The 72089-nt window shown below is 47.2% G+C and overlaps 2 protein-coding genes across 4 annotated transcripts; both read left to right on the top strand.

Moving 5' to 3' along the window:
• The first annotated feature begins 11630 nt into the window (after positions 1-11630).
• On the top strand, positions 11631-14629 carry LOC123449349. 3 transcript variants are annotated; one of them, XM_045126548.1, is made up of 2 exons: positions 11631-11816; positions 13742-14629. In XM_045126548.1, exon 2 carries the CDS (start codon positions 13775-13777, stop codon positions 14552-14554), a length of 780 nt encoding a protein of 259 aa, XP_044982483.1. In that variant the 5' UTR covers positions 11631-11816; positions 13742-13774; the 3' UTR covers positions 14555-14629. The 3 variants fall into 3 exon arrangements, with proteins under 3 accessions (XP_044982483.1, XP_044982481.1, XP_044982482.1); XM_045126546.1 differs by having other exon boundaries at positions 13728-14629; XM_045126547.1 differs by having other exon boundaries at positions 13725-14629.
• A 28833-nt stretch (positions 14630-43462) lies between these two features.
• LOC123449347 (glucan endo-1,3-beta-glucosidase 3-like) lies at positions 43463-48801 on the top strand. The gene is made up of 5 exons (XM_045126545.1): positions 43463-43814; positions 45096-45172; positions 47074-48012; positions 48129-48156; positions 48246-48801. The coding sequence occupies exons 2-5, from the start codon at positions 45109-45111 to the stop codon at positions 48595-48597; spliced, it is 1383 nt and encodes a 460-aa protein (XP_044982480.1). The 5' UTR covers positions 43463-43814; positions 45096-45108; the 3' UTR covers positions 48598-48801.
• Positions 48802-72089: the final 23288 nt, after the last annotated feature.

Here is a 72089-nt window from a genome sequence, read left to right as displayed (position 1 = left end):
GGATATAACACTATAAGTGGAATAGAGTGTGGTGGTGGTTGTGAGACAAAAAGGAGGAGATGGTCACATTGACTCGGCATATCAAAGGGCTATGGAGATGCCCATTAATAGATATCAATGTGAATGAGTAGGGATTGCCATACAAGAGATGCACTAGAGTTATAAGTATGTGAAAGCTCAAAAGGAAAACTAGTGGGTGTGCATCCAACTTGCTTGCTCACGAAGACCTAGGGCAATTTTGAGGAAGCCCATCATTGGAATATACAAGCCAAGTTATATAATGAAGATTCCCACTAGCATATGGTGGTGACGAAGCAAGAAGCTCTCAATCATGAAGAACATGGTGCTATTATGAAGCAGTGTGGAAAAAGATAGTAGCATTGTCCCTTCTCTCTTTTTCTCTCCTTTTTTCATTTGGGCTCTTAGGCCTCTCTTTTTTTGGGGGCTCTTTGGCCTCTTTTTTTTATTTCCTCACATGGAAAAATGCTCTAATAATGATGATCATCACACTTTTATTTACTCACAGCTCAAAATGATGATGACTCTAAAGGAAATGCCTCCGGCAGTATACCGGGATGTGCAACGATCTAGCATGGCATATGACGTTGAAAACATCTCGCTAGCTATTTTATGATCATGCAATGGCAATATGAGAGTGACGGCACTGTTGGAATTATGCCCTAAAGGCAATGATAAATAAGTTATTATTATAATTCCTGTATCAAGATAATCGTTTATTATCCATGCTATAATTGTATTGAATGAAGACTTAGATACATGTGTGGATACATAGACAAAACACTGTCCCTAGCAAGCCTCTAGTTAGCTAGCCAGTTGATCAAGGATAGTCAGGGTCTTCTGACTATGTACAAGGTGTTGTTGCTTGATAACTGGATCACATCATTGGGAGAATCATGTGATGGACTAGACCCAAACTAATAGACGTAGCATGTTGATCGTGTCATTTTGTTGCTACTGTTTTCTGCGTGTCAAGTATTTATTCTTATGACCATGAGATCATATAACTCACTGACACCGGAGGAATACTTTGTGTGTATCAAACGTCACAACGTAACTGGGTGGCTATAAAGATGTCTACAGGTATCTCCGAAGGTGTCTGTTGAGTTAGTATGGATCAAGACTGGGATTTGTCACTCCGTATGACGGAGAGGTATGTCGGGTCCCACTCGGTAATACAACATCACACACAAGCCTTGCAAGCAATGTGACTTAGTGTAAGTTGCGGGATCTTGTATTACGGAACGAGTAAAGAGACTTGCCGGTAAACGAGATTGAAATAGGTACGGGGATACTGACTATCGAATCTCGGGCAAGTAACATACCAAAGGACAAAGGGAATGACATACGGGATTATATGAATCCTTGGCACAGAGGTTCAAACGATAAGATCTTCGTAGAATATGTAGGATCCAATATGGGTATCCAGGTCCTGCTATTGGATATTGACCGAGAAGTCCCTCGGGTCATGTCTACATAGTTCTCGAACCCGCAGGGTCTGCACACTTAAGGTTCGACGTTGTTTTATGCGTATTTGAGTTATATGGTTGGTTACCGAATGTTGTCCGGAGTCCCGGATGAGATCACGGACGTCACGAGGGTTTCCAGAATGGTCCGGGGATGAAGATTGATATATAGGATGACCTCATTTGATTACCGGGAGGTTTTCGGAATTAACGGGAATGACAAATGGGTTCCGGATGTTCACCGGGGGGGGGGGGCAGCCCACCCAGGGGAAGCCCATAGGCCTTAGGGGTGCCGCACCAGCCCTTAGTGGGCTTGTGGGCAAGCCCAAAGAGGCCCCTCCATAGGGAAATAAGAAAATCAAAGAGAAAAAAAGGGGAAGTGGGAAGGAAGGGAAGGACTCCACCTTCCAATCCTAGTTGGACTAGGATTGGAGGAGGAATCCTCCTCCCCCCCCCCCTTCGGCCAAACCCCTTGGGGCTCCTTGAGCCCCAAGGCAAGGCCCCTCCCCTCCCACCTATATATACGGAGGTTTTAGGGCTGATTTGAGACAACTTTTCCACGACAGCCTGACCACATACCTCCACAGTTTTTCCCGTAGATCGCATTTCTGCGGAGCTCGGGCGGAGCCCTGCTGATATTAGATCACCGCCAACCTCCGGAGCGCCGTCACGCTGCTGGATAACTCATCTACCTCTCCGTCTCTCTTGCTGGATCAAGAAGGCCGAGATCATCGTCGAGTTGTACGTGTGCTGAACGCGGAGGTGTCGTCCGTTCGGCACTAGATCGGAGTGGATTGTGGGACGGATCGCGGGACGGTTCGTGGGACGGTTCGCGGGGCGGATCGAGGGATGTGAGGACGTTCCACTACATCAACCGCGTTTATTAATGCTTCTGTTGTGTGATCTACAAGGGTACGTAGATCTGAAATCCCCCTCGTAGATGGACATCACCATGATTGGTCTTCGTGCGTGTAGGAAATTTTTTGTTTCCCATGTGACGTTCCCCAACAGTGGCATCATGAGCTAGTTCATGCGTAGATGTCATCTCGAGTAGAACACAAAAGGTTTTGTGGGCGGTGATGTGCAATTTTCTGCCCTCCTTAGTCTTTTCTTGATTCCGCGGTATTGTTGGATCGAAGCGGCTCAGACCGACATTACTCGTACGCTTACGAGAGACTGGTTTCATCGCTACGAGCAACTCCGTTGCTCAAAGATGACTGGCGAGTGTTGGTTTCTCCAACTTTAGTTGAATTGGATTTGACCGAGGATGTCCTTGGATGAGGTTAAATAGCAATTCATATATCTCCGTTGTGGTGTTTGCGTAAGTAAGATGCGATCCTACTAGATACCCATGGTCACCACGTAAAACATGCAACAACAATTAGAGGACGTCTAACTTGTTTTTGCACGGTATGCTTGTGATGTGATATATTGGATGTATGAGATGATCATGTTGTAATAGTTAATATCGACTTGCACGTCGATGGTACGGCAACCGGCAGGAGCCATAGGGTTGTCTTTAAACTAACGTTTGTGCTTGCAGATGTGTTTACTATATTGCTAGGATGTAGCTTTAGTAGTAATAGCATGAGTAGCACGACAACCCCGATGGCGACACGTTGATGGAGATCATGGTGTGGCGCCGGTGACAGAAGATCGTGCCGGTGCTTTGGTGATGGAGATCAAGAAGCACGTGATGATGGCCATATCATGTCACTTATGATTTGCATGTGATGTTAATCCTTTTATGCACCTTATTTTTCTTAGAACGACGGTAGCATTATGAGGTGATCTCTCACTAAAATTTCAAGACGAAATTGTGTTCTCCTCGACTGTGCACCGTTGCTACAGTTCGTCGTTTCGAGACACCACGTGATGATCGGGTGTGATAGACTCAACGTTCACATACAACGGGTGCAAAACAGTTGCACACACGGAACACTCGGGTTAAGCTTGACGAGCCTAGCATGTGCATACATGGCCTCGGTACACATGAGACCGAAAGGTCGATCATGAATCATATAGATGATATGATTAGCATAGGGATGCTTACCACTGAAACTATCCTCAACTCACGTGATGATCGGACTTGAGCTAGTGGAATTGGATCATGAACCACTCAAATGACTAGAGAGATGTACTTTTTGAGTGGGAGTTTAGCAAGTAATTTGATTAAGTTAAACTCTAATTATCTTGAACATAGTCTAAGTCCTTTGAATATATTTGTGTTGTAGATCATGGCTCACGCGATAGTCACCCTGAATTTTAATACGTTCCTAGAGAAAGCTAAGTTGAAAGATGATGGAAGCAACTTTGTAGACTGGGCTCGTAATCTTAAGTTGCTCCTGCAAGTTGGGAAGAAGGATTATGTCCTTAATGCTGCGCTAGGAGATGAACCACCCGCTACGGCTGACCAAGATGTTAAGAACGCTTGGTTAACACGTAAGGAGGACTACTCAGTAGTTCAATGTGCAATCTTGTATGGCTTAGAGTCGGGACTTCAACGTCGCTTTGAGCATCATGGAGCATATGATATGTTCCAGGAGTTGAAGTTTATCTTTCAGAAGAACGCCCGGATCGAGAGGTATGAGACCTCCGATAAATTCTATGCTTGCAAGATGGAGGAGAGTTCGTCTGTCAGTGAACACGTGCTCAAAATGTCTGGGTACTCAAACCGTCTAGCTGAGTTGGGGATTGAACTCCCGCAAGAGGCTATCACTGGCAGAATTCTTCAATCACTGCCGCCAAGCTATAAGGGCTTTGTGTTGAACTACAACATGCAAGGGATGAACAAGTTACCTGGCGAGTTGTTCGCGATGCTGAAAGTCGCAGAGTCAGAACTCCGTAAAGAGCATCAAGTGTTGATGGTGAATAAGACCACTAGTTTCAAGAGAAACGGCAAAGGAAAGAAGGGTAATTCAAAGAAGAGAGGCAAACCTGTTGCCAATCCGACGAAGAAACCCAAAGCTGGACCTAAGCCTGAAACGGAGTGCTATTATTGCAAGGGTATGGGTCACTGGAAGCGCAACTGCCCCAAGTATCTGGCTGATAAGAAGGCGGCCAAAGAAAAATCAGGTATATTTGATATACATGTAATTGATGTGTACTTAACCAGCTCTCGTAGTAGTGATTGGGTATTTGATACCGGTTCTGTTACTCATATTTGCAACTCGAAACAGAAACTACGGAATAGGCGAAGGCTGGCGAAAGATGAAGTGACGATGCGCGTGGAAAAATGGTTCCAAGGTTGATGCAATCGCCGTCGGCACAGTTTCACTTCAGTTACCATCAGGATTGGTTATGAACTTAAATAATTGTTATTTAGTGCCTGCGTTAAGCATGAACATTATATCTGGATCTTGTTTATTGTGAGACGGTTACTCGTTTAAGTTAGAGAATAATGGTTGTTCTATTTCTATGAGTAATATCTTTTATGATCATGCACCCGATGTGAGAGGATTGTTCATATTGAATCTTGATAATGATAATACACATATACATAACATTGGGACCAAAAGAGCTAGAGTTAACAATGATAGCGCCATGTTTTTGTGGCACTGCCGCTTAGGTCATATTGGTGTAAAGCACATGAAGAAACTCCATTCCGATGGACTTTTGGAGTCACTTGACTTTGATTCACTTGACATGTGCGAACCATGCCTCATGGACAAGATGACTAAAACTCCGTTCTCCGGAACAATGGAGCGTGCAAGTGACTTGTTGGAAATCATACATACCGATGTTTGTGGTCCGATGAGCGTGGAGGCACGCGGCGGGTATCGTTATTTTCTCACCTTCACTGATGATTTGAGTAGATATGGTTATGTCTACTTGATGAAGCACAAGTCTGAAACATTCGAAAAGTTCAAGCAATTTCAGAGTGAAGTTGAAAATCATCGTAAGGTTCAATGTCATGATCCTATTCTCTTCGACAAGAAGGTTGGACATGACTTTGTTCTTAGCGGCACGTGCTCTTCTCTCCTCAATGTCCTTGAGAAATTGCCACCTCTCTTGCTTCTTCCATGCCTTCTTCTCGGCCAACTCTATCTTTGTCTCCAAAGACTTCGCTAGCATCAACTTATTTGATTGCACCATGGCATCTATCTTGTCCCGCAAACTCGATGCTTCGTGTTCCCTTTTGATCTTCTTCTTTGTCTTCTTGTCATCATCGGGATCGTTCAAGTTTCTTGAACCATCATCATCTTCATCTTCATCCACGTTCGTAAGTGAACCTCTCTTCAGTGGGGATTATTTGCCAATCAACTTTTATTTGTCGCAGTCTTTGAGCATATCCCAGTAATGCTCTAGTTTAAATTTTTTGCCTTCGGAAGCTTCCATATCTTTGTATCATTGTTGGGAAATTTTGTCCTACATAATTAAAACAAAATCAAATGATGCAATCATTTCATATGATACAAATAATGTGCACAACTTGGGTGGTGGACTACTAATTGATGGCAACCAGAACCCCAAGACCCAGATCGATCGCACCGGAGATTGCCGTCGCCCGCCCGCAGCCATGGAAGAGGAGAGGACGATGAAGCTCTGCTTCTCCATACCCTCGAAGCCGAAGGTCAAGCCCGCCACGCCCCCCGCCGCCTTCTCCGTCCCCGCCGTGGACCCCGGCCCCGCCCCGCGGTTCGTCACGGTGTTCGATCCCTCAGAAACCCTCACCCCAGCTGCCGCCGCGCCCGTCGTCATCGCGCCCCTTCCCGAGTCGCGCAAACCCTCCCCAGCTGCCGCCGCGCCCCTTCCCAACACGCGCAAGCTCGCCGAGGCCTACGGCCTCACCGTCCGCAACACGGAGTCGAAGAGGAAGCTTGAGCCCCGGGACGCTGCTGCTAGTGCTAGGGAGCAGCCGCCGCCTCCAGGCCCCAGCGGCGAGGACCTGATGCTGCGGCGGTTCAAGGAGGACATGGCAGTTCTCCCGGAGATCCAAGGTACGGAGGAGTATGACGAGGTGCCCGTGGAGGGCTTCGGTGCTGCCCTTCTTGCTGGCTATGGTTGGAAGGAGGGAGATCATATTGGTAGAAAGTACAAGGGCATGTGCGGTGTCAAGGTTCGTGAGCTCGGCCGCCGCCGCTGCGGCACACAGGGTTTAGGCTCATAAGGTTGCCAGGACGTGAAAGTTTCTGCTTCTTGTTTATTTTCTTGATTTTACTTGTCTTTTTTTTAGCACTGATTTTACTTATCTGTATGCATGTAGAGTATGGTTTTATCCAGCGAGGGTGGTGCATGGTTCTGAACCTATCAAGAAGATCAGTGTTTTCCTCACATTTTGAAATATTTCTGGTATCAATGGTGGAACAGATTTGGGAACCCAATGTTGCTCAGCAGGCTCTTCGGTCTGATGTTGCTTCAGCTCACAGAAATGCTACTTGTCCTGTAGTTTCTCTTCTATCTAACTTTCACATACAGGGCTTTCTAATACATGTTGTACGTTGTTATTGAGCTGAATGAAAATTTGACGCTTTGAACGCCTTATGTTGTTCAAAAGAAAAAATTGAGTTCGGGAGTTGGGGCAACAGTGTCAGAGCGGGCTAGCTCAAGAAGACAAGAACTGAAGAACAACACAACACTTTTTCTGTTTGACATGAAAACCTTGTAAGGAGAATAATACCCAGCGACAATTAATACGGATTGAAGGGAGCAGTGGCGAATCTAGCAGGGGGATTTCTACAGGCTCGACCCAACCTTGTAAGGAGAATAATACCCAGCGACAATTAATATGGATTGAAGGGAGCAGTGGCGAATCAAGCAGGGGGACTTCGACAGGCTCGCCCCCCCCCCCCCCCCTCTCTCAAAATTGAAAAAGAAAAATTACTACTATTCTATAAAAAAGTTGACCTCATTTAAACTAAAGAATTAAGAGTTTTTTACTTTTTATACACACATTTAAATTTGAGCTCCCCTCCCCCCCCCTCATTTTATTCAAGATTCACCATTGGAAGGGAGTAGTTCTTTTTTTGTCGAACAACTGATTCGCAAGATCGCCTAACCGTTGCTGAGTTTAGGAATCTTCACTATTTCTCATTTATCGAAAAAGGCTTTCGTCCCGCTTTATAAATAAAGCAAACCACCAGACCAACACAAACGACACAAGTCCAACACACTCAAGTTTAACACACACACGAACGCACATAAGTAGCACAAGACACCAACAAAGGGTTTCGCTGAGGACACAACTCAACAAGCCCTAAGAACATAAACACGCACACCCAAAACCAGCACCGGGAGGATGTGAAAGCCACAGCAGGCTAATCTGGCTCTGGAGGTGGCGGCGGAAGCGGGGGCGCCATGCGGAGAGCCATCAGACGAAGGTTGACGATGATGTTGGTGATGACGTCTTGGTCGGAGGGGCGGCTAAGCGGCCGCGAGAGCTGCAGGAAACCACACATTTTAAACACTGCGTCAGTTGCACGTCAAAGGGGCACACGCTGGATCACAAGCTTGTTGCGAATAGTCCAGAGGGTCCGTGTGATCACCTCGATAGTCAGTAGGGATGGCATCCGCAGGGTATGGTACGGGTGGAGCCTCCCCATACCCTATCCTCCCCGTCTGATATTACCCATCACCCTTACCCATACCCGTCAACGGGTACAATTTTTCCCCATACCCGTTACCCGACAGGGTAGACGGGTACCCGCGGGTAAAATTACCCATATTTGTAAAACATAAGTTTAAAAATCTTATAGTTATAAACTGCATTGTATCATATAGTTTACAAAGATATATTATAACTACAACGCATACTTATAAAACAACATCATATAGTCATAAACAACAACACATAGGCATACACTTTCAATTCATAAATTATTGACATCGTGTAGATTGTAGAGATAATTTTGAGTTTACATAGATTTTATATGGGTACACGAGTATATGGGTATGGGTTATATGATGTATATGGGTATGGGCTATATGATCCCATACCCATACCCGCTCTATCCGATGGGTTTTAGGTTTTTCTATTTATATACCCATTGGTAAATTTTTGTTCCATATCCTTACCCTAATAGGGTTTTTACCCGCAGGGTACGTGGTTAATGGGTACCCATTGCCATCCCATTGGTCAGCCACCTAACGTGGCAGGTTGACGAGGGGGTGGACTCAATCTCTCTGAACATGTCGGGTACATTGGTATGACACCACTGACTATCGACGGTTTCGCGAAAGCAACTCCAAAGGAATTGAGCAGTGACGCATGAGAAGAAGATGTGATTGAAGTCCTCCAGCAGATCGCACAGAGGGCAGATCCCGCCGCCCGGGCCATTGCGTTTAAGCACCTCCACCCCAGAGGGAACCCGGCCCCGGATGCATTGCCACATGAATATCCTAATTTTCACAGGGAGCCTCCTGGGCAAACGATGGGACGATGGCCCGATACAGGGACCGGGCGGAGAAGCGGGCCGAGGGCTCCAGGCCCCAAGACATGCGGTCTGTTGTAGTATCGACATTGGGTGAGTTAAGGGCGATGATGCACTGCAGCATATCATCCCAGGCCGCAAGCTTTGGCGGCCCGAAAGGGCGGCGGAACACGAGGTGCCCAAGATCCCGAAGAGCGACCTCAACCGAGGTCCTAGACTCCACCGCGGTGGCGAATAATACCGGGAATCGGGCGATGAACGACAATTCACTAGCCGAGTGATCCAACCAAAACAATGTAGCGGACCCGGATCCAATCGAGATGGAAGAATCAATGCGAAGGACAGGGAGCAACTGGATGACTGATTGCCAAAACTGTGAACCACCAGAGCGCTGGCAGAATGCTAGCGGCTGGCCCCGAAGGTACTTGTTCCTAATGATGTCGAGCCAAAGGCCACCATCACCGTTGGCGATCCTCCATACCCACTTAGTTAGCAAGGCGGTGTTCATGTGCTTTGTCGACATGATCCCTAGACCACCCTGATCACGGGGCTTGCAGATGTCGGGCCAGCTCACCATGTGGTATTTCTGCTTATCGCCCTCACCATCCCAATAAAATCGAGACTGGTACTTGGCAATCTCGTGATGCAAAGTCTCATGGAGACTGTAGAAGCTCATCACAAAAATGAGAAGGCTGGGCAGGGAGGAGTTGATGAGCATGGTTCTCGCCACCTTGGACAGCCACCGGCCTTGCCACTATTTCTCATTTCGCACGTACAATAGCTCGTAGTCGTGCTCATCATCACCCCACACGTTCCTTGTGATACATCACACTACAACGCGTACCGTCTCTTGTCTCTTGTCTCTTGATCTTCATCCAACAATATGTGCGTTATTGGTCCGACCTTTGCCATTTGGTACATCTTGGGGGCGCGTATAGGCAAAGCAACATCAAACATGAATCAATCATAAGTTAAGTAAGAAGAAGCAAACTTACGATCGACATGGTTGCCGCATGCAATGATCACATTGCCTCCAGCCGATCAACATCGCCACAAAACTTCGTGACAGAGTTTTGGGTAGTGTACCATCAATACACTAACAACTTTACATTCTGTTCATGGGTGATGTGCGTGTCGTAGGACGCAAAGTAATTTTGCGCATGAAATGAACCATGCATACGTTTCCAAAAGGGCCCCCTTCTGCTCATGCCTACGAAGTCCGCAGATACGATCAAGCACGCATCGCACAACAACTCATCCTCTATGATCTAGTACCCTGACATTCTTCCAAAAACACGACATAAAGTTTTGAAAATAAGCTCAATGGCATTCGACCGAACACCTGCGGACATGGTGTCCACCGTGGACGTTGTTGATAGGGGATAGAGGGTACCTAGCTACAAACGGATCATGTGCGGACGATGTTGTAGTATAAGGCGAGCAGCGTGTGGCTATGGGTGGCGGTAGTCTCGACTCCCGCAGAGCCCCCTAGGTTGCTTCCAATTTACTAGAAAAAGTACGTCTGGACCTAACGTGGGACGGTTGGAGCAATGCAAGCCCAAGTTGGATGAAAAAACACGGACCACACAATTGCGGGTCGATGTTAGAGATGCCCTTAACCCTATGGATGCATCACATCTATTGCTCATTCCGATTGATATTACTTGTCGCGATTATAGTACAGCTGTAAAAAGTATCTCAAATATAATAAAAAATACATCGAGATTCTGAGACCATCGAACGACCACTACTCTCGTCAGAACGAGTCATTGATGTGTCGCTGTCGCCGCTCGCCTATCGGAGCCGGCTTGACCTTGCGAGTGACAACCGGGAAGTCTTCGTGCACATGCCCCAAAGGACCAGCGTCCTGGAGTCGTAGTCGTCGTTGTTGAACTCTCGCATGAATCAAAACATCCGAGACCAATCTCACCACATGACGAGAAACCCTTATCTCGTTGTACCAAAGAGACAATAGAAATCTACGTCAAAGCTTCGTTGACTACCTCCAAACGAATTAACCCTTGAAGCCAAGAAGACAAACCCAAAAAAGAAGCGTCATCGTTTGTCTAAGTGCCACACGCGCGAGACTAAAAAAACTAACCTAAAGTATTAACCGAAGTGAAGGCATCAGAATTCTCCTTCCTGTCATCCGTCTTGAAGCGACATGGAAAGGAAAGATGAATCTATGGACTCTTCGGTTAAGTCCGAAGAGAAAAGTTTACCCTAGCTGCCTAGGGTTAGGGATCGAAACGAAAATAACCGATTTCATATGAAAGGTGTGAGACAAGCTGACTTGATAAGATGCTTCCTCCGTCTCATATTAATGGCTCCTTAATATGATACGGAGATAGTAATAAACAACTTGACACGAACACAAGTAGCTAGGCTGGGCTGCAGACACGAGTATTTACACTAGAGCATTCACGCACCAACTGTCAATATGTTAGATGAGGCCTTTGCATGATTGGACATTTTTGTCAAGAGCAAAAGCCATGACGCGACATATCTTCCTTTTTTCCCTCTGGAAGAAAACGAGATGTATGTACAGCATGGGTGCACCGCCAATGCTCATGCCTTTGGACAACTCGCCATACTTATCATTATTCATTCATCACATCAATCTGATCATCAAGATAGATAAACGACACAGGAACAAAGTTCCTTTCCAGACACAAACGTGGCGTCATCCAAGCCATCCAAAGGAAAACGAGCGGGCCAGATACACCGCGCCCTAGCGAGTTACCCGAACGTACGGGAGAAAGGAAACCGAAACCAACAACAGGTGGGCCGGTCATCTTCCTCCCCCACCCCTCTCCCATCGTCTCCACCCGACCGCCACTCCCCACTCTGCCGCGGCGGCCGCCGCCGAGATGACCGCCTTCTAGCGCACCACGACCGATCTCCGCGGAGTTCCCCATCCCGCCCCCCTCCGCCGCGCCGACGGAGATCCGGGACCTCGTCGGTAAGCCGCCGCCTAATCCCCCCCAGCGATCTGTTCCGATTCGTTTCCGGCTCCTGCCCGCGCGTTCGTGGTGTTCGTTACGGGATGCGTGGTTGGACCGTGGCTTTTTGGTCCCCCTTCTACCGTAGGGCGCTTGGGGCGGAGACCTCGCCGATTCGGGAAATTTCATGGCTGCTGTAGGCACGAAATGTCCGATTGGGATAAAATTACACTAGTAAATGGTGATGAGTGAAATCTCTATGCCTTGCACGATGATAAGGACAGATGGTTTGTAGCCTGAAGCCGAGGAGTAACCCGTAGGTCGGATAATGGTGTAATTCCATGGGAATTGCGTGACTGGTACCTGCTTAGGATTTGTTTTGAGTCTGATGACATTTTCTAGAAGGTAGGGCATACATAGACTCAATTATCTAAGCAAGGCCTGGTTTAGTTTGCTGGAAACTATCTCTAACTGAACCTGTTTGAGGAGTCATAGGCTTTATTAGGCTATGCATACTGTATGATTGTGAACCTTTCATGGTGCGAACGACTATTTTCTTTTCCAAGTTGTTTGAAAACAAGAAATCATATATTTGCTTAAGAATTGCTGTGTTTATTGCGATACAATTAAACAGCTCAATTTCGGTGTATTAGCATCAACTTAGAACCTGCTATTGCTTTCATAAATGATCTGAAGGAGCATTTTTTTTTACCACCAAGCGCTCTTCGTATTGCAACTATTAAATGATAAGTAAGCCATGTGCAGAGTTTGTTTGATCCTCCCATAGTTCTATTTAGGGAGTGTTTGGTTACAATGCTCAGTTGGGATATAGCTCAGCTAGGCAGCTTCCTCTTTGGTTCTTTTGCTTACCAGCTTTGCCCTGTGAAAACTGTTGTCTGGAGTGGGTCATTGATTATAATGTGCGGAAAGTTTGCCGTCGAAAGCGAGACTATTTGGCTCTCCTGATCTAGCAAGGTTTTCGTTACCCACCCAAGCTAGCCTGCCCACAAAAGCTAAGATATTTTAACAGTTCCAAACACCTAGCCTTGCCCTGCAAGGCTATATCTATTCTTGCCTTTAATGTGCACCTAGTCCTGTGTAGGCTTTACCAAGCGGATTAAAACAATGTGCTGATAATATTTATTTTCCATTATTGTGCAGTAAGCTCAGATGATTTTTTACATAACTAATAGGCCATAATGGATCTCCCCAGTTAATTTACCATGATTTTGTAACTCTAGGGTAGTTTCTTCTTGTTTATATGATACGTTAGTGATAACGAACTGTTTTGAAAAGCATTGCAGGTCTAATGTGATAGCACACATATAGTTTGTCTAAACAGTTTCTACCTAAAACTAGTGAATGATGCTCCTTCATGATAAGTTTCCAGCAGTAAGAATGTTTACAATAACTTTCACGCATGAATTCCTGCTTGCGGAGTTCCTCGCCTTCTTTAGATACTGCAGTTCTTTTCAAATTATTTATTAATTTTTTATTTGAGAAGGGCTATATGTACTGGAAAATATGTACAAATTAAGTATTACTCAGGGTAGCTACAAAGCCGACTGAGAAAACGGCTACTGAATCAACTAGGCCACACATCACTAATCCCTCCCCTTGGTACTCTCAGCATTTCTGTGTTTGTTATGTGGTTTCTGAAATTGCTAATGCACAGGGAAACTGTATTATTGTTTTAAAAAGAAACCTGATTACGTAGTTAATTATGATCCATTGCCTGCCTGGTCAATTGGTTGTTTACTTGATGTTTCTATGTACTGCGGGCTTTATATCATTTGTAAGAGCATTTTGCACTTGAATATTATTTCGCTCAACATATATAGTAGTGGTCGGTTTTACTGGAGAAATTTTGATTCCTCTATTCGTATGGTTTTGTTTGCTTGTGAGGCATTCTGATTTTCCGCTGACAGCAGGATCGTGGATGCAGAAAACATAGTGTATCAGTTCTTCCTCATTCAACATGTGGAGTTTTGCATCAAATGCCATAGCTGGAAGCATAAAGAAAAAGGCACAACCATCAAAAGGCAGCCTATCCAATCCTGATTGCTCTGATGACGATGGTTCTTCATGTGCAAGTCGAGAGGAAGGCCTTGAATGCCCAATATGCTGTGAATCCTTCAACATTGTCGAGAACATTCCTTACGTCTTGTGGTGTGGCCACACAATGTGCAAGAACTGTATCTTAGGTCTTCAGTGGGCTGTTGTCAAGTTCCCAACCCTTCCCATCCAGCTGCCTCTCTTCATCTCATGTCCTTGGTGCAACCTATTATCTTTCCGGCTGGTGTACAAGGGCAACCTCAAGTTCCCGCGCAAGAACTACTTTCTGCTCTGGATGGTTGAGACCATGAATGGCGAGAGAGCAAAGTTCCATTTCTCTGGTCACGAGGAACGCCAATCAGTATGTTCCTCCAGTGGTGGCATCAGTTCCAGTCAACACCACCGAAGAGCCCCTACGGCACGGGCAGAGACCTCTTCCGCCAGAGATAGAAATGTTGCTGGCAACACCTCCAACACTGCCAGCGTGTCTCTCCAGAAGCTCATGGTGTGCTTTGTGCAGCTGACGGCCAAGTTCCCGCTCGTGATAATGTTTCTTCTCATAGTTCTCTATGCCGTCCCTGCCAGCGCCGCGGTTCTGCTCCTGTATGTCCTTGTCACGTTTTTGTTTGCGCTGCCGTCGTTTCTGATCCTCTACTTTGCTTATCCCACCTTGGACTGGCTCGTGAGAGAGATATTCACTTGAGCCGTGCTGTTCTGAAATGTAAGTACAGTTTATGTAGCTTTGTGAAAGTGAAACAAAGCTTGGATATCTGTTCCACCCATGGCGCCACTTTGCCGTTATGCCCTCTGTATAGATTGCCCTTTTCTGTTACTTTTTTTTTTCTTTCTCTTTTGCTCTGGCCTTTTGGGGCCGTGGTTTTTGCTGTAACTGCCTGCTCATTCAAATGTTGTTCTTGTTCAGGAGTGACCCAACCTCGTAATTTTCCTTTTGTTATGGTCAGGTGTTGTGCCATGTTTTGCAGCTCTTTCCGGAATGCTTGGTTGCGACATTTTGGTACTGATTCTAAGTTCGGGACATCGCTTCCGCATGTCGAAGAGGGCCGATCGGCATGTTGGTACTGACGAACACCCTCGCCTTCGACAAGTCTGTTGCGGAGAACGCAAATTGCGATTCCACCAGCCCTGCCCCAGCGTTTGCGGTCCGGCCGCTACACATGTTTTTAAGATGCAGCTACACATGCTTCGAGTAGTAGAAAAGCACGAGGAACCAATAACAAGCTGATAAGATTATGGATCTGTTAAGCAACTAGGGTCTACTCAGCTGACTAGTACTTCCTCGATCCCAAAAATAACTGTCTCAACTTTGTACTAGCTCTAGTACAAAGTTATAATAAGTTTAAGACACTTATTTTAAAACGGAGGGAGTATGTCTTATGCCGCCTCAGCACCGAGCATTCGTCAAGCTCTGACTTCATGTGACTTGTGAGGGTGTGACCGAATTTGCACTTCTTCCAAGGCGCTTCGTCGTGGGACTTAGGCTGGTTGTAATGGAGTATCATAATACTAGTATCATGCATATGATGCTAGTGCGTGATACTACATTCATAATGCATAGTATCATATGTTATTATTATAGGATAATTCATTTATTGTCATGCATGACCCATAATAACACATCATTTAATATTGATATTGCATTATGTTATGATACTTAAGTTTTTTTTCTTCATTTAATTTTATGTCACCTCGTCAAAACTGTTTAGTTGGCATGCATGATACTCCCTCCGTTCCTAAATATAAGTAGTTTTAGAGATTTCATTAGAAGATTACATACAGATGTATATAGACATATTTTAGACTGTAGATTCACTCATTTTGCTTCGTATGTAGTCCACTAATACAATCTCTAAAAAGACATATATTTAGGAACGGAGGGAGTACCACATATGATACTCACATTACGACCAGTCTTAAGTGTCGGTCGTATCTGTAACAGTTGGTTCGGCAACCCCGTGTGATGCGGTGCTACTCCCTGTCCTGGTAGTTCAGACTGAGCAACTGCAAGACTTGCTGGTGCATGTTGGGAATGGGAGCGTTCTGGGGCGGACGAAGGTTGCTTTATGCAGCTGTACAGGCGTGCCTACGCGATTCTTGCTTCGGCCGGCTACTTGACGGAACTTGCGTAACTAGCGACACGAATTAAACTGATCCATGGATTTGATGGCTAAAGGCCCGTGTCGAGCCTTTGCTTTGTATTGCTTTTCGTTTTTCTTGTGTTACAATCAACACCCCTAGGGTGTCTTTTATACACGTCCACAAGGGACTATGAAAATAGAGTAGGACTAGGAATCCTAATACTACTAGGACTCGGTTTGGCTTTCTTTCCTAATCCTACATGAGCAACATGATTAACATCTACATTCACCTCCTTAATCTTGTTGCTTGACTTCACTTCTTGCACTCCGACTTTCCTCCTCATCTCGATGAACTTCTGTCGACCGAGGGACTTGGTGAAAATATCGGCAAGTTGGTCTTTCGTGTTCATATGTTGAACCTCGATCAACCCTTCTTCAATGCACTCCCGGATATGGTGGAACCGGGTATCTATGTGCTTGCTCCTTTCGTGATGAACCGGATTTTTGCACAACGAGATTGCAGCTTGGTTATCGATCTTCAGTGACACCTTCTGCACCACCCGCTTTGCAAGAATAGCTAGGAGTCTTCTCAGCCACACTGCTTGACAAGCCGCCGTGCTTGTCGCTATGTATTCTGCCTCGCATGAAGACAGTGCCACCACCTTTTGCTTATGAGAATTCCAGCTAATCGGATTCGGGCCAAGGTAGAAAACCATGCCCGTTGTGCTCTTTCGGTCATCAACATCACCTGCCATGTCACTATTTGAATATCCACGAAGGATCAATCCTTCCTTTCCCTTTCTGTACGTGCAACCAAGATTAATGGTGCCTTTCACATAGCGCAAGATTTGATTGACCGCGCTCATGTGCTCGGTTGTCGGATTCTCCATGAAACGACTCAAGATCCCGACTGAATAAGCCAAGTCAGGTCGGGTATGCACCAAATATCTTAGGCTGCCCACAACGCTTCGATACATTGTGGTGTCCACCGGCGGATTTGAGCTACGCTTGCTCAACTTGTGACATTGGTCCATTGGAACTTGTGTCTCGTAGCAATCTGACATGCCACACTTTTCCAATAACTTGACCGAAAAAGCCGATTGACATAGGGAAATCTCTCCGGAGCTTTGCTTCACTTCGATGCCCAAGTAATAGCTGAGTAATTCCAGATTGCTCATGCTAAACTTGTTCTTCATTTGCGCCTTGAAACGTTCAATTTCTTGTACGCTATCTCCGGTGATAATCAGATCGTCGACATAAACTCCAACTAGCAGGTTTGAGCCTTTGGAGTTCTTTGTATAGACCGCGTGCTCGAGGGGACATCTCTTGAACCCGAGCGAGACCAAACTTCGGTCTAACTTTGAGTTCCAAGCTCTTGGCGCTTGCTTCAACCCATAAAGTGCCTTCTTGAGCTTGTAAACTTTTCCTTCTTCGCCTTTCTTCTCGTAGCTGAGGGGTTGTTCCACGTACACTTCTTCTCTGAGATTGCCGTTGAGGAAAACGGATTTAACATCCATATGATGAACCATCCAATCCTCTTGTGCTGCCAAAGCTAGGAGCACTCTCACCGTCTCGAGTCGAGCAACCGGTGCAAACACCTCATCATAGTCAACTCCTTGACGTTGTACATAGCCCTTTGCAAAGAGTCTTGCCTTGTACTTCACAATGGCACCCTCCGTGTCCTTCTTTAACTTATAAACCCACTTCAAACCTGTCGCCTTTTGGTTTAGAGGACGGGTTACCAAAGTCCACGTGCCATTGCTCTCAATCGCCTTCATCTCCTTATCCATGGCGTGCCTCCAACTACGACTTTTGCTCGCCTCTACGAAGTTCGCCGGCTCCTCAACTCCGAAAAGACATAGTCCGGAGTACTCGAGCGTAACTGGCTTTGTGTACTTGTAGACTTTCTTGAGGGTCTTGTAGCGACGAGGCCCTGAGGAGTCCGTTGTGGCTTGCGAAGGAGGCGACACAAATTGTGTCGGTGTTGATGCACTTGAGGAAGACGGCTGAGACCCTGGTGTGTCATCGACATCCGTGTCGTCGGCGTAGTCGTCGTGACCGTGACCATCATCTTGATTGTCGTCGTCACTATGCGCTTCGTTGTCGATGTTGTCGTCGAGATCTCCGCCTGTGTCGTGCGCGGCGTTGTCGCTATCTCCTTGCGACCTATGCGCGTCGTCGTCGGTGTCGGCACCATAATGATCACTACCATTGTGGTCACCTTGGTTGGGCGTCTTGCCAACCACCTGGACATCCTCCCCTGCATAATCATCAGTTGGAAATTCAACCGTGGATATGTTACCGTTTGGAGCACCGTCGGCTGCTGCACTCCAATTCCACGCTTTGTTTTCTTCAAACACGACGTCGCGTGAAATCCGCAGACGCTTGGTTTCTGGATCATAGAAGCGGTATGCCTTGGTGCAGGAACTTCTCTCGAATCCGATGAACACCATCTTGGTGCTACGATCGGCAAGCTTTGAGAGGTGCGGCTCCGCCGTCTTCACATGTGCCACACACCCGAATGTCCGTAGATGAGACACATTCGGCTTACGTCCGTAAATTGCTTCATACGGAGTCTTGCCGATCACCGCCTTCGTTGGAGCCCGGTTGAGAAGATAGACCGCAGTCGAGACAGCTTCTCCCCAAAAAGTCCCCGGCAGGTTCTTGCTCTTGAGTAAACTCCTTGCCATGTCAACGACGGTTCGATTGCGCCTTTCAACGACCCCGTTTTGCTGCGGCATGTAAGGTGCCGTGAGGAACCTCTTTATGCCAATCTTCTCGCAGTAGTCGTTGAACTCATTCGACGTAAACTCTCCGCCGCGATCTGTTCGTAGAGCGCGAACCTTCAACTTGTGTTCCAGCTCCGTTGCAGCCTTCAGCTTCTTGAACGCTTCAAACGCCTCATCTTTAGATCGTAGGAGAACGACCCACATATATCTCGAGTAGTCGTCTACCACAAGGAAGAAGTACTTGTTTCCTCCGTGAGTTGCCGGGGTGATAGGGCCACATAGATCACCATGGAGCAGCTCGAGTGCATCACTTGCACGATAGGTAGACTCAGCAGGGAACGGCATGCGGTGCTGTTTTCCAACCAAGCACCTGTCACATACTCGATCAACACGGTCGATAACTGGCATCCCGGATACCATCTCCATCTTTGACATCTTCTTCAAGGCGTAGAAGTTAACGTGTCCAAATCTAGCATGCCATAACCACGAATCATCATCACTCTTCGCGAGCCAACACTCCGGTTGAGATTGATCAAGGTTGAAGATATAGAGCCTATTCCGTGTGCTATTAACATGAGCTAGCACGTTTCGGAGGTTGTCGAAGATCGTCATCACTCCGTTCTCAATATTCACCTTGCATCCATTCTCGTCAAGCTTCCCAATAGAGATGATGTTGTTGCGCAGCCGTGGGATGTAGTACACTCCGGTGAGTATGCGATGTTCGCCTGTGAGACCCTCAAAGAGGACAGATCCTTGCCCGCAAATCTCCACAGCTGAACCATCACCGAACTTGACCAAGCCTTCAACATCGTATTCCAGCTCGAGGAATTTCTCCTTGCACCCCGTCATGTCGTTACTGGCACCCGTGTCGAGATACCACGACACGTTCTGATCATCGGATAACTTTGGTGTCACTTTTTCCTCATGAAGTAGCACCTTCCGGCTTGGTTTCACAACCACCGTTTCAGCGAGATCACAAACTTCGGCCATCAGAAGACCTGGACCTTCGTCTTCCTGCTTTGCCAAATTTGCCTTGATCTCCCGCTTGTTAGGCTTTGGACAATCCTTCGCAAAGTGACCCATCTTATTGCAGTTATAGCACTTGACCTCAGACAAGTCCAGGTTCCGTGGTTTCTGCTCTTTAGATTGGCCCGCCTTACCACGACCTTGTGGTTTGCCTTTTCCTTTGCCTTTTCGGGTTTGTCCATCGCCCTTCGTGTTACTTGAGCCTTCGCCACCGTCACGCCTTCCTTTGCTACTTGGAGCCTCCCAATCTGCGCGCGAGTACATGAGTTGGTCACTACCTCCTCCTTTTCCTTTCCGATAGCCACGAGCATTCTCTTCCCATGTCCGCAATCGTCCGATCGCCTCCGTTATGGTCATGTCGTCGATGTCGTAAAGCTGCTCGAGCGTGCCGATGATGTACGTGAATTTATCAGTGACTGAACTGAAAAACTTCTCCATGATCTCGGTCTCATCGAGCTTTGCACCAAGAGCGCGGATCTCTCCCACCAAAGTAGTAAGACGCATGGCGTAGTCATTCACCGATTCAGTTTCCTCCATCTGCAACTTGTGAAATTGGCGCTTCAGCACTTGGTATCTAGAGCCTCGACGATCTACGATCTACGATGACGGACAGCGACGCTGAGTCAGTCAAGTCCGGCAGCGGCGGTGCCAAGGCGAACAAGAACGGCGACAAGGTGAAGAAGGGCGTATGCAGTTGTACAGGCGTGCCTACGCGATTCTTGCTTCGGCCGGCTACTTGACGGAACTTGCGTAACTAGCGACACGAATAAAACTGATCGATGGATTTGATGGCTAAAGGCCCGTGTCGAGCCTTTGCTTTGTATTGCTTTTCGTTTTTCTTGTGTTACAATCAACACCCCTAGGGTGTCTTTTATACACGTCCACAAGGGACTATAGAAATAGAGTAGGACTAGGAATCCTAATACTACTAAGACTCGGTTTGGCTTTCTTTCCTATTCCTACATGAGCAACATGATTAACATCTACACAGACTCGTCTCCGTCGCGGCGGTCGAGGACGGGGTGGAAGACATCACCATGGCGGATCGGGACCGTGGTGAGGATGTAGAGCAAGGGTGCCGGACGACGAGGGGTTGAGTGCGGGAAATGTTGGCGGGCGGCGGGAGGAGGAAGGGTTTGGGGAATTTGGTGCAATTTGAGGTAGGGTCGGGCCGTCGGGTCCGATGTGGTGGACGCGCCCCGTCTCCCCATATCCGCCCCATATTTGGGCTGGAAATGGAGGGTGCCGGTCAGCCCGGGCGTTTGAGGCCAGTTTGAGAGGCATGTCTGGGTCGATTGTTTATGACCGGGCAGCCTGTCCGGACGTTTGAGGAGGGTTTGAGAGGTCCGGTTGTAGATGCTCTTATATGGTTGTTTCTCGCATCATCCACCATGTTCGGGACAACTTATAATCCATGTCTGCCTTCGTCCATGTGTCATCTACCCTTGGAGGAAGGTTATCGTCGTGATCGTGGCTCTGGTGATGCAGATCATGCCCGAGCCTTGCTTTGCCTCTATCAGTGGATCATATGAAGGTGTACTAGGTGGTGACCTCGTGCCAGGGACATGATTTGCGTGTGTCATGTCAACAACTAGAGGTGAACTTGCATGCGCGCTCGGATGTGGCTTTGGCTGGCTCTCTGGCTTATCCGATGGCTGGGTTTTATGTGTGCTATGTTTTATTGTGTCGTAGTGGATTCGAACCTCCCGTGGTCTAGTGGTGACAATAACATTGTGAGAAAAAGATTGCGATGAATTGATTGATGGCGGCTTTGCATATTTATTGAAGTTTTTTACGAGATAACTATTCTTGTTTACCAACGAGGTATAAATATTCTGAAATTTAAGCATGTGATTTACCTGTTCATATTACTATGATTGTATAAATAAATGTGTATCAAATCCTGCCTGTGGTTTCCAAAGAAGTGAGTGGGAGCACTATAGAATTTCTGATAGGAATATGTGGTTGACATATTGTGGATCAGAAGTAATGTAGAATTTCTGTAAAGCATGCAAGGTTGTTTGAAAGAAGTTTTCAAAGGAGTACCTGGATTACGCTACTTGAACGTTGAGTATCAAAGATCTATGGAGATAGATCGAAAGCGCTTAATAGAAGTTTCAACAAGATGCATGCCTTGACAAGTTTTTGAAAGAGTTCAAAATAGATCAGCAAAGAAGGAGTTCTTGGTTGCGTTGTGAGGTGTGAATTTGAGTAAGACTCAAAACCCGACCCCGGCAGAATAAAGAGAATAGACGAAGGTCGTCTTCTATGCCTTAGCCGTAGAATCTAAAGTATGCCATGCTGTGTACCGCACCTGATGTGTGCCTTGACTCAAAGTATGTTGAGAGGTACAGAAAGTGATCCATGATTGAATCACTAGCAGCGGTCAAAATTTATCCTTAGTAACTAATGGACTAAGGAATTTTTCTCGATTATGGAGGTGGTTAAAGAGTTCGTCGTAAAGGGTTACGTCGATGCAAGCTTTGACACTAATCCGAATAACTATGAGTAGTGAAACGGATTCGTATAGTAGAGTAGATATTTGGAGCATTTCCGAATAGCACGTAGTAGCAGCATCTATAAGATGACATAAATATTTGTAAAGAACGCACGGATCTGAAAGTTTCAGAACCGTTGACTAAAACCTCTCTCACGAGCAAGACGTGATCAGACCCCATAACTATATGGGTGTTGGATTCGTTGGAATCACATGGTGATGTGAACTAGATTATTGACTCTAGTGCAAGTGGGAGACTGTTGGAAATATGCCCTAGAGGCAATAATAAATTAGTTATTATTATATTTCTTTGTTCATGATAATCATTTATTATCCATGCTATAATTGTATTGATTGGAAACACAGTGCATGTGTGGATACATAGACAAAACACTGTCCCTAGTAAGCCTCTAGTTGACTAGCTCGTTGATCAAAGATGGTCAAGGTTTCCTGACCATAGGCAAGTGTTGTCACTTAATAACGGGATCACATCATTAGGAGAATCATGTGATGGACTAGACCCAAACTAATAGACGTAGCATGTTGATCGTGTCATTTTGTTGCTACTGTTTTCTGCGTGTCAAGTATTTGTTCCTGTGACCATGAGATCATATAACTCACGGACACCGGAGGAATGCTTTGTGTGTATCAAACGTCGCAACGTAACTGGGTGACTATAAAGATGCTCTACAGGTATCTCCGAAGGTGTTCGTTGAGTTAGTATGGATCAAGACTGGGATCTGTCACTCCGTGTGACGGAGAGGTATCTCGGGGCCCACTCGGTAATACAACATCACACACAAGCCTTGTAAGCAATGTAACTTAATGTAAGTTGCGGGATCTTGTATTACGGAACGAGTAAAGAGACTTGCCGGTAAAGGAGATTGAAATAGGTATGCGTATACTGGCGATCGAATCTCAGGCAAGTAACATACCGAAGGACAAAGGGAATGACATACGGGATTATATGAATCCTTGGCACTGAGGTTCAAACGATAAGATCTTCGTAGAATATGTAGGATCCAATATGGGCATCCAGGTCCCGCTATTGGATATTGACCGAGGAGTCTCTCGGGTCATGTCTACATAGTTCTCGAACCCGCAGGGTCTGCACACTTAAGGTTCGACGTTGTTTTATGCGTATTTGAGTTATATGGTTGGTTACCGAATGTTGTTCGGAGTCCCGGATGAGATCGTGGACGTCACGAGGGTTTCCGGAATGGTCCGGAAACGAAGATTGATATATAGGATGACCTCATTTGATTACCGGAAGGTTTTCGGAGTTACCGGGAATGTACCGGGAATGACGAATGGGTTCTGGGAGTTCACCGGGGGGGGGGGGGGCAACCCACCCCGGGGAAGCCCATAGGCCTTGGGGGAGACACACCAGCCCTTAGTGGGCTGGTGGGACAGCCCACAAGTGCCCTATGCGCCAAGGAGAAGAAAATCAAGAGAGAAAGAAAAAAAAGGAGGAGGTGGGAAGGAAGGGGGACTCCCTCCCACCAAACCTAGTCCAACTCGGTTTGGGGGGGGGGGGAGAGTCCTCCCCCTTGGACTCGGCCGACCCCCTTGGGGCTCCTTGAGCCCCAAGGCAAGGCCCCCTCCCTCCCACCTATATATACGGAGGTTTTAGGGCTGATTTGAGACGACTTTTCCACGGCAGCCCGACCACATACCTCCACGGTTTTTCCTCTAGATCGCGTTTCTGCGGAGCTCGGGCGGAGCCCTGGTGAGACAAGGTCATCACCAACCTCCGCAGCGCCGTCACGCTGCCGGAGAACTCTTCTACCTCTCCGTCTCTCTTGCTAGATCAAGAAGGCCGAGATCATCGTCGAGCTGTACGTGTGCTGAACGCGGAGGTGCCGTCCGTTCGGTACTAGATCGTGGGACTGATCGCGGGATTGTTCGCGGGGCGGATCGAGGGACGTGAGGACGTTCCACTACATCAACCGCGTTCTCTAACGCTTCTGCTGTACGGTCTACAAGGGTATGTAGATCACTCATCCCCTCTCGTAGATGGACATCACCATGATAGGTCTTCGTGCGCGTAGGAAAATTTTTGTTTCCCATGCGACGTTCCCCAACAAACACCATAATAACACACAACTCATATCAATCACACAAGTCCACAATTAACCCGTAGGGAAAAAGGGATCTACTCACACATAATAAAGGTGCAACACATCATGTGATAATAATATATAACATAGATGACTTACTGAAACCAAATTATAGTCATTTTCAAATTTAAATATAAAGTTAAATAAATAATTTCTTCAAATTGAAAACAAAAATCTTGATTGTGCAAATATTCTTGAAGTATTTGTCAAACTGAAACAAATATTTTTGCGAGTTCCTAAGTGCCTCATAACAATTAAAACCGATGCCAAAAATCATATTTTAAATGCTTTTTTAAATTATATAAATTTTCAAACCACCTTAAATAAAACTCAAACTTTTTGTGGCAGTGTCTAAAAATGTAATATAATTATGAACCCAATGCCATAATTTTTAAAAAGTAATTTGGTAACTTAAATATATATAAATAAAAACAAATAAAATAAAAAGAAAAATAAGCAGACCCCCTCGCTGGGCCTCGGCCCAAGTGGCCAGCCCAGCTGCCAGCCTACCGGCCCATCCCAGCTAGCCCCACTCATCGTGCCCACCGCTAGAGTGGGGCTGTCGTGGGTATAAGTCTGGCAGTAGATGTGTAGAGTACGAAAGGATGGGCAGAGCCTTAGCTACGGCGAGGTTGTATGAGTTCAGGCCCCTCTACGGTGGAGGTAAAAGCCCTACGTCTCAGTGCTCTTGGGAGCTTGATGTCGAGTGGAATATGGATTACAGTGAATTGCTAACCCCTGCACCAGTGGAGAAGGGCGACTTATATAGAGTGCGCTGCCCTTCACAACGGTTCGGTGCACAGGGGTGGAGTAGTGGCGATTAAATGTCTACGTTACAGGTAACGTATGCCTTAAATGCTAATAAAGGTACATGAAAACGTATGACCGTTGTCCTCCAGGGGGGTTACGATGTACAGAGTGGAATCCAGTCGGTAAGTTTGATACGTTCCGAATGCTCATCTCCGACTGCATGATGGAGGAATCGTCACTGACTGGATGATGGGAAGTCCTTAATACAGTCGGAACTGACTAAGGACATTGTCCCTTATGAAGGGTAGTCCTTGGGTAGGACCTATAGGGCAGGCCTATGACCCTACCCTAGGACTATAACCCCATCATTAGTCCCCGAATGGATCGGGGTTGGAACGACGAAGCGATGCTTGGAGTACGGATCCGACTGGTATGGATGCGACTTCGGCGTTGTTTGCCTCGATCCATTTTATCCTCTTGACTAGTGATCCGAGTGGATATATCTATGAAACGAACCGTCAGAGACCGAGTGCTTCCGTGGAATCTTTTGACGTGAAATTTTCTCGGATTTTCTCGGATCCTCAAATTTCGATTGCAGCGCGCTCAGCGGGGATGACGACATCGTCATCGAGTAGTATATGCCGCCTCGATTTCCGCGCCTTCATCTCCTCCACTAATATCGCAGCAACCGGTCGGGGGATAAGATTTTGGGGCCACCTGCTAGTGACCCAATCGGAACCTTATTTAAACCTCTCCAGCGAAGGTTTCTCGTTGCACTCGCCTAATAACTCGCACTCGCCCCGCTTCTCCCGTGGCTTCCTGCGCACCCCAAGCTCCTTCCTTCTTCTCCTCCTCCGCGGATCTGCAGCCTCCACCATGACGAAGGGGCAGACGAGCAAGCTCGAGGCGCGGAAGAAGAAGAAGACGGCGGCTCCCGCTCAACGGCGACAGCGTGCACTGCCGGCGGGTTGGATCCAGGGGGATTTCCTCCCCTCCACGGTGATGAAGAGCGACATGCTGGAGCTGGTAGAGCAAGGCCTGATCGAGAACAAGACGTGGAGGCTGCCGGCGGAGGGCGAGACGGAGCCGGCGCCCCAGGAGGGGGAGCGCGTCTTGCTGCTCAGTCACGTGTACCGAGGCTTCTCTCTGCCTCCTCATCCCTTCTTCAGAGGTATAATGAACCACTTCGGGGCGCAGCTCCACCATTTTCCTCCCAACGCAATAGCTCATCTCTCTGCCTTTGTCGTGCTTTGCGAGTGTTTTATCGGTTGTCCTCCTCATTGGGGGCTCTTTAAGCACATCTTCTCCGCTAGATCCCAAACCATCAAAAGACTTAGCCAGTCGGACGACAAAACTCATCTCCTCTAGCTCTGCGGAGGCTTAGGCTTCCAGAAGAAAAGCAAAAGTAGCTATCCCGCTCTTCAGTTGTCTGAATCCGTTAGGAACTGGCAGTCGACTTGGTTCTACTGCCAGGAAGTCGCTTGTCTGAATGCCGCAACTGGACTGCCACCTTTTAGCCTAGACCGACCGGCTCCGCCTAGGCAACTTGCGCTCACGAAGATGGAAAAGATCCAGATTCAGCCTCTGGTCGACGCGCTGGTAGATGTCGTCTGCAAGGGAGTCACCACATAGATTTGCTGGAGGTTTTTCTGGGTCGGCGTATCCAGCCTTTGCAAGCTCGACACCAGGCCATGTGGCACTACACGGGGCCTGAGGACTCCACTCGGACTCACCCCGAGTGCGTGACCGGGGAGGTTGTGACGGCGTGGGTCCGCAGCATCACAGGCGCCTGCGATAACCCCAGAGGAGCCCGGCGAGTGAAGCCCTTCCGCGCGGACAACCCACCTCCGAATGAGGTGAGTATACCTTGCCGAGTGCTTACAATTCCCTTAGATTTGCCGCTTTTTCTTGCATCACTGTCTGACGTCTGATGTTGTCGACTGTATCTTGTGCAGGCGTGGATTAACTGGTATTCCCCCGTCTCGAACGGGAATCCGGCTGAGGAAGAGGAAGGCAGCCAGGAAGGCAGCGTGGAGAGCGCCGAGTATGTCTCAGACAGTGGGGAGACGGAGGAGGAGTCCGAAGAAGAGGAGGGGGAGGATGAGGAGCAAAGCTCGCCACCCCCACCACCAAAGCCTCGAACTAAGCGCCGTCACGAACCCGTGACTCCGTCGGCTCCTCCAGCGGCGCCGAGTGCCCCGTCAGCTCCGTGACTCCGTCGGCTCCTCCAGCGGCGCCGAGTGCCCCGTCAGCTCCGTGACTCCGTCGGCTCCTCCAGCGGCCCCGAGTGCCCCGTCACCTCCTCCCGTGGTTCCGAGCGCCTTGCCAGCTTCCCCCGTGGTTCCAAGTGCTCGGAGCACAAAGAGGACCAGGGACTCTGCTGCTGAGCCTGCGGGCCAGCCTTCTAAGGTGGCCAAACCGAGTGGATCCAAGCCTCGGAAGGCTTTGCCGCGGATGAGGATTGTCGTTCCCGTTGCCTCAACGTGAGTGTATTGTTATCCTATCTTCTTCTAGTATTTGATTGAACTCATGCTTATTGGTTGAGTGAATTTTACTCGATAGAGCTGCCACCTCCGCCACTTCTCTGCCACGCCAGGAAGACGATCCCATGGATACGAACGACGTTGCCACATCCCAGCAAGGTACGTCGTGGCGACTCCGAGAGCTTACAATATTGTTTCTTGAATTCTGCCTTTGATCTTGCCCTTGTTCCTGTGGTCTCACGTCGTTCGGTCGGGCTTCCTTCAGAGGTGATTCATGTGGAGGAGGACGACCAGAAGAGGTCCGAGCGAGCTGCAGTGCCTGTCCTTGAGGCTGTTCCATCTGCTACTACTCCCGCCATGGACGCGCCGCCAGCCGAGACCATGCCGTCGACTGAAACGGCGCTCTTCGCTGCTGAACCGACTGGAGCAGGACTTGGGATGCCCAAGGAGTCTCTTGTGGTGCCAGGTCCGTCGACCGTCCTGTACGACGCCCAACGCCTCCCGGAAGATCAGGTGGGAGCTGCCAAGGGGGCCATGGTGCAGGTGGAGTTGATGGCGGGTGATGCCAAGAGAGCGTAAGACTCCATCGCGTCTGTGTACAAGCGAAGCTTGGAACTCCGGGACGATATCCGAGTAAGTGGGCTAGTAAGTATTTACTTTCCTCTTGTAACCCACTGGGTGTTTAAGCAATATACTCGGATGCAGTATGATTATTTTGCAGTGGGTTCACTCTTAGTGAACCCAGTGGGTGTAGTCCCCGAGACTTCTGTCGAGTGCTTGCACCGGCAGTTGTCTTTATATACATTTTCTTTAACTTGATCAGATCAAAACTAATCTGTTCGAATGTTACCGGTGGGGGCACTCCGAGTGCACCTACTGGAAGTAGTCCCCGAGAGTAATTTTACTCAGGTCGGGTAGTAGTAGCCTCATAGGCTTGTTTTTGTTATTTATCTCAATAGGGCGGACTTGTTTGAGCCTCATGGCAGTGGGGTCACTCTTAGTGAACCCACTGGGTGTAGTCCCCGAGGCCGCTGTCGACTGCTTGCGTCGGCAGGGGTCTGAAGAACTTCGAGCTTTTATTGTTTTCCTTGTTGAATTTGTCTGATCTTCTCTTCGCGCTGATTTACAGCAGACTTGCGAGATGGGATCAACGTACAACACTCTGAAGGCTGAAAAGATTCAGCTTGCTGCAGAACTGGAGGCAGTTGTTCATGACTTGGATGGTGTGAAGGGCGCTCTGGCTGAATGAGAGAAGTCCTTGGAGGAGTCCCGTGAGGCAAACAAGGCATTGGTGGCCGAAATGGAGAAAATGGGGAAACAAAGAACCGAGCTGATGGGACAGATGAAGGTGATGAAACAGGCGGTGCATATCACAGGAGAAGTACGTCAGTGACTGGGCAAGGAAGATGATTGCGCTTCTCGGTGGTAAGTTATGTTTGTCCGAGTGCTTCTTGACTTTGTATTTCATGATGCGCTTACTGTCTGCTCGTCTTGTCTTTGCAGATTTTTGTATGGACGCTGAGGCTGAAGCAGCTGATATTGAGCGGTCGGTTATTCCGAACGTTCCACTCGGCGACGACGCGAATCAAGACATGCTCCAAGCGCACATTCGCCTGGGCAAAGTGGGACCTTTCGTCGGTCGCCTGAGAGAGGTCGTCGGCCGAATTGACAAGGAGCTGTGGCCCGAAGACGAGTCCCGGCGGGAGATGGAAGGGTTGATGACTCGGCTGGAGGACGTCCCGAACCGAGTGCAGGCATGGAAGAAGTCTGCTGCTCGCTGTGGTGCGGACGTGGCACTGTCGCTGGTCTGAGTGCACTGCAAGGAGGCTCACGAGGAGAAGCTGAAGGCGCTGCAGGTCGCCAACACCAAGAAGCTTCGATTCGAAGATTTCATGGAGACTTTCCTTGAGAGCGCCACTCGCATCGCAGACGGGATCGACCTCGACACTTTCGTGGAGCCTGCCAGTCCCAGTGCCAATCCTGACGACGCTTGAAAAAACTTTACCTCGGTATGCCGAGTGGTAGTTGCATCAAACTTTGGCCACTGCTGTTGGCCGTTACGTTCGTGGTTCGGTGTGGATAAGCTTGATCTACACCGAACCGACTATCTTTAAACCAACGTTGAATTTGAATCTAATATTTTGCTCTTCCTTTGCCAAATAATTGTTGACACGATTTTGGCTCGTGGTTTTTGTTTGGCGTTTCTTGGTGAAGCCAGTGGCAAACATGCGGAGCATGTAGTTGTCAGTTGTCTTGACATCTGCATGAGCCTCAATGAGGGTCTGCTAAGTCTCCGAGTGTATCTCTAGGATACACTAGAAGGCAATTGTTTACTTAGGCGATTCGTGATCGCAGCTAAGTCTTCGAGCGTGACTGTAAGGTCGTACTCGGAGCGAGTTACTACTCATGTAATTGTCAGTTGTCTTGACATCTACATGAGCCTCGATGAGGGTCTGCTACTCATGTAATTGTCAGTTGTCTTGACATCTACATGAGCCCCAATGAGGGTAGTTGCTAACCTTCGAGTGGATCTCTAAGATACACTCGAAGGAAGCTTTTTACTTAGGCGATTCTTGATCGCAACTAAGTCCCCGAGTGCCACGGTTAGTGCACACTCGGAGAAAGTTTGTACTTATGCGATTCTTGATCGCAGCTAAGTCCCCGAGTGCGACGGTTAGTGCACACTCGGAGAAAGTTTGTACTTAGGCGATTCTTGATCGCAGCTAAGTCCCCGAGTGCGACGTGTAGTGCACACTCGGGCAAAGTTGGTTCTTAGGCGATTCTTGATCGCAGCTAAGTCCCCGAGTGCAACGTGTAGTGCACACTCACAGAAAGTTGGTACTTAGGCGATTCTGGATCGCAGCTAAGTCCCCGAGTGCGACGTTTAGTGCACACTCGGAGAAAGTTAATACTTAGGCGATGCTGGATCGCAGCTAAGTCCCCGAGTGCGACGTTTAGTGCACACTCGGAGAAAGTTGGTTCTTAGGCGATTTTTGATCATAGCTAAGTCCCCGAGTGCGACATGTAGTGCACACTCGGAGAAAGTTGGTACTTAGGCGATTCTGGATCGCAGCTAAGTCCCCGAGTGCGACGTTTAGTGCACACTCGGAGAAAGTTGGTACTTAGGCGACTTTGGATCGCAGCTAAGTCCCCGAGTGCGATGTTTAGTGCACACTCGGAGAAAGTTAATACTTAGGCGATGCTGGATCGCAGCTAAGTCCCCGAGTGCGACATGTAGTGCACACTCGGGGAAAGTTGGTACTTAGGTGATTCTGGATCGCAGCTAAGTCCCCGAGTGCGACGTTTAGTGCACACTTGGAGAAAGTTGGTACTTAGGCGATTCTGGATCGCAGCTAAGGTTTTTTTTTTGAGACCGGAGTCTGCGAAACGCGGAAGAATTTTGAATCTGCAAATACTCAATCTGCTTTGTATTACTTCAACGATACTTGTTCTTTACATTGGTTCAGTCGACGGTCACGTGTAGAAGCGCTTTAGGAGATCTCCGTTCCATGCTCGCGGCTCGTCCGTTTCCCTGTCGAGGTTGTAGAGTCGATATGCTCCGTTGTTCAGCACCTTGGAGATGATGAAGGGTCCTTCCTAGGCGGGAGCCAACTTGTGAGGTCTCTGCTGATCCACTCGGAGCACCAGGTCGCCTGCTTGGAATGTACGACTCATGACGTGTCGCGCGTGAAAGCGCCGCAGATCTTGTTGATAAATGGTTGAGCGAGTCAGCGCCATCTCGCGCTCCTCCTCTAGAAGATCCACTCCGTCTTGCCTTGCTTGCTCTGCTTCAGCTTCGGAGAAGAGTTCATCTCGTGGAGCGTTGTGAAGCAAGTCACTTGGAAGGACTGCCTCTGCTCCGTAAACGAGGAAGAACGGGGATCGCCCTGTAGATCTATTTGGGGTTTTGCGGAGACCCCACAGCACCGAAGGCAGCTCGGTGACCCATGCGCCGGCAGCATGTCCCACTTCTCGCAGGAGTCGAGGCTTCAAACCTTGCAGAATAAGTCAATTCGCCCGCTCTACTTGCCTGTTTGTTTGGGGATGCGCCACAGATGCAAAATCCACTCGGATACCTTGGCTTGTACAGAAACCTTTGAATCTGGCCGAGTCAAAGTTTGTCCCATTGTCAGTGATTATGCTGTGCGGTACCCCGAATCTGGAGATGATGTCCCTGACAAACTTGATGGTTGTAAGGGCGTCGAGCTTCTTTATGGGCTTGGCTTCAATCCACTTTGTGAACTTGTCGACTGCCACCAACAGATGTGTGAATCCCCCTTGGCCTGTCCTGAATGGACCGACTGTATCTAATCCCCACACTGCAAACGGCCAAACAAGAGGGATTGTCTTCAACGCAGATGTTGGCTTGTGGGACTTGTTAGAGTAGAACTGACAGCCTTCGCATCGGTCGACCATATCCTTTGCCATTTCATTCGCCTGCAACCAGAAGAAACCGGCTCTGAATGCTTTGGCGACAATTGCCCTTGAGGAGGCGTGATGACCGCAGGTTCCCGAGTGAATTTCTTCCAGGATTAACTGTCCCTCCTCAGGGGAGATGCATCGTTGAAGGACGCCTAAAATGCTTTCCTTGTACAACTGGCCATCAATGACAGTGAACGACTTTGACCTGCGGACGATCTGTTTGGCTTGGACTTCGTCTTCTGGTAATTCTTGCTTCAGGATGTATGCAATGAACGGCACAGTCCAATCGGGGATGATAGCAAGAATCTCCATGATCAAATCAACCACAGCAGGGACTTCGACTTCAGTCGGACCTGTCGAGCTCTTTGGTTGTACTGGTTCTTCTGTGAAAGGATCTTCTTTAACTGAGGGAAGGTGAAGGTGCTCGAGGCAGACGTCACTCGGGACTGGTCTCCGAGTGGATCCAAGTTTCGCCAATTCATCAGCTGCTTGGTTTTTCAGTCGCGGAACATGGTGGAGTTCCAGACCTTCAAACTTTTTCTCGAGCTTCCTCACTGCATTGCAGTATGTGGTCATGGTGGGGTTCCTTACGTCCCACTCCTTCATCACTTGATTAACTACCAAATCTGAATCGCCGTAGACCATCAGGCGACGGACGCCGAGTGCGATGGCCATGCGCAATCCATAAAGGAGAGCCTCATACTCTGCCTCATTGTTGGAGGAATCGAAGTGTATATGCAACACATACTTGAGTTTGTCACCCTTTGGCGATATGATCACAACGCCAGCGCCGGAGCCATTCAACATCTTGGACCCATCGAAGAACATTGTCCAATGAGCCGAGTAGATGTGGGTCGGTTGCTGTTGTTCTACCCATTCTGCTATGAAGTCAGCCAGAGCTTGAGACTTTATAGCTTTCTTGGCCTCGAACTTGATGTCGCAGTATAACATCTCCATTGCCCACTTTGCCACTCGGCCCGATGCGTCCCGATTGTGGAGGATTTCCGACAATGGAGCATCAGAAACGACAGACACCGAGTGGTCTTGGAAATAATGAGCCACCTTCTTCGCAGTCATGTAAATCCCATAGATAAGTTTTTGATAATGGGGATACCTCTGCTTGGAAGGAGTCAGGACTTCGGAGACATAATACACTGGCCGCTGAACCTTGTATGCTTTGCCTTCTTCTTCGCGTTCGACTGTGAGAACAGTGCTGACGACTTGATTTGTAGCCGCGATGTACAGAAGAAGGGGTTCTTTACTGAGCGGAGCAGTAAGAACCGGCTGGGTGGAAAGTAGGACTTTGAGGTCGTCGAATGCGATTTGGGCTTCGTCTGTCCACTTGAAAATATCTGATTTCTTCATGAGTCGGTACAGAGGAAGTGCCTTCTCGCCGAGTCGACTGATAAACCTACTCAAAGCCGCTAGGCAACCTGTGAGCCTTTGAACATCATGTATTCTGACCGGCCGCTCCATTCGGACGATGGTCCCGATCTTTTCGGGGTTGACATCGATCCCTCGTTCGGAAACGAAGAAACCGAGTAACTTTCCGCTGGGAACACCGAATGAACACTTGGCTGGGTTGACCTTGATATCATACCTACGAAGGTTGGCGAATGTTTCTGCCAAGTCAGTCAGCACGTCGGAACCTTTGCGTGACTTGACTACGATATCATCCATATATGCCTCCACATTTTGACCGATCTGGTCAAGGAGGCATTTTTGGATCATGCGCATAAAGGTTGCTCCTGCATTCTTCAAACCAAATGGCATAGTGATGTAGCAGAAGCACCCGAATGGGGTGATGAAGGCTGTTTTTAATTCATCGGGGCCATACAGACGGATCTGATGATAGCCCGAGTAGGCATCAAGGAATGACAAACGCTCGCAACCCGCAGTCGAATCGACAATTTGATCGATGCGGGGGAGCGGGAAATGGTATTTCGGGCAGACCTTATTGAGATGCTTGAAGTCGATGCACATTCGGAGAGACTTGTCCTTCTTGGGCACCATGACAACATTGGCGAGCCACTCGGAGTGGTGTACCTCGCGAATGAAGTTAGCTGCCAAGAGCTTAGCCACCTCTTCTCCGATTGCCTTCCTCTTGTGCGCGGCGGACCGACGCAGGCGTTCTCGGACAGGCCGAGCAGCCGGATCCACATGCAGTCGGTGCTCAGCCAACTCCCTGGGTACACCTGGCATGTCAGCGGGCTTCCATGCGAAAATGTCCCAGTTCTCACGGAGGAATTGGATGAGCTCGGCTTCCTATTTAGGATCGAGGGTGGTGGAAATGTTCGTCGGGGCAGCAGTGTCATCCGTCGGGTGGATGCTGACCTTCTTCGTCTCTCCCGCCGACTGGAATGCGGACTCCGAAGCTGGTTTCTTCGAATGCATCAAGTCAGCAGGGTCGACTGTCTTCTTGTACTCGTCGAGCTCGAGGACAGCCATCTGCTGATCGGCGATCCTCGATCCCTGCTGCAGACACTCCTCGGCCCGCTGCCGATTGCTTGTGACAGTGATCACACCTTTGGGACCTGGCATCTTCAGCTTCAGGTATATGTAACATGGACGGGCCTTGAAACGCGCATACGCCGGACGACCGAGAATTGTGTGGTATGCACTCTGGAAGTCCACCACCTCGAACGTCAGCTTTTCCTTGCGGAAGTTCTTGTCGGAACCGAAGACGACGTCCAACGCGATCTGGCCGAGTGACTTGGCCTTTCGTCCGGGGACGACTCCATGGAACTGCATGCTACTCTCGCTAAGTTTGGACATCGGAATGCCCATCCCCTTGAGAGTGTCAGCGTACATGATGTTCAAGCCGCTGCCGCCGTCCATGAGGACTTTGCGCAGTCGGACTCCTTCCACCACCGGGTCGACGACCAGGGCCTGCCTCCCTGGGGTGGGTACGTGTGCTGGATGATTCGACTGGTCAAAAGTGATCGCAGTCTGAGACCATTTGAGGAACGTGGGGTTGGTCGGGGTGGCCATGTTCACCTCCCTGTTCACCAACTTCAGTCAACTCTTGCTTTCAACGTCAGCAAAAATCATCAGTGTGGCATGGACTTGGGGGAACGGATCCTCCTTGTCCTCCTCATCCTGTTCATTGTCCTTTTCACTCGGCTGCCCTTCGTCGAACCCCTGGATCAGGAGGCGACATTGCCAAGTGGTATGCTTCGGAAATATGGCGTTGCCCTCTTCATCCATCTTCGTGTGGAATGGACATGGCTGGTCCAGGATGTGGTTTCCGAACTGCTTCTTCTTGGGGGTGAACTGAGCCTTCCCCTTGCCCTTGAACTTGGCATTGGTAACGGCTGCGGCCTCTGCCCGCGGAGTGGACGGAGCTTTCTGCTTCTGCTTCCGAGTGTTGTTCCCATCTCCATCGGCGAATGCTTTGTGCTTGCCGCTACGAATGCGGTCCTCTTCTTCGCCATTTGCATAGCGTGCCGCTATCTCCATCATCTTGCTCATGGAGATGTCGCCTGTTCGACCGAACTTCAGGTACAGATCTCTGTACCGCACGCCTGCCTTGAAGGCGCAGACTGCTTGGTGCTCTGTGACGTTCTCCACCGTGTGGTAGAGGGTTGTCCAACACTGGATGAAATCGCGCAGGGGATCATTCTGCTTCTGGACACAGTGTTGGAGCTCCACGAGACCAGCAGGGCGTTTGCACGTCCCCTCGAAGGTCCTGATGAAGACTCAGGCCAGGTCTGCCCAACTGTAGATGCTTGAAGGAGCCAACTGGTTCAGCCACGCTCGTGCCGAGCCGTCGAGCATCAGGGGGAGATGTTTCATGGCGACCTGGTCGTCTCCACCATCGATCTGGACTGCCACTCGGTAGTCGTCCAGCCACGTTTCTGGCTTGGATTCTCCTGTAAACTTGCTGATTCCCGTCGCCAATCGGAAGTTGGGAGGGATGTCAGCCGAATGGATGGCTCGACTGAAACACTCGGGGCCAGAGACAATGGTCCTGCTTCCACTCGGACGGTCTATATCATGACCATCGCGGTGGGCCCGGCCCCTGTCGACCCTCGTCTGGGCGATATATCCTCTTGTGTCAGGCCTTGGATCATAAGTGTCACCGACTGAACGCCGATCATCATGATGTCGGGGCCCGTAGGGCCCACCCCGCGGAGGGGTGTGTGAACGGCGACGATCTTCGGGATTCATGGAACGACTGCCTCCCCTGTGTCGCTGATGAGAACCGGGGCTGTGAACTGACCGATGCGTGTTCGCACGAACAGAACTATTGTGGATCCTGTTGTGTGACTGGGAGACCGCCGAATTTTGCTGCTGCGCCGTGTGCAGCAGGGCACGGATCTGCTCGATCCCTCTGCTAGCCTCTGAATCAGTCGGATGGAGGGAATCGGCTATCTTGGCGGCGGCAGCCAGGTTGAGGACGGGTGTGCGGAACACCTCCACGTTGCTCTGACGAGTGCGCCGACTGGCAGAACGGCGAGGCTGACGGCGAGCGCCGGATGTTTCGCCGACCTCGTGCTCGTTCCGGCCGGTTTGGCGGGGACTTTCATGGGAATTGGCCATGTGCACTTCGGCTGCAGGCCCGCGACCCAAGTACTCGGAAGGAAACTCAGTCGGAACTGAGTCTGAGCGCTGGGACGGCGGCACAACTACAACCGACTCGAGGACTGCCACTTGTGAAGACGCGCTCTGGCACGCCTGGGTGTGTTGCACCCAACGCTGGAGCCGCGGACGGCGAGACCGCTTGTTGCGGCGCGTGACGGGGGCGAAGGTCGACACCAGAGCCGACTGCTGGAGAAGAAGGATGCCGCGGGCGCCGGCACGGAAGTGCGTTGCCCCGCGACTGGGGAGCGCCTCGACGTCGAGTGGAGCATCCCGAAGCCATGCCGAATCGTCGACGATGAAGGAGAGAGCACCGAAGAGAATCTCATGACCCACGCACAAATCTCCACCGGACGACATGATGAAAAGATGTAGTCGCAAACTCGCGGAAAGTCGCTTAGACGCCTGCCCCACGGTGGACGCCAACTGTCGTGGGTATAAGTCTGACAGTAGATGTGTAGGGTAGGAAAGGATTGGCAGAGCCTTAGCTACGGCGAGGTTGTATGAGTTCAGGCCCCTCTACGGTGGAGGTAAAAGCCCTACGTCTCAGTGCTCTTGGGAGCTTGATGTCGAGTGGAATATGGATTACAGTGAATTGCTAACCCCTACACCAGTGGGGAAGGGCGACTTATATAGAGTGCGTTGCCCTTCACAACGGTTCGGTGCACAGGGGTGGAGTAGTGGCGATTAAATGTCTACGTTATAGGTAACGTATGCCTTAAATGCTAATAAAGGTACATGAAAACGTATGACCGTTGTCCTCCAGGGGGGTTACGATGTACAGAGTGGAATCCAGTCGGTAAGTTTGATACGTTCCGAATGCTCATCTCCGACTGGATGATGGAGGAATCGTCACCGACTGGATGATGGGAAGTCATTAATTCAGTCGGAACTGACTAAGGGCCTTGTCCCTTATGAAGGGTAGTCCTTGGGTAGGACCTATAGGCGAGGCCTATGACCCTGCCCTAGGACTATAACCCCATCACGGGCCACCGAGGGGTGCGCGCGCGCACATCGCTGCCGGACCACCTCGCCGCTACAACAACAGAGGGTGGATAAGACCACCCGAGCTGTCCCTCTCTCTCTCCCCGAAACCCTAGCACCCCCGGCCTTGATTCCCTTCTCGCTTCCCCTGTGTCGATATGGAGAGGCGCGCAATGCGGCCATCGCCGCTCGCTGTTGACCCGACGGACACCGTCATCTCTGCTGGCTAGGAGCTTGTCCAGGAGCTCCGCACACCGTTGATCCATCCTCCCCGACCACAGGTTCGAGCCGGGCGCATCTACATCGCGGGCATCGACCTCACCTTCGTCCCGACCTCCGTTTGTCATCGTCGATCCCTGCTACTTTAGCCATCCCCGACCACGTCAAACCCATCCATGACCTCCCTGGGGTAAGCCTCTGCCCCTTTTCCCCCTCCCCCTCTTCCTAACACCGTGGCCGTTGCCCCCGCCGCGCCCGAAGATCTACTCCCGCACATGCTCGCGAGCCTCTGGCTGCGCTCCGCTCGCACATATACCCCTCCGCTCACCGTTCGACTGCACCCGCACGTGCATGCTGCCTTGGCCGTGCGCGCCAGCAGCTGGCCGCACCACTGCCACTACTCGCCTGCGCGTGGCTGCGCCCCTGTGCATGCACCGGCCAGCCACCTCTAGGCGCACCACCGCGCCTTGCTCCATCCGGCTTTGGTCGTTAGCTGGCCACCGCCGCCGCCCCTCCCCGCCACTCCATGCCGGCTGCTGCTCGCGGTCGAGATGCCTCTGCTTGGCCGCTGCTAGGCCCCGCCGTCGTTGTCGTCCACGGAGGGTGATTCCTCATTCACCACCTCCGATAACGGCTCTCTCGTACAACCCCTCAAGCGTGGACCAACGAGGGTGATTCCTCCCTGGTCGCCATGACGGTTACATTGATCATAATTCATTAAGGGTGATACCTCGAATCCCTATGATATTATAACCACACGATTACTCGAACTTGATACTGGAAACATGATGAGGTGTGTTACGGGAGGATTCCCGCGTGGTTGTGACGGGGCGTGGCCAGACATTCTGGGCCCTTGCCACACATCCTCGAGATGGGGCGACGGGTCCACATATTGTGGATTGTTGATCTTCGCGACAGTGTTAATTAAAATGCTAATGGGATTTGAGTATTTGATCTGAGTTGGCCAGCAGACCTTTTCACACTAACCTTCACGTGAGAGAAGTTATGGGTACTCGACGTCGTGGTATCACCCGAAGCTCTTCAGACGTCAACAATGGAGCGGCGCGCGCCAGAGTGGTCATACAGGTGCCAGGATTGACATCGGCCACCCTTGCATCGCGTAGGAGCGCAAAGGGTGATGGACCCATGACCCCTGCGCGCATAGGATTTAGACCGGTGGGCTGACCTCTCTGTTGAGACTAGGTAAGGCTACGACGTGTTGATGTTCCGAGGCCGGGCATGTCCCAGGAAAGTGTGTCTGGCTAGAGTTTATCAAGCATGTTGGGTACTATGGTGCACCCCTACAGGGATGCAAATTAACTATTCGAATAGTCGTTTCCACGGTTACAAGACGACTTTGGAGTTATGCCCCGATCTTATACAAGTTCAATTGTTACTTAACTGGAATGTTTGCTGCGATATTGCTTTATCGCAGGGAGTCGAGGAAGAATCTTTGGGCGTGACCTTAATTAATATTGTTGCAACAATATGACCATTTAATTGTGTTACTTGCTCTACACTCGTCTATTGCTGCAAGATGCTGAAGATGCTAGTCTTTTATAGGACTAGTCCCTTCTCTCTATTCTCGCATTGTTGTAGTCAGTCCACATATAACACCATTCCTTTGATACTGATGCATATGTAGTATAGTTCTTATGCCAGTCTTGCGAGTACTTTGGATGAGTACTCACCGTTGCTTTGTTCCCCCTTTTCCCCTTGATACCACTGCTGCGGCTAGATGATGGAGCCTAGGAGATGGTGTATCCAGCCGACGATGTTTTCTACCCCGGCGGTGCCTACTTCTACATGGAGGCCGTTGATGATCAGGAGTAGTTTAGGAGGTTCCCACGCACGAGGCATCGCCTCGTTCGATCTATGTGTCTTTTGTGCTAGCCTTCTCTAAGGCATCTCCTTGTTTTATGTCTGTACTCACATATTTGTTGCTTCCGCTTACTCGTGTGTTTCTGTATTCTAGCCCTCAAGGCCCCTGGCTTGTAATATGAAACCTGTATGTTTTTATTTGTCTTTAGAGCTGTGTTGTGATATCTTCCCGTGAATCATTGAGCTTGGTCGTACGCATTTGCGTGTATGATTAGCGTATGATCAAATTGAGGGCGTCACTCTCTCTCCCTTCCTCCCCTCCCTTTCCCTCTCTCTCCCTCTCTCCTTCTCTCTCCCTCTCTCCCTCTCTCCCTCCCTTTCTCCCTCCCTCTATCTCCTCTCCCTCCCTCCTTCTCTCTCTGTTTTGTTCTTGTTTTCGGGACTTTTTCTATGACCCAACATTGTTTCTTATATATCCATAAATCTGTAACTCTGGTCAGGCTGGAATTTCAACTCGTTTTCCCAATATTAGCTTCCTTGCACCCGAAGAAGAGTTCCAACCGACGTATGGGGTGGCCACAAGGCAACCCGACGTGCCCTAGGGGGGTGCCCGTGCCTCGTGGAGCCCGTGGGGTCCCTCTTGCGTTGATTCTTGTGCCAAAAATTCAAATATATTCCACAAAAAATCTACATAAATTTTTAGATCATTCTAGCTCCGTGAATTTTTCACCTAAAAACCCCAAACAATAGAAAACAGGAACGGACCTTTGGCACTTAGTTAATAGGTTAATCCAAATAGAACACAAGATGAATTGTTGTCAAAACTATATGGAAATAGTAAGATACTAGCATGAAACAATAAAAAAATATAGATACGTAGGAGGCGCTCACTTACCAAAGAAATCATAATTCTATTTGGTAAGCAGAAACAAAGGTGACAGATTTAAGATAGTTTTTAAAAAATCCGATGAAAAAACTAATATAAGAGGGAAAAATCAAAGTCAAGAGAGGAAGCAAGGAACATACGTATGGTTGGACTCCATGTGCTTGCGAGGTTAAAACCATTACAACGCACCCCTCTCACAGAAGAAATATAAAGCTACTTGGCCAAAGCAATTAAATAGATCAGAGAGAATTAGGAAGGTATGATAATCATGCAAATTAGAATCGTAAAACTTAGAGAAGACACAAATACTTTTCGTGAATAATCTGAACATAAACCCATAATTCATTGGATTCCGAAAAACACACCATACAAAAGAATTACATCAGATAAATCAAAGCAAATATGTGATGATCATTGTATTGAAGATAGATAGAGTGAGAGAGAGAGAGAAAGAGAGAGATAGCCATCTAGGTACTAACTACGACCCCGTAGGTCTATGGTGAACTACTCACACATCATCACGAGGGCACAAACTTTAATGAAGAGGCCCTCCGTGATCGACCCCCTCTAGTAGGGTGCCGGAACGTAGCTCCAAATGGGATCACCTTGGGGCACGGACTTCCGACGGCAAAAAAGTGTTTCTCTATGATATTTAGGGTTTTTGAAATATATGTGAATTTATAAGCCAGAGAACGGAGGTAGAGGGGCCATCACGGAGGGACAAGCCATCAGGGCGCGTCGACCCCTCTGGTACCACCCTGTTGTCTTGTGCCTCCCTCGTGTGGCTTCCGGCCTCCTCCCGAAGCTTCCAGATCTTCTTTTAGTTCAGAAAAAATCTTAAAAAAGTTTCAGGGCAATTGAACTTTGTTTGGTAGTGTAAATCTAAAAAGTAAAAAAAAACATGCAAAAGACAACATCTCACGCTAGGTACTAGGTCAATAGGTTAGTGCTAAAAAATAATATAAATTGTTAAATTATGATCCAACAAATATCCTAGGATGATAATATAATATCATAGAGCAATAAAAAATTATACATACATTGAAGACATATCACAATACATACCACATTGGCTCACGGCGACAACACCATTCGGCTCGTAGCGGCACCAACCACGTTTTAGCAGTCTTGCGCTAGGGTTGCATCATTGTCGCCGCTTGATTCGAATAACACGAGGCACCGACCCAACATTATTCCAGTTTTGCCGCGCTAGGGTTGCATCACTCAAATAGGCCATCATTCCAGCAACACGAGCCACCATTCCAACATCAACATCGACCAATTTCAGCAACGCCAGTCGTCGTTCCAACACCAACATCGACCGGTTACAACAACGCCAACCGCCATTCCAACATCGGCGTCGGATAGTTCCAACAAAACAGTTCCAACAACACTAACCACCGTTCCAACATCACCGCCGCCCTTGTTCCAGCAACGCCGATCGCCGTTCCAAGGTATGTTTTGATGATATGTGTTGGAGTTACCCTAAAGTACCTAATAAATAAGCTAATAACAGATCTTTTGCATCTTTCGAGATGCGAAGAGAAGTAAGAAGGTTTACTATTGGGATAACGAGGATATGGCCATATTTGAGATCAATTTTCAACAGACGAGATTGGACCGTAGAATAGAGAGAAGGATAGAGCGGGGTGCGGGCTCGATCACGCAACATGCATGGCGAGGCAGCCAATTGTGCACGAGATCGGTCAGCCGATATGCAATGCTTCTTCTATCATAAAATGGAAAATTTTGTTTTTGCCACTCTAGCTTTTGACAATTTTCCTTATGCTACTCTACATTTTGATATTTCACTTTTGCTAGTCTTAGCTTTTGACAATTATCACAATTGCCATTATGTGGCGTAAACAAAAAAATTAGAGTGGCAATTGTGATAATTTTTCAAAACTAAGAGTTGCAAAAGCCAAACAAAATCATTTTGCTTTCGCCACAGGATGGTAATTGTGATAATTGTTAAAATCTAAGAGTTGGAAAAGTGAAATGTCAAAATCTAGAGTGGCATGAGAAAAATTGGCCAAAACTAGAATGGCAAAAACAAAATTTTCCCATCATAAAAAGGCAGAAAGGGAATCCCATTTTTTAGCCTCATCTTTTGTTGGTGCAACTAGACGGAAAACCTTAGCGCTAATGACGCCGAAAAGCAGTTGATGGTATGAGGATATCCACGAGTTGGCGTCACCAGACTGCGAAAGTAAGCCGGGATTGGCTAGCTGATTAATCAACAACCCAGGCCATGCTATGCTTTTGAGTCGGCTTATAATCAAGAGCACAGGCCATGCTTTGCTTTCGAATCGGCGTCAGGTAAAGGAAGGATAGGGATTATTCGGCGGACAAATGTAAAGAAATAAAGAAAAGTGAAAGATGGGGGATCATGCTTCGTGGGCCGCTGGAAGGCGATGTGCGGATGGGTCACCTGCCGTTGATTCCGCAGCCGGCACGGCCGGTTTGACAAACTCGGAGCTGGGTTCGCTCGCTCTCTGCAGGGGGGTTTGGGTCTGAAGTTGTACCCAACACCACCACACGTCCACTTATAAACTCCCTCAAAACTTGTGTTTCTTCTCACCCGTCATGGCGGGACTCGTCTGCTCACGACTTACATTTGATTGTAGTGTTCAGCTAAAAAAAGAAATGATTGTAGTGCTTGACGGTGGATTCTGTTAACTTGAGCTTAAACATGCATCGACGGTGTGGCGATTGGCGAATGCTTACGCTTTCCTCACATGAGCAGTGTCGCCAAACTGAAGTGGATATGTAACATACTAGCTAGTAGAACGTGTATGAAACAATCTCCATCTTTCGGCCACACGGGCCGCAATCCCAGTCGGTAAACGGGGAAAAACAAAGTGACAGCAGGCGCCCGTGCGCAAATCGTTCACGTTTAACGGACAAAATGACAGCGAACAAGACACACACACACACACACAGACACAAGCAAATACGTACTCTCTACTGATCTGCTTCTTCTTTCCTCCTTGGCCGTGTGCAGTGTGTACGCTACAGCACAAGTCGGCAGACGCTTTCTCCCGCGGCCTCGCCGCTGCACCGCCCGGCCGGTATCCCTTCTTCGTCGTGGCGCCACCCAGTCACAGCCAGGCGCGTGTCCTGGTGGTTACACAATACACTAGTGCGCATATAAAAGGGCCCTGCGCCCTGCGCTGGTGTAGCGGACTGCAGGCTCCAAGAAACGCGAGGATCGATCCAGGGGTCTAGCTAAGCGTTAACAAGTTGTCGTTGCTCTCGATGCAGTAGCTTTTCGTCCAGGAGAAGCAAGCAAGCTCTAGCTTCTTGGAGCCGGCCGGCCAGACGGCCAGTCGAGGTTATCTCAGCTCAGGTATGGCCTCCATCGTCACTTCTCCTTCCACCGAACTTGCTCTTGATCAATTGTACGTCTAGCTAGCTCCGTGATCCCCCTTTGCCCCCTTCTGATTTGAGCGGCATCCATCCTTGTGGTGCCTTTTCTTGGGTGTTTTGAAACATGATAGCCCGATTGGTGCTTTCTACTTATGTACTAGGAATACTTACTCAAGCATATGTAAGCAGCAGGGCCAGGGTAGCCAAAGGCATGTCCAATTGTTGTGTGTGTTTTCTTCTTCCATCCATGGAGCATACCTCAGCTAGGAACCAAAATAGCAGGATGTGTTGGTAGTTAAGAGCAGTGTTTCCTTCACATGAACCGCCCATTTGCAGTATTACAGGTGAAGCTGATGTTAGTTAGTCAGGAGTTATAGCTAAGCAAAAAGAGTTTATAGCTAAGCAAGTCAGTTACTCTAGCTCGTGAAGCATGCATACTTGTTAGGACGGTGTTAGGTGCCTCCGTTTTACCCACCGAATTGGGTGGATGACAAACGGAACTGTCCTTGGACTATGCATGTAATCGTGGCCCTGTCAGATGTTGACACTTGCTTGAATCGGTTGATCGGTCGGTGTCACACGCGGGCATAACAACAGTGACCAAAGTGTTCCGGTCCGTCTTCTTCTCTTCACACAAACACAAAAAAAAAAAAATCAATTGTTTCCTTATTTCCGTGTGGCGTCGTGTACTGTTGTAGGAATTTTTTTTTAATAGTAGGACTAGTGTTGTTGGTGACGATCCATCTGGAAGCATCATGGAGCTCAAATAATTCTGCGGGCCCGCGTATGCATGCCATGTTTGCTGGAAAATAATAGGAAAATAATGGTAAAGGTAAATTCTTCAAAAATACTGTACATTACAACTTTTAGCAGACAGATGATTTGCTGTGAAAACTCGCACTGTTCATGTTCTATGGTGGTAACTGGGTATTGCCATAGTGGTACCACGGCATTCGGTTCGACGACGAGCGAATGTGCATGGACCTTCTGGTAATACTTGAACCTGCTCTCCTTTTTTCTTTTGTAAATGTTTCTGAAACTATTACATTTTCGTTCTTTGCAATGAAAAAAGGTTTATGCCTGGCTAGAAAAAAAGTCGCACTGTTCCCTTGGAAAGAATTGGTATGGTCTCGACACATAAATTGCCACGAAAAACATTCATTCTGCCATGGCCACCTAGCGAACGTCCGCTAAATAACATTACCGAATTTCATTGTTTGCATGCATGGGCATTCTGACATCTGTGTTTGCATCATCGCAGGCAGGAGAAAGAAATGTTGCGCGAGAGATGGCAGGGATGCGTTTTCATTATCGTCCTCATCCTCTCGGAAGCGTCAGGTACGTGACTAGACCTGTGCTCCGGTTTCAGCACACTGTTCTTGCCTTCCTCTCTGTCGCCAAGATTCGTTACTTAACTGGACATACATCCCCGTACCTAGAGCATCTCAGAAAGAACGCAAGCAAGAAAGGATGTAACAAAAACATGACACGACAATGACGTGTTTCTCTAAAGACGTGACCCACTGCACATAGAGTTGTATTTTCCATTTTGTTGAAAGCGTGCAGCAGCGCAAAGGGACTTTTTAAGCTGCGACGCGAATGCGATGCTTGTGCGCTCCCTTTCCAGCAGAGTCTTATCCTGAGTTGAGTCATGAGCAAAAAAAGCGAAAGCAGACGTAACACGCGTACATGCTAGCTCATCGGTCGTGGCCTCGTGTCCAAGAAACCGAGTCATGCGCCTACCTAATGATTTAAAACCTTAAATTTACAGACAACGGATGGAATCAACCCTCGAGTCAAAATTTTGGTTGATTGCATCCTGAACTATGCAATCTCGGTTTAAGTCGAACCAAACATGTTTTAGGTAAAAAAACCCTCAAATTTTTTCATGCGGCATCGCACAGAGCAGCTGATCAGTGGGCTTCCGGGCCGCGTCGCATGCGTTTTATTGTTTCGGTTGTTTCCGCTGTCGTGCGGTAGCTCCAAAACAATTTGACCTTGACCTTGCACGGAATCGAACCACCGTTCTCTTGTTACAAACCACACATTGTAACCAGATAAGTTACCAAACGTCTGATTAATTAGCAGCATCAAATATTTAAAAACCAACTCGCGGGGCAGCTCTGAATTATTTCGAAATTGTGGATGCATCTAAAGAGTGTTTTGTGAAACGCGAACACTTTTTTAATTTGAGAATGGTTTTCTAAAAAATTGAAATATTTTAGAAAAACATGAAATTTTTCAAAATCATGAACAAATTTTCTATAAAACGGGAACATTTTATGAAATTCCGAAACAAAACTGGGCAAATGCTAATATTTTTAAACTCCTGAGTAAAATTTGATAAAATATATTTTTAAACCTGGTCGCTTTACTGTAGTGAATTTTAATCACTTAACGTAGTGAACTAGAATAAGTTACTGCAGCGACATTTTTTGTTTGAAAAATGGAAAAAGTGTGCTTTTTTGAAGTGTACATTTTGGAAATGTGCAAACATTTTCTGAATTTCTGAACAAATTTTAAAAAAGTGAAAAAAGTTCATAATTCTTTTTAAAAGATCATCAATTTATAAAAAATAAGTATGTGTTGAACAATTTTTGAATATGCATTGAACAATTTTTTTAAACTACTCGTGATTTGTTTCTCACAATTTCGTCAGGTTTTTTCAAAATTCATTAATCTTTTCAGATGCATGAACTGTTTGCAAAATTCGTGAACATTTTTTTATTTCCATGAACTATTTCAAATTTCTGATAATAGATTTTTGTTTTGAGAAAAGGTTGTTGTGCTGGAAGTAATCAGCGAACTAGACGGGCCTAAACTTTTCGCCGCGCGCGCAGCGCAACCGATCTCGGCCAATTGTCTAAAAAAACCAATCCTGATTTGACAAACAATCTCAGGGTTCGATTTAGACCGGGATTGCATAGTTCAGGGTGAAGTCGACAGTGATTTCGATTTTGGGGTTCATTTTAACAAACCTCTAGGAGTTCAGGGTTTAGAATGAACTTTTTCCAATAAACTTTCATCATCTTACATTCTTGATCATTGCTTGTCTTTAACACATACAAAAGCCGTATCACTCACAGTTATCCAAATTATATTTGCCACTCAAGAACAGATCAGACTGTCCCCTAAGCTCCAATGAATGATGTGGCCAAACAAGAAAAGAAAAATCTTTACTACACACCGACGATCACTGACAACTGAACTGAACTTCACCTTCATGCCATGATGGACAGGCAATTCTCTGGGGGACAACACGATCCTCCTCTCGGAGACGGAGAGTTCTCCGTCGGACCTCGCAAAAATCATCGTCCGGTCTAAGCAGACCAAGCAGGCGCACGTGTGCAATGGAGCAGACCACCGGCTACTGCGATCGCTCGCCCACACCGGAGCGGAGGTCATGGTGACCATCCCAAACTCGCGGCTGCAGCACATGGCCGAGTTCCGGGAGGAGGCCCTGCTCTGGGTCGCCACCAACGTGGCGCCGTTCCTCCCGGCGACCATGATCACGCACGTCCTGGCGGGAGACGACGTCCTGTCCGGCTCCAGCTCTCCCGGCGACGCCGCCTACTCGCTGGTCCCCGCCATGCTGAACCTCCACGCCGCGCTCGTCGCCGCCCGCCTCGACGGCCGCGTCAGGGTGTCCACCGCGCTGTCGTCGGTCCCGCTCGCCCCGTCGTGGTCCGCCGGCGTCGCCGGGCTCGTCCTGCGGTTCCTGAGCGAGACCGGCTCGCCGCTCTTCCTCAAGCAGGCTCGCGCGTGGGATGCCGCGGACGACGCGTACGCCGCGATGCGGGCGCTGGGCTTCTCGGGCATCCCGCTGACCGCGGCGGAGTCGGAGGAGCTCGGTGGCGCGGTGGTGTACCGCAGCTACTGGTTGCATGGCCGTCGGCCGGCTCACGGTGGGGGCGGTGGGAGGCGGTCGCTGGCGACGGGGACGTTCTGCGTTGCGCTGCAGAACGCGGACCCGACGGCGTTGCAGGCGGGCCTGAGCTGGGCGTGCGGGCAGGGCCAGGCCGACTGCTCCGCGATACAGCCCGGGGGAGCTTGCTACAAGCAGAACAACGTGGCGGCGCTGGCCTCCTACGCCTACAACGACTACTACCAGAAGAGCGCCAGCACCGGCGCCACCTGCTCCTTCAACGGCACCGCCACGACCACCGCCACTGATCCCAGTAAGCAGCAGCAGTTCGGCTTTGGCACTTCTTCTTCTTCTTCCCCTGTACCACCACCATGGATCGATCGATATGTGTTATCTGATTCTTTCATGTCGATCGACCACTCGTTGCAGGCTCGGGATCGTGCGTCTTCGCAGGAAGGTGAGCGCCATTTTCTCGCGACACCTGAACTAGTCAGTCACCACATTTGTGCTCCGAGATCATTTCACAAATCTACTTCATGCTTGCAGCACCATGGCAGGAGGGTCCAACTCGAGCGTGCCGAGCGCCAGCCCTCCGACGAGCCCCGCCCCTCCGTCGGGTGGCCTCACTCCTCCGGTCGGCTCGAGCCCTCCGTCCGACTTCGGGTCCCCTCCCACCGCATTCGGCCCTCCCGCGGGCGGCTTCGGCCCGCCGTCTGGGTTTGGCCCGCCGTCGGCGTTCGGCCCGCCGGGGAGCTTCAACGGGAGCGGGACCTTCGGGCCGAGCGGCACCCTCGAGCCTTACGGCATCGGGTGTCGCCACGTCGCCTCTTTGGCTGCCTCCGCCCTTGTGCCCGCCGTTCTTCTTGCCGTTCTCGTCGCGTCGCCCGGTCTGATGTAAATTATGTGAGTGTGAATTTGGATTAGCTATAGAGAGCTCAGGCCGTCGTCAGCTATAGAGAGATGACGCCCGTTCTTGTCGCGTCCTCCGACAACTCCGTAGTAACATGTACTAGTAGCAGCGTTGTAAAATACAGTACAATCACAACAATATTGTAATACGATATACAGTGGGCATACTGATGAAGTTGTGTTAGGCACCGGATCTGAATGTAGCATTTCTATCACGGGTTCATCTCAAATACACTTTGGAATACAGAGAAAAGGAAGAGAAATAAAAAAGAAAGCCGCCTTGCCGTGCCGTTGCCTGATCCTCCCGGATGCTCAGCAAGCCGCGCGCGGTGGCCTAAGTAGCATTCCACCATTCCGGGCCCACGAACCTGCGGTTCGGCTGCTTGATCCGAGCTGGCCCGCTGATGACGCGCTTGCTAAAAAGCATGGACACGGCAGAAATTGCCGAATCCCCGTACTGATACCGTCGGACACGGGGATACGCTCGGACACGCGGGGATACGGGCCATATTTCCTGAATTATGAATTAAAAAAAAAGAAAAGAGAGGACACGGCTGGGACACGTAGGGGACACGCCAAGGGCTCGATTAATCCACCGGTCGGAGCAGCACCCTCCTCCGACTTCAGGTAGCGTGGATCTGGAGCACCCTCCCGCCACCGTGCTGCTGCTGTTGTTGTGCCTCTGCCGCCGCCGCCGCTGCTGCGCTTCGCTGCCGCAGTTGCTGTTGTGCCTCTGCTGCTGTGCTGCGTTGCTGCCGTTGCTGCAACGGCAAGAGGAGCACGCTAGGAGGAGGGGGGTGGCGAGAGGTGCTGCGGGGGAGTTGAGAGATCCATCGCTGGGAGGAGGGGCAATGGCAAGAGAGTGGCGGCTTGGTCAAAGCATTAGGGCAGAGAGAGATAGGGCTTGAGTTTTGATGGTGCAGATTGATCCGTGGCATGCACTAGCTGGGCCGGCCCAACTACTAATATCCTCTCTGGGCTTATGTTAAGAGAGTTACTGTTGACTGGGGCGATCTCTTGTTATTTTTTTCCTTTTTACCTCTATATTACATGGCATTATTTATTTATTTATCTATATACTTGACGTGTCTCCGATGGGCTGTTTTTGGAAAATGCCATATCCCGTGCCCCTCTATGCGTGTCGCCGTGTCCGTGTCCCCGCATCCGTGCTTTTTGTGCCCCTCATTGGTGGTAAAGAGAAAGAGTGAGATTGAAAGTGAAAAGGATGTTTCCATTGATGTTGTATTCAGGTATATATATATGGCTTGAAGAGATGCTTACAATGTTGGTTACATTAACTCGGGTCGCTTCAGAAAGACACGACGACGGTTTGAAAAGATATGATGACGGTTCCCTATCTACTACGTGACAACACTAGGATTCTAAAGACTTGTTAGAATATACTAAGGAATATGATAATTGCCTATTTAGCCTAATTTTGACGCTAATTAATTCCTAACACTCTCCCGTGGACAGCGCTGTTATTAATCTTCATTGTCTTAAGATTCTTCATATATCCTGAGTATGGAAAGTCTTGATTTTTCTTGATCCTTGATCTTACAACTTTGAGAATATTTAATTTTGTACTATTTATATCCCTGTAAGAAAATATAAGAGAATCAATAGAAAATTCGTATATCGTTAGTATATTTAATCACTTATTCAAAACTACATGAGAAATTCGTTGGAAAACTCAAAAGTTATTCTAGGAAATTTCTCCCCCTGAATTTTGCAAATTTCGTAGTCGTCTCATTCCAATGCCATGAATGCATTTTTGAAAAGCTGCCGCTGGCAAAGATTTAGTGAACTAGTCTACAAGATTGTCACAAGATTTTATTTGCAAAATATTAATTTTTCCATCTTTCTGTAACTGGTGAGGGAAAAATAGTTTTGGGGAGATATGTTTTGTGATATTACTTTTAATATATCCCGTATGCATTTGGGCAACACATGCAGAATTATCTTCATATATAATAGTAGGTGATTCTAATGAACCGATACCACATGATGTATGAATATGATTTATCATTCTGCGGAGCCATACACATTCTTGTGAAGCTTCAAATAATGCAATTATTTCAGAATGATTAGTGGAAGTTGCTACCAATGACTGTTTTGTTGACTTCCATGAAATAGCAGTTCCATCATATAAAAATACAAACCCTGTTTGTGACCTGGCATTATGGGGGTTAGAAAGATATCCAGCGTCAGTAATAACCAATCAGGGTCATGTCTTGATTTTTCCGATAGAATAAACCAAGATCTTTAGTACCTTGTAAATATCTGAAGATATTCTTTACTCCCGTCCAATGACGTTTCGTTGGAGCTGCACTATGTCGAGCCAGTAAATTTACTGCAAATGCAATATCTGGTCTAGTACAATTTGCAAGGTACATTAGTGCTCCTATGGCACTCAGATATGGGAACTCGGGTCCCAATACCTCCTCGTTATCATCCATAGGTCTAAAAGGATCCTTATTCATATCAAGGGATCGGACGACCATAGGTGTTTTGGACGGATATGATTTATCCATGTTGAATTTTTCCAAATTTTTCTGAATATAAGCAGGTTGATAAACGAGTATTCCTCAGGGAAAGTGCTCAAGTTGTAAACCTAAGCATAATTTGGTTTTCCCCAAGTCATTCATCTCAAACTCCGTCATTAAATGATTGCGTGCTATAGATATATCAGTTGCGTTGCCGATGATGTTTAGATCATCAACATATACCGAGATGATGCAAAATCCGTTTGAGGATTTCTTTATAAATACGCATGGGCAATCATTGTTATTAGAGCATCCTTTACTGAGAAGGAACTCACTAAGTCGGTTATACCACATTTTTCCCGACTGCTTCAAGCCATAGAATGACTTTTGTAGTTTTACACAATACATGTTGTGATTTATATTAGTATTCAGAATTTTAAGTCCATCAGGGATTTTCATAGAAATTTCCGCATCAAGTGACCCATATAGATAAACGGTCACCACATCCATTAACTGCATTGATAGATTCATTTGTACTGCCAAAGATATTAAGTATCGAAATGTAATTCCATTCATTACATGAGAATATGTATCGTCGTAGTCGATACTGGGTCTCTGCGTAAACCCTTGAGCTACTAGTCTCGCTTTATATCTCACCACCTCATTGTTTTCGTTCCTTTTTCGAACAAACACCCATTTAGCTCCCACAGGGAAGACTTTATGAGGAGTAGGCATTATTTTAGAAAATACCTCTCTTTTGTTAAGCGAGTGTAATCCTGCCTCCATTGCTTCCTTCCATTTAGGCCAATCCGAGCGCTTGAGGCACTCTTCCATAGATTTTGGCTCTGGATCCAGTTGAAGGGTTTCAACAATTTTTGAGGAGAAATCCGTGTCGATAACTATAGTCCTTCTACTATATGTTTCTCCTGAATCAATATAATTTATGGATATTTCATTAATTTCTTGAGGCACCGTGTGATTTCCCATAACAACGGAGTCTGATTGTTTCGATATCCCAACATTATAATTTGTGTGCACATTTATGTTGGGTTCTAGATGTTGAACATCTATTTGGTGTCCATCAACTTGAAGTTGGTTTGCATTTACTATCAAAGATTTTGATTTTCTATATTTTTGTGGAGGCTTTAGAGAAGCCTTTTCCCCTGTGACCACATTTCCCCCCCTTTTATTTGTAATTGAGAGTTGAGTAGTTTTATTTGGTACCTCTACTCGTTCTGGTGCATTAACTGCGGGGATATAAGATTTAGTGACACCTTTGTGATCAGTAAATGCGTCTGGCAGGTTATTTGCAAAGTGTTGCAAATCTATAATTTTCTAAACTTCAGATTCAGATTCTTTTGTACGTGGATCTAAGGACTGAATGTTTGTAACATTCCAATCTATCTCCTGGCATTCTTTGTGGTTTGTTTCTCCCCCTAATGCCGGGAAATGGTCCTCATCAAAAATTGAGTCAGCGTACCGGGCTGTAAATAGGTCCCCTGTTAGGGGTTCTAAATATTTTATAATCGACGAAGAATTATATCCCACATAGATTCCTAGTTTTCTATGGGGGCCCATAGATGTACGTTGTGGTGGTGATATCGGTACGTATACAGCGCAACCGAATTTCCGTAGATGAGAAATACTTGGCTGTTTGCCACGTACTATTTGAAACAGGGAAGTTTCATGATATGCAGTTGGTCTGACTTGCATCAGATCTACGGCGTGTAAAATTGCATGTCCCCAACAAGAGGTTGGTAAATTGCAATTCTGTAATAACGGTCTAGCAATTAATTTTACTATTTTGATTAAAGATTCAACCATTCCATTTTGAGTGTGAACATAGGGTACTGAATGTTCTAGATGGATTCCTAAAGCCATACAATAATCAGCAGCATTATCCATTCTTATTGTTTTTATCCTATGCTCAGGATGTTTCGCCCTCAAGTTGATAATTTGAGCAATTAATTTGGCAAATGCATGGTTACGCGTGGATAATAGACACACATGTGACCATCTAGTAGATGCATCGATTAGCACCATGAAGTACCTAAATGGTCCGGATAGAGGTTGTATTGGACCACATATATCTTCATGAATTATTTCAAGAAAATTAAGTGACTCATTTTTAACTTTAAGATAAGATGGCTTAATAATTAATTTCCCAGTAGCACACGCGGTGCATACAAAATCTGATGATTTGGGAAATCTTTTAATTGGTAAATTATGACCAACATGATTACTTATAATTTTTCTCATCATACCTATTCTAGGATGACCAAGGCGATCATGCCAAGTCTTGAATTTATCAAGATTTTGAAAAGTTATTTTGTATGCAACATAAGGTATGGGTTTTATGTATGTAAAGTATAATCCGGATGAAAATGAAGGGAATTTTTCAAGAGTTTGTTCCGCATATCCGTTGCTTTTTGTTAAAAGAAAAAATTCTTTGTTATCCACCTCTATTGTTTTTAGATGGAAATTGTTTGATCGGATATCTTTGAAAGTTATAAGGGTACGTGTAGATTCAGGATACAAGAGTGCGTTCTGAATTACGATATTAGTACCCATAGGGAGTGTGAATGTGGCTCTTCCTGAACCAATAATTGCTTTGTTACTTCCTTTTATGGTCATAACATTTTCCTTTATCTTAGTAAGAGTTTGGAAATATTTTGCTTCCCTTAGAATCGTGTTAGTGGTAGCACTATCCACTAAACATAACTCTTCTTCCATCAGATTGTTCCCGTTAAAATTCTATAGATAGAAAGAGAATATTTTAGAATAAATTTACTTCTTATTCATATATTCATAAAATTACATACATAATATATATATATATATATATATATATATATATATATATATATATATATATATATATATATTACAATCTTAAATATAAATTTATTACAACATTATGTCTGATTCACATAATATAATATACATAGTCTAAAAGACTTTATTCTACTTATTGTTATACAATATATAACATCGTGTAGTATTAAATAGCTAAGTGACATCATCTTGTTTATGGAGATCAACTGAGGTCTCCAAAAACATCTCGGGTGTAATCTACAAGCATGTCTTCATCAAGGATGATATCGTCCTTTGGCTTGTATACTTGAATAACGCTTTGAGAAGGACCAGCTTGAGGGTTATCTTGAATAGCATTGAAGTGAGCTTCAGCTTTATTTCCTTGAAATTGTTTGCCTTTTCCGCCATACTTCATGTATAGATCCACAAGGTGCTTGGGAATTCGGCATTGATTAGTACGATGATTCATGCATCCACACCTTTGACAAGTTTGAGAATTATCATTTTGATCATTTTTTTTGAAATGACCTTTCCCCTTAGTCTGACCATTGGTCTTGTGACCATTGTTCTTTTTCCCATTTTCCTTGAATATCTAGAAGTTTCGTTTACGGTTTCCAAATTTACTAATAAAATGAGCATTAGCATGTGCTTCAGGGATAGGCATGGCACCCGTTGGGCGAGCATTGTGATTCTTCATGAGAAGTTCATCATTCTTCTCGGCCTGAAGTAATGTGTATATGAGCTCAAAATACTTTGTGTATTTATGTTGACGATACTGCTCTTGCAATATCCTCATCGAGGGATGGAAAGTGCATAAGGTTTTCTCTATTAAGTCCGCATATGAAACTTGTTGATTACGAAATCTCAGTTTGGAGTTAATTTTATGCACGACAGAATTATATGGAGGCAGAAACCTCTGAGTAATAGGCAAACTGTAATATACAGTAGAGATGCCATTACTGTTGATTGCATAAATATAATTCAAAATAATCTCATATTTTATTTGGCATTTATCTCATATTGAAAAGAGAATTTTTCAAGAAAAATTATATTTCAAATGCAAAAGTAAAACTGTTGTACCAAATAACATGTTATAATATACTAAAACAAATTTATTAACAACATGTCATTTTACAAATTTGAAATTCTAATAGACATAAGGTCTAGAACATGTATTTACAACATATATAAGCTGACTAAAGGACCAACCGAGTCCTAAACATAATTTATAGCACACTTTAGTATTGCTAACGGGATAGATTTCTAGCTAGGACATACAAATTAAAAATACGTCTAATTACTAGACTAGTAGTACATCACAATTAGATTAGAGTGGTCGGTTTTGTCTTTTTGTGGCCCATGCATCGTGGCCCATGGCTAGAACCGCTGAAGCAGCTTGTCAAAAAGGGGATCGAGTGGATAAGGGATGAACCCACACCACACATCAGTTTCAGAATACTCCAAGCTCTGCTCCATGCCAGCGCTTAGGGCCGGCTGCTCCTTCAGCGGTGGAGCGGCTCCTCCGCAGAGGAGGACGGGAGGGCAACCTCGTGGAGGCGGAGATCCGCGATACCGCTGGTGAGGCCGAGGGCCACGGGCGACCAGGTGCCGACGCGGATTCGAGCGGGGCGGACAACCATGGCGGATGCAAGGCGACAGAGTAGCACACGGTCTTTCGACGAGGGCGTCGGGAGTGCGGATGGTGGTGCTACTTCCAGATGCTCCTTCTCCTCGACATATGGTGCTGGGTGGTTGAGATCAGGGAGCATCGGGACAACAACCGTCGGCGCGGCGGCCTCGATCTCCTCTGTCTTCACCTTTGGCAGGAGGTTGATGACGAGCCGGGGCTTGAGTGCGTCCAGAGGGACTGCAGCAGGCGTCCAGGTGAACTCCGGCAATGGGTCGCAGCCCGGCGGGTTGAAGTGCTCCGGGTCCTCGTCAGATGGCGTCGGGGACGGGAGGCTCGACCCGTTCCCGTAGGCTGGGCAAGAGTACATGAGCGGAGGCAGAGGCGGTGTCGCGAGTTCCTCGTCGGTGAAGGAGCGATCTGGGTCATCAACGAGCCATCCGGCGCTTGGTCCGACAATAATCCATTCCATAGGCGCATACAACGGCGGAGAAGGCAACACTTGGGCGACATCCATGGTGATGTTGGAGGCAGATGCCTCATCCTCGTGCTCGATCCCGACCCCTGGAGCGACATTCGGCACTGCAACAAGCTATTCGTCGACATTGTTTGGTGCGACAGCAGCCTCTTTGGGCATGACCAGGACCTCTTCTCTGGGCGCATCCGTCCTGGTACTCGGCCCTGGCGCTCTAGGGGGATTGCTTCGGTGCACCGAATGATGACAACTGTGGAGGCACTGGCGATGAGTATGGCGGCGAAGGAGGCCACCACCAGGACCGTAGCGACGAAGAGGAGCATGGTATGGTGCACCTCGGCAGCGGAGGCCGCCATTCCTATTCAGGTTACGCTGATGCCGATGTCCAAAGTTCCAACGACGAATAGCGGCCAGACCAGAAGTACGACGAGGAAGACGGAAACGGGGATGCTCCCTGGCCACGAACCTAGCGAAGGCAAAAGCAAGGTGTGATAGCGAATCCATCTTTTCTCACCTTTCTTCTCTCCTATAGCCTATTATCTCTGTAAGAGCGATGCGTGCCTGATAACGTAAAGAGAAAGAGTGAGATTGAAAGTGAAAAGGATGTTTCCATTAATGTTGTATTCACGTATATATATGGCCTGAACAGATGCTTACAATGTCGGTTACATTAACTCGTGTCATTTCAGAAAGACACGCCGACGGTTTGAAAAGATATGATGACGGTTCCCTATCTACTGCGTCTGGACAACGCTAGGATTCTAACGACTTATTAGAATATACTAAGGAATATGCTAATTGCCTATTTAGCCTTATTTTGATGCTAATTAATTCCTAACAGGTGGAAAATGGTTCTTCCTCTGCCATGTCATCCCCACGTGTTGACTTGGCGAGATTGCTATGCGCTGGGGCCGCCTCTGAGAATGGTTCGCCGACATCCCCTACTCCTTGAAAGCACGCTTGACCCGAAGCTGCTACTGTCGGATACCTGCCCTTGAGAGAGAGAGAACATCTTCCGAAGCATCGAGTGATGTCCCACAAGTGTATGGGATCGCATCAGTTTTCGAGGGTAGAGTATTCAACCCAAATTTGTTGATTCGCCAAGACGGAAAGAGAAAGAATATTCTCAAGTATTAGCAGATGAATGCGTCAGATTCAACCACACCTGAAAGATTAGTGTCTACAAGCAAAGTATCAGTAGCAAAGTAGTATGATAGCAACGGTGCCAGAAACGATCTGTTGACGACAGACTATTCCTAACTGTTGTATCAATGGCGCCAACACGTTGACGGGGGATTATTCTTGAGAAGAATGCTTCCCCGGCTACGGCTCCATCAAAGTCTTGCAACAAGTAGCAGCGAAGTGGCAAGGAACAACAGTAGCAGCAGTAGCAAAGTAACAGCAGTAGCAACAGTAGCAACAAAGTGGCCCAATCCCTTTTGTAGCAAGGGACAAGCCTAGACAAAGTAACGTAGCGAGGACCAGTAGTAAAAGACTCGTAGGCAGTGGATCGGTGATGGATGAGTGTGACGGATGTGATTCATTATGTAACAGCTATAACACGGAGAGATATGTAACTAGCTCCCGTTCATCAATCTAATGTAGGCATGTATTCCGTATGTAGTCATACGTGCTTAGGGAAAAGAACTTGCATGACATCTATTGTCCATCCCTCCAGTGGCAGCGGGGTCCTAATGGAAACTACGGGATATTAAGGTTCTCCTTTTAATAAACAACCGGACCAACACATTAACACGCGATGAATACATGAACTCCTCATACTATGGTCATCTCCGGGAGTTGTTCCGGCTATTGTCACTCCGGGGTTGCCGGGTCATAACACATAGTAGGTGACTACAACTTGCAAGATAGGATCTAAAACACACATATATTGGCGACAACATAATAGGTTCAGATCTGAAATCATGGCACTTGGGCCCTAGTGACAAACATTAAGCATAGCCAAGTAGTAGCAACATCAATCTAGAACATAGTGGATACTAGGGATCAATCCCCGTCAAGAACTAACTTGATTACATGATAGATCTCATCCAACTCATCACCGTCCAGCAAGCCTACGATGAGATTACTCACGAACGATGAAGAGAATCATGGAATTGTTGATGGAGAAAGGTTTATGATGACGATGGCGACGATTTCCCCTCTCCGCAGCCCGAAAGAGACTCCAGATGTACCCTCCAGATGAAGAACAAGATGTGGAGGCGCCTCCATATCGCAAAACGCGATGAAACCTTCTCTCTAATTTTTTTCCAGGCGAAACGGAAGATATAGAGCTGAGTTTGGGGGCGGTGGTGCCACGTGGGCCCCACAAGCCTGCACGGCGCGACCATAGGGGGTGGCCGCGGCCTGTGGGCTTGTGGCCCACTGGCACGCCCCCTCGGGTGGATCTTTGCGCAGGTATTTTTCTTTTATCCCAGAAAAATCTCCGTAAATTTCCAGGACATTCCGAGAACTTTTATTTCTGCACAAAAACAACACCATGGCAATTCTGCTGAAAACAACGTCAGTCCGGGTTAGTTCCATTCAAATCATGCAAATTAGAGTCCAAATCAAGGGCAAAATAGTTCAGAAAAGTAGATACGACGGAGACGTATCAACTCCCCCAAGCTTAAAGCCTTGCTTGTCCTCAAGATATTCAGTTGACAAACTGAAAGAGACAAAAGAAAAACTTTGACGAACTCTGTTTGATCTTGTTGTTGCAACTATGTCTAACTCATATCCAGAGTTTCAACAAGATCACAAGCAAACCACATAAGAAAATGACATCTAGGTCTCACGGTAAACTTATATCAATGGCATAATCAACTAGCGAGCAAATAATAATAAGCCTCAAGTGTCAACACTTCAATCAGAACAACATGAAGCAGTACGAATAGATGGTATCTCGCTAGCTCTTTCTGAGACCGCAAAACATAAATGCAGAGCACCTTCAAAGACCAAGGTCTGACTAAACATTGTAATTCATGACAATGAAGATCCAGTCATAGTCACACTCAACACAGTTAAAAGCAAAGCATAAAAATGACAGAGGTGCTCTCTAATTGGTGCTTTTGTAAGAGGAGGATGACTCAACAGGAACATAAATAGACAGGCCCTTCGCAGAGGGAAGCATTGATTTGCAGAGGTGCCAGAGCTCAAGCTTTGAAAACAGAGATAATAATTTTGGGTGGCATGCTTTCATTGTCAACGCAATGACTAAGAGTTCTCAACATCTTCCACGCTACACATGCTATAGGAGGTTCCCAAACATAAAAGTAAAGTTTTGACTCCCCCACCACCAATCAATCACACTCCACGGCTAGCCGAATCCTCGAGTACCGTCCATACCAACAACAATCTTGGGGGAGTTTTGTTTGCAATTATATTTTCGATTTGAGCATGGAATTGGGAATTCCAATTACCGACCCCTTTCTCGTGAATGATAGTGAATAAACACATATCAATGATAACACGCCTAGCATGGAAGATACCAATAGCCCCCTGTCACCACATGAGCGGTTCGGGCATGCAAAACAGATTATTTCTTGAAGATTTAGAGAGTAGGACATGCAAATTTGCTTGGAACGGCAGGTAGATACCGCACATAGGTAGGTATGGTGGACTCATATGGCACAACTTTGGGTTTATGGGAGTGGATGCACAAGCAGTATTCCCGCTTAGTACAAGTGAAGGCTAGCAAAAGACTGGGAAGCGACCAACTAGAGAGCGACAACAGTCATCAAAATGCATTGAGATTAACTACCATTGAGTGCAAGCATGAGTAGGACATAAATCACCATGAACATGCACATCATAGAGGCTATGTTGATTTTGTTTCAACTACATGCGTGAACATGCGCCAAGTCAAGCCACTTGAAACATTCAAAGGAGGATACCATCCTATCATACTACATCATAGTCATCTGAACATTCATGTTGGCAACCAAGGCAAACCATTATAAGCTCCTAGCTAAGTAAGCATGGCATAATAAACTATGATCTCTAAGTTGTCATTGCAAACATGTCTCTCTCACAACAAAGCTGAATCAGGCATGATGAGCTAGTCATATTTACAAAAACAAAATAGATCGAGTTCATACCAGCTTTTCCAGGCTCAGTCACTTCATCATATATCATCATTATTGCCTTTCACTTGCATGACCGAACGATGTGAACAATAATAAGAGTGCTCGTGCATTGGACTACGCTGGAATCTGCAGGCAAACACAAAGGAGAAGACAAAGTAATATGGCTCTTTGAAAGCTAAACAGGTATGCATGCAAGAGCCACTAAACATTGTAACCATGGTCTTCTACTTTGACCCAAAGAAAAAGAAAACTATTTACACGGGAAAGCTCCCAACAAGCAAAAGAAGAAAAAGGAAATATTTTTGGTTTTTCTCAAACTAGACAGACACACGAAAAGATAACGAGAAAAAGAAAATAAACTAGCATGGATGATACAGTGGCAAAGTGTGAACATCGGCTAACAAAGTGAAAGCATAAGCAAGAATGTAAAGTCGGTGAGAACACGTACTCCCCCAAGCTTAGGCTTTTGGCCTAAGTTGGTCTACTCCCAAGGAGGGAAATAACCATCTCTGGGGTACTCCGGAGTGGACTGAGGATGCCCCTGCTGTGTGAGCTGCTCTGTCTCCCACTGATAAACTGGCGTCTGGTACTCGACTAGCGGCTCGGGCACGGGCACCTATGGTTGGGCTAGGCCCCAATATGCGTAGATGTCCGAGGGCATAATAGTATACCTGCCTGCATGAAGATTGAACAAAGAAGGGGCACGCAAAGTAATAGTCTCACGAGTACCCTGACTAAATATGAGGTTATAAATCATCCTTCTATTTGTATCTCTATCAAGAAAGTCATGGCGAACCATGCTATCGTAATCTAGATATCTCTCGGGAAGAAGAATCTATTCTTCCTCCTCCAGTCTAATAGGTATCTCAAAGTGTCTAGCAAGACGAGTAGCATAGATACCTCCATAGACAACACCCTTAGAACGGTTCAGGTTCAACCCTTGAGCTACTATAGCTCCCAAGCTATAAGTATTATCGTTATAAAGGGCTTCGCGCAAGACCGCAAAATCTGGGGAACTAAGTGACCCAGCTTTCCCACGGCCAATCAAACATTTTCCCACAAATAGTGAGAAGTACCAAAGCACGGGAAAATGTATGCTAGCAGCTCTAGTGCAAGACACTCCTCTCTCCTCTCCTACAACAATTGTACCGATGAAAGCTTCCAAGTCCTGTGGACGAGCTTCATGAATATCCCCAACGTAAGGCAATTTGCAAACATTGCAAAAATCCTAGAGTGACATGCGCTAGGGGATATCATAGAGTTTGAACTCAACCATAGGAGGATTCTTCCTCGGATAGAAGTTAAATCTTTGTACGAAGATATTAGTGAGGAGGAGGTATTGCGGACACTTATCTTCAACGAAGGCGGTAAGGCCTGCGTTCTCCACCAAGTGATAAAAGTCCTCATAAATTCCAACAGCGCGTAAGAACACGTCGCTTAGCCACTCGCATGCTCGAACTTCCGCGACTCGAGGGACCAGATACTTGGGCTTCTTCTCACTCCCATCATCCTTGGGGTCACGGCTTGACGAGCCTCTTAAGAACCTCCTCATCTTGCCTTTTCTATCTCTGAAAATTTCTGAAATTTTTAGTGATTCTAAGGAAAAGTGAATAAGGCTCAACGAAACTTGTAGCAACTACTCCAACAAGTGCCTAGAGACCATATTACACATCAAAACTACTTGGGACCAACTAGAATCAGCATGCAAAGCTCAAGAACATGGTCACCAAGGCAACAAAAATACACGGAGTATAAGGCACTAGAGCAAAAACTAATTGGACAAATGGAGGAGTCACTTACCAAGGAGTAATTTCCCCAAAAAGTTCGGAAAATGGTGATTTGAGCAAAGAGATCGAAAATCCCAGCAAGAGGAGCAAGAACACGGGTTTGTGCTGCGAAACGATTTTTTTCTAGAGGTAGGAGAACCAGATGAGAGCAAGAATGAGTGGAGGGGGTGCCTGTGGGCCCCACAAGCCTGGGTGGCGCGACCAGGGGGGTGCCCGCGCCCCTAGGGCTTGTGGCCCACTGGTGTGGCCCCCAGACAGACTCTTTGTCCCAGAAATTTTTAAAAAATCCAGAAAAAATCATGCTTGATGTTCACAGCGTTCGGAGAACTTTGATTTTCGGGGTACTTTTCTACCGGATGCTAAAATAGAAAACAGGGACAACTAAACTAAATCTATCATTTTTATTCTACACAACCTAAAGTGAAAGCTTGGAACAGAGGTTTGTGACTCCTTGATTCATCCATCTCATGGTCATCGAAAGAAATCCGTCAATGGGGTTGATCAAATCCCCTCGACAAAACTTTTTCGAATCGCAAAAGAGAATGAGAATTTTTGAATAGTCACTAGGTCACCTCAATGGGGATGTGTATTTCCCCAACAAGCAAGTCATACTTCATCTTGACACGAGGAATAGGGCATTCAAAGCTCCCAATAAGAATCGATGAAGTCTTTTCGATAGCATTGATGCAATGTACTCGATATTGTTTCTTCGGAAAGGGCACCGTATGATCATTACTATTGACATGGAAAGTGACATTGTCTTTGTTGCAATCTATAACAACCCCTGCGGTGTTTAGAAAGGGTCTTCCGAGGATGACAGCCATGACATCGTCCTCGGGAATATCCAAGATAACAAAGTCTGTTAAGATAGTGGTGTTAGCAACCACAAGAGGCACATCCTCGCAAATGCCGATAGGGAAAGTAGTTGATTTGTCGGCCATTTGCAGAGATATTTCAGTGGGTGTCAACTTATCCAGTTCAAGTCTACGATAAAGAGAGAGAGGCATAACACTAACACCGGCTCCAAGGTCGCACAATACAGTTCTAACGTAGTTGCCTTTAATGGAGCAAGGTATAGTGGGCACACCGGGATCACCTAGTTTCTTCGGAGTTCCACCCTTGAAAGTGTAATTAGCAAGCATGGCAGAGATCTCAAGATCAGGTATCCTCCTCTTATTAGTCACAATATCTTTCATGTACTTAGCATATGGAGACATCTTGAGCATATCGGTGAAACGCATGTGCGGAAAGACCGGTCTGATCATTTCAACGAATCACTCAAAATCCTCATCATCCTTTTTCTTGGATGGTTTGGGAGGAAAGGGCATAGTTTTCTGAACCCATGGCTCCCTTTCTTTATCGTGCTTCCTAGCAGCAAAGTCATTCTTATCGTATCTTCTATTCTTAGGCTGTGGGTTATCAAGATCAACACTAGGTTCAGTCTCCACATCCTTATCATTGCTAGGTTGAGCATCTTCATGAACATCACTATTGATATTATCATTAAGCTCATGTTCATCACCAGATTGTGTTTCAACATCGGAGACAGAGGCATCATTTGGACTCTCAGGTGTAGCAGCAACAGGGTTGCTAGCGTGCAAGTTCCTATAATCATTCTTCTTCTTTCTAAGATGACTAGGTGCATCACTGCTAACTCCTTGAGAATCTTGTTCAATTCTCTTCGGATGACCCTCAGGATACAAAGGTTCCTGGGTCATTGTACCACCTCTAGTGACGACTCTGACGGAATTGTCATTCAACTCATTGAGCAAGTCATTTTGAGCTTTAAGTACTTGTTCTACATGAGTAGTAACCATAGAAGCATGTTTACTCAGAAGTTTAAGATCATTGACATTTTTGTCCACACAAGCACTTAAATGACTGAGCATATGAGCATTCTGTTCCAATTGTGTGCTAACATAATCATTGAAACTCTGTTGTTTGGCAACGAAGTTATCAAATTCATCCATGCATAATCTAGCAGGTTTATCAAAAGGAATATCACTCTCATCAAACCTACGCAGAGAATTTACTTCTACTACCTGTATCGGGTTATCAAGACCATGGATCTCTTCGATAGCTGGTAGATTTTTGACCTCTTCAGATTTAATGCCTTTCTCTCGCATAGATTTCTTGGCTTCTTGCATATCTTCAGGACTGAGGAATAGAATACCTCTTTTCTTCGGAGTTGGCTTAGGAGGTGGTTCGGGAATAGTCCAAGCATTCTCATTGCATAAGATGTTGTTCAACAGAATCTCAGCTTGTTCTACGGTTCGTTCCCTAAAAACACTACCGGCACAACTATCTAGATGGTCTTTAGAAGCATCGGTAAGTCCATTATAGAAGATATCAAGTATTTCATTCTTCTCAAGAGGGTGATCAGGCAAAGCATTCAGTAGCTGGATAAGACTCCCCAAGCTTGTGGGAGACTCTCTTCTTCAGCTTGAGCAAAGTTGTATATTTCCTGCAAGGCAGCTTGCTTTTTATGGGCAGGGAAATAATTTTCAGAGAAGTAGTAGACCATGTCCTGGGGGCTACGCACACAACCAGGAGTAAGAGAAGTGAACCAGGTCTTAGCATCATCCTTTAGCGAGAAAGGAAACAACTTGAGCATATAGTAGTGGCGGATCTTTTCCCCACTGGTGAATAGGGTGGCTATATCATGCAGTTTGGTAATATGGGCTACAACCGTTTCAGACTCATAACCGTGAAAGGGATCAGATTCGACCAGAGTGATTAACTCAGGGTCGACAGAGAATTCGTAATCCTTATCAGTCTCAAAGATAGGTGAAGTGGCAAACTTCGAGTCGTATTTCATCCTAGCGTTTAGAGATTTTTGTTTCCACTTGCGCAGAAGTTTCTCAACATCATAGCTATCCTTACACGCAAGAAAATCCTCAACTATCTCTCCCTCCATAACATAGCGCGTATCAGGCATAACAGGCAATTCAGGCATAGTAGCAGGTTCTACTTCAATAGTATCAGCAATTTCAGAAATATCATCACATCTAGCAGCAACTCTAGCAATATGTGCATCAAGGAATGCACCTAATGGCAAAGCAGTATCATGCATAACATGCATAGTATCAAGCATAACATCATCAGGCATAGTATCAAGCATAGCATCATCATAAGCATCATAGGCAGCAGAAGTAGCATCATCAAGCACAGGCGACATATCAAGATTTCTAGCAGGAGGCGAAGTCGCAAACTTACTCAAAACTTAAGGTGAATCAAGTGCAGAGCTAGATGGCAGTTCCTTACCTCTCCTCGTAGTGGAAGGCAAGATTTTAGTTCTTGGATCTTTCGGATTCCTCATAGTGATCAACAGACGTCAATCCCAAGTGACTCAGAGAATATAGCTGTGCCTCCCCGGCAACGGCCCCAGAAAAAGCCTTGATGTCCCACAAGCGTATGAGATCGCATCAGTTTTCGAGGGTAGAGTATTCAACCCAAATTTGTTGATTCGCCAAGACGGGAAGCGAAAGAATATTCTCAAGTGTTAGCAGCTGAATGCGTCAGATTCAACCACACCTGAAAGATTAGTGTCTACAAGCAAAGTATCAGTAGCAAAGTAGTATGATCGCAACGGTGCCAGAAACAATCTGTTGACGGCAGACTATTCCTAACTGTTGTATCAATGGCGCCAGCACGTTGACGGGGGATTATTCTTGAGAAGAATGCTTCCCCGGCTACGGCTCCAACAAAGTCTTGCAACAAGTAGCAGCGAAGTGGCAAGGAACAGCAGTAGCAGCAGCAGCAAAGTAACAGCAGTAGCAACAGTAGTAGCAAAGTGGCCCAATCCCTTTTGTAGCAAGGGACAAGCCTAGACAAAGTAACGTAGCAAGGACCAGTAGTAAAAGACTCGTAGGCAGTCGATCGGTGATGGATGAGTGTGACAGATGTGATTCATTATGTAACAGCTATAACACGGAGAGATATGTAACTAGCTCCCGTTCATCAATCTAATGTAGGCATGTATTCCGTATGTAGTCATACGTGCTTAGGGAAAAGAACTTGCATGACATCTATTGTCCATCCCTCCCGTGGCAGCGGGGTCCTAATGGAAACTACGGGATATTAAGGTTCTCCTATTAATAAAGAACCGGACCAACGCATTAACACACGGTGAATACATAAACTCCTCATACTATGGTCATCTCCGGGAGTGGTTCCGGCTATTGTCACTCCGGGGTTGCCGGGTCATAACACATAGTAGGTGACTACAAGTTGCAAGATAGGATCTAAAACACACATATATTGGCGACAACATAATAGGTTCAGATCTGAAATCATGGCACTTGGGCCCTAGTGAAAAGCATTAAGCATAGCCAAGTAGTAGCAACATCAATCTAGAACATAGTGGATACTAGAGATCAATCCCCGTCAAGACCTAACTTGATTACATGATAGATCTCATCCAACTCATCACCGTCCGGCAAGCCTACGATGGGATTACTCACGAACGATGAAGAGCATCATGGAATTGTCGATGGAGAAAGGTTGATGATGACGATGGCGACGATTTCCCCTCTTCAGAGCCCGAAACGGACTCCAGATCTGCCCTCCAGATGAAGAACAGGATGTGGCGGCGCCTCCGTATCGCAAAACGCGATGAAACCTTCTCTCTGATTTTTTTCCAGGCGAAACGGAAGATATAGAGCTGAGTTTGGGGGCGGTGGTGCCACGTGGGCCCCACAAGCCTACACGGCGCGGCCATAGGGGGTGGCCGCGGCCTGTGGGCTTGTGGCCCACTGGCACACCCCCTCAGGTGGATCTTTGCGCAGGTATTTTTCTTTTATTCCAGAAAAAATCTCCGTAATTTTCAGGACATTCCGAGAACTTCTATTTCTGCACAAAAACAACACCATGGCAATTCTGCTAAAAACAGCGTGAGTCCAGGTTAGTTCCATTCAAATCATGCAAATTAGAGTCCAAAACAAGGGCAAAAGAGTTCAGAAAAGTAGATACGACATAGACGTATCATCGAGCAACTCGGAATCAGACCAGCGCACAAAGTAGTGTTCACAGCGACCGAGAGGGGTATACCGTGAGTGTTTGTCCAAGAGCTCTACTGGAGATAGTTCAGCCGAGCGAGGAACTGGTAGTGTAGAGGATGCAGCCGTACTTGGTGCAAGTGCTTGACATAGGTGAGAAATATGGAATACATGATTGATCTTGCGTAATATCTGGAACATACCAAAGTATGTGAACGAAAGCTTGTGATTAGCTCGAAGGTGCATTGAAGACTGTATGTAAGGTTGCAGCTTGACGAAGACAACATCCCCCACTTGGAATTCTCTGGCAGAATGTTTCTTGCCGTCTTGAACTTTCATAATGTGACGTGCTCGATGCAGATGTTGTTTGAGAACTTGTTGCATAGTCTTGCACTCCTCTAGCCAATCTTTCGTCAGGTGTTGGGACCTTGCATAATGATGCTGCTTCAATTCCCCAGTGCATTGGCTCGTGACCGTACAGAGCCTGAAACGGTGACATGTCCAATGCCGAATGGTAGCTGGCATTGTACCAAAACTCGGCAAGCGAAAGAAACTGGCTCCAGTGGTTGGGGTAGGCATGGATGAAGCAACACAAATAAATTTTGAGGCACTGGTTCACTCTTTTAGACTGCCCATCCGTTTGTGGGTGGTACGTACTGCTCATCTTTAGCTCTAAACCGATGCAAGCAAATAGCTCCTGCCAGAACCTGCTCGTGGACAATGGATCCCTGTCCGAGATGATGGCCTTGGGAAGCCTGTGCAGCTTGTACACATTGTCCAAATAAGATCGAGCCACGCTGGCTGTTGTGAATTGTCCAAATAGAAAATGCGCATAACGCGTGAACTTATCCCCCACAACGAGGATGCAATTTGCTCTGCCTGATTGTGGGAAGCCATCAGTGAAGTCCATCGTCACCACTTGCCAGGCTCCTTCCGGGATTGGAATTGGTTCGAGTAATCCAGGGTGTTTAACCCTCTTCGGTTTTGCTTGCTGGCAGACTGCACAGTTCTGCACATACTCCTTGATGGTCTGCTTCTCCTCGGCCATGCAAAGAGTGTGCAGAGGCGACGATATGTTACAGGAAAACCCGAGTGACCGCCCACCGTGCTATCATGAAAAGCATGCATCATGATTTGTTGGAGTGCTAGAGATCTTCCCAACCAAAGCCGTTGCAGGAAGTACAACAACTCATCGGCAACGGAGAAACGACCTTTTGGGTCTGCCTACTGAGTGAATTGTTCAAGCAGTTTCGTGGCATGGGGATTATTCAAGTAGATGGCCTTGATATCCTCAATCCAATATGGTTGATAGACGGAGATCACCATAGATTGCCCTTGCTCGTGGTGACGACAAGACAAGGCATCAGCTGCACTGTTTGTGGTTCCTTGTCTGTAGGAGATCTTGTAGCGCATCCCCAAGAGCTTGGTAAATTGTTTTGGCTACCAAACTTTTGATAGACGCTGATCATCAAGGTGCACCAAACTCCGTTGATCTATTCTTATCATAAACTCATCATGATGCAGGTAAGGTCACCATTGCTCCACTGCCATTAAGATAGCCAAGCATGCCTTCTCATAGGTAGAGAGGCCTGTGTTCGTGGGGGGGGGGCAGTGGCTTGCTCATATAAGGGATCGGGTGACCTGCTTGTTGCAGCACTACTCCCACACCATAATCGCACATATCAATGTCAATGACAAACTGTTTGGAGAAGTCTGGCACATGTAAAACCGGGGCAGAGATTAGTTTTGTTTCAAAAGATCGAAAGCTTTTGCTCTTTCCACAATTCACACAAAGGGGTGGTTCTTTTTCAGCAGGATGAAAAGTGTTCTTGCAATGATGCCAAAGTGCTTGACAAATTTACGATAGTAGCCAGCCAGTCCAAGGAAGCTACACACCTCTTTACTGCTACTAGGGACACGCCACTTCCTTACAATTTCTATCTTCGTTGGATCTGTGGCGACACCTTGTTCACTGATGGCATGCCCCAAGTATGCGAGCTGTCTCTGCCCAAAAGCACATTTGGATTGTTTAGCTTGCCAATGGTCGCTTCTCAGTAGTTGCAGCAACTTACGAATGTCCTCCACATGATGTTCAGTGATTTACTGTAAACCAAAATGTCATCAAAGAAGAGAATGACACATTCCCGCGGTAGTGGTCACAAAGTACAAGTAATTGCTCCAATAAAAGTTGGGGGTGCAGCAGCGAGTCCGAATGACATGACCAAGAATTCCCAGTGGCGTGAGTGGGTTGTGAAGGCTATTTTGTACTCTTCCCCCTCTGCCATTCTTTTTTAATGATAACCAGTACACAGATCCAACTTGGAGAACCATTTTGCTCCCACCAATTCATCGAGCAGTTCATCTATAATCGGGACCGGGTACTTGCTGACGATTGTCACTGCATTTAGAAATCTATAGTCTACACACAACCTCCATGTACCATCCTTCTTTACCAGCAAGGCAGGGGAAGAGAAAGGGCTCTTAATTTCCCTGATGATACCGGCTTCGAGCAGCTCTTTAACTTGACGCTCGATCTCATTTTTGAGCTCAGGTTTGTGTCATTAAGGACGTTGATTGACATGTTGCGCCCCTTCCATAAGTGGAATTCTTTGATCGCAAGCACGTTTTGGGGGCAACCCTTTTGGTTCCTCAAAGACATTTGTGTATTGCTCCAAAACCCTGAGAATCTCTACGGGAATAGCTCATTCTTGTAAACCCTCTTGATTTACCGTATTTAGGTGGAGCACAAAAGCTACAGACCCTTTCTTGCATGCTGTCAACAGTTCTCGAGATGATATAGCAGAACATTGTTGATGGTTGCTACAAACAGCTTGCAGTTCAATCAATCCTCCTTCAGTTGTAACTGTCATATGTTGTACCTCCCAATCAATATGCATAGGGTTGTGCTTCCTCAGCTAATCCATCCCTAAGATAGCATCGTAGGCCTCGAGTGAAAGAAGTTTTAAATCTATGATAAACTCATGCCCCTAAGACGTCCATTGGCATTGCGATATCAAATTGTCACAATTCAACACAGCACCATCGACCACTTTAACTCTGCAGGTCTTGGGTAGTTTGCATACTCTAGTCAGTTTGGCTGCGAGGCAATGGTCGACGAACGAGGAAGAACTTCCCGAGTCAACCAGCAAAGACATTTCCTCCCCTTGAATCCACGCATGCAGCTGTAGTGCTTTGAGATGGTACAGAGATTGTCTTCGTCCAACTCAGTTGATTCAGGCTTGTTGTCACCATGCACCTCCTTTGTTGCAAAGAGTTCCAATAGCTCCTCCACCACATGCATCTGCTCTATCGTAGGACATGTTTGATCCTTGCCCCAGCGTTCACCACATTTAAAACACAGCCCCAGAGCACGTCTGAAAGAGCGTAGTGCTGCAATCTTACTAATTTCTGCTCCCGCTCTCGATGCCTCTGTGCCCCCGTGATCTTCTGCTTTGCTCGCAGACGCTGACAGCTTTGCGGTGCCCAATGAAAAGTTTGGAGTACTGACCCCCATCATGCGTGACACTGGTGAGCCGCTGGGTGCAGCGTGCAAGGTGTTCTCCCCATCTGCAACTTCCTCCTGAAGTAGTACAAGGGAACATGCTGTGTCGAGGTAGGTGGCCTCTGAATGAGCACCACTGCCCGAATATCCGTCCGCAATCCCTCGATGAATCGTGTAAGAAAGAAATACAGGTGTGTCAGTTAAGAGTAAGAGATCATATGATTCATGGAAGTCTCAAAGCGTTCAATGAAATCAGTAATAGATTCAGTCTGATGAATAGCATAAAACTGGCAAATGAGCAACTCGTGTTTGTCATGCCCAAATCAAGTGCACAACAGAGCCGTGAATGAGTCCCATGTAAGACCGGTGATCTTGCGCTGCACTCACTACAACCAAATGGCAACCAGACTCGAAAAAATCAGGATCGCCATGGGTACCCAGTACGATTCTTGAACTGCAAACATCTGAAAATACTGCTCGACCAGAGTTTTCCAAAGCTGTGGGTTCTCGCACGCGAAGCTGGGAAACGAGATCGGAGGTGGAGATTGCCCCATTACCGCGAGCACTTGTGATGGAAATGGAGGGGAATTCAAGGGTGGAAATAAGGTCGTACCCGTGACCGGGGAAACCGTCGGTGACTCAATAGTCACCGTCGGAGGTCCCCCGAGATGCAGTGATGAGCCGTGGCCTGTTTTCCCTTGGATCTCATGCGCGACCAGTGGAGAGGTCGCATGCGGTGGTGATTCACTGGTGGGTGTGGCCGAGGTGGACACGGCTTGGAGGGCCGCGACGGAGAGCTCCAACTAAGCAAATCCCGCCTCCTACTCCATCTTCCAGGAGACGAGGGCGTCGATCCATGCAGATTGCGTCGCCATGGCCTTGAGGATGGCCTTGTTGTCGTCATCCTGCTTGGCGGCACGGGATCCATGGTGGTGAAGAAGGCGTCACGCGCATGCTTCTGGCGACGGGTTTCCAGCGCGGCGACTGGAGACGGTGGATACGTCGGGGCGGAGGGGTGGTAGGTGGCTATCTGATACCATGATGTTAGGCACCAGATCTGAATCTAGTATTTCTCTCACGGGTTCATCCCAAGTACACTTTGGATTACAGAGGAAAGGAAGAAGAATAGAAAAGAAAGTTGCCTTGTCGTGCCGTTGCCTCATCCTCCCAGATGCTCAGCAAGTCGCGCGCGGTGGCTTAAGTAGCTTTCCACCATTCCGGGCCCACGAACCTGCGGTTCGGGTGCTTGATCTGAGGTAGCCTAGCAATGACGTGCGTGTGCCCCAAATTGGTGGAAAGTGGTTCTTCCTTTGCCATGTCATCCGCACACGCTGACTTGGTGAGATTGTTGTGCGTTGGGGCCGCCTATGAGAATGGGTCGCTGACAAGTTGTTTAGACAATTCAATTTACATGTACTCGGTAGTAACAGATTAAATTGTTCAGGTAATTTGATGTACTCATTAGTAACCACAACATGTATGTTAGTAAAGGGTGCAGAGACAGTAGGAGTGCAATAGAAGTATGTGAATTTTCCATGGCAAAGTGGCTATCACGATCGGCGGGATAGAGATCACAGTAGACAAAAACCAGAGCAGTAGAAGTTTTTTTTAAAAACCAGAGTAGCAGTAGTGTTCAATGTTGTTTTTGTTAAGGAATAAAACATGCGATCAATTATATGAGAGGAATGCCTCTGAAGGGGTGTCT

Source organism: Hordeum vulgare, chromosome 4H, assembly GCF_904849725.1.
Source record: "Hordeum vulgare subsp. vulgare chromosome 4H, MorexV3_pseudomolecules_assembly, whole genome shotgun sequence".
Lineage (NCBI taxonomy): Eukaryota > Viridiplantae > Streptophyta > Magnoliopsida > Poales > Poaceae > Hordeum > Hordeum vulgare.
This window is presented reverse-complemented; position numbering and strand designations above follow the sequence as displayed.

Excerpts from the sequence above, each read along its gene's own strand:
- LOC123449347 (XM_045126545.1), top strand. The coding sequence starts at position 45,109 with ATGTTGCGCGAGAGATGGCAGGGATGCGTTTTCATTATCGTCCTCATC. Across the intron at positions 45,173-47,073 it reads CATCCTCTCGGAAGCGTCAG|GCAATTCTCTGGGGGACAAC; the intron begins GTACGTGACTAG and ends CATGATGGACAG. Across the intron at positions 48,013-48,128 it reads GACCACCGCCACTGATCCCA|GCTCGGGATCGTGCGTCTTC; the intron begins GTAAGCAGCAGC and ends CACTCGTTGCAG.
- LOC123449349 (XM_045126548.1), top strand. The coding sequence starts at position 13,775 with ATGTGGAGTTTTGCATCAAATGCCATAGCTGGAAGCATAAAGAAAAAG.